The sequence below is a fragment of the Idiotropiscis lumnitzeri genome, chromosome 4 (assembly GCF_059441095.1).
Source record: "Idiotropiscis lumnitzeri isolate Australia: NSW breed Sydney's pygmy pipehorse chromosome 4, RoL_Ilum_1.0, whole genome shotgun sequence".
NCBI classification, from domain to species: Eukaryota; Metazoa; Chordata; class Actinopteri; order Syngnathiformes; family Syngnathidae; genus Idiotropiscis; species Idiotropiscis lumnitzeri.
The window spans coordinates 17,310,150-17,373,809 of NC_142394.1; the positions used below are offsets into that span (position 1 = coordinate 17,310,150).

At 39.9% G+C, this 63,660-nt stretch overlaps 1 protein-coding gene and 1 long non-coding RNA gene across 2 annotated transcripts; one reads left to right on the forward strand and one right to left on the reverse strand.

The window, feature by feature from the left end:
* Nucleotides 1-48,413: 48,413 nt before the first annotated feature.
* LOC148338357 (uncharacterized) lies at nt 48,414-58,000 on the reverse strand. The gene is made up of 3 exons (XR_015842764.1): nt 57,789-58,000; nt 48,695-48,761; nt 48,414-48,496 (listed from the first exon to the last, which is right to left on the reverse strand). It is a non-coding gene; the product is annotated as an uncharacterized LOC148338357 (long non-coding RNA).
* Nucleotides 58,001-59,841: 1,841 nt separating this feature from the next.
* On the forward strand, nt 59,842-60,462 carry atoh1b (atonal bHLH transcription factor 1b). The gene has a single exon (XM_088294809.1). The coding sequence runs from the start codon at nt 59,842-59,844 to the stop codon at nt 60,460-60,462; it is 621 nt and encodes a 206-aa protein (XP_088150935.1).
* Nucleotides 60,463-63,660: the final 3,198 nt, after the last annotated feature.

Sequence of the window (63,660 nt, forward strand, 5' to 3'; positions counted from 1 at the left end):
ACAAAAACGAGAGCAGATCACGAGGAGAACAATCTATGAACAAGAACATGAGCAAGAGCATGAGCAACGCAGGATAATAATCCGACGCGGGTATGTCCGCGTCGGCTGCTTAAATAGTCCTTAATCAGAGTCCCAAATGAGGCGCAGCTGTGGCGATCGGGAGCGCGTCCCGCTCGTGGCCGCTTCCCGGAGCGGAGCCGCCGGGCCACGCCCACTCGCTGGAAGCGCAACAGACGGATCGTGACATTTAGTATAATACTGTACAAGCATCGCAAGTAAAAGTCTAATTTACTTTCTTTACATATTTCTACCCACTTTGAACATTATGAAACACTGTATTCCCATCTAATGAAAAACAGATGTGATTAGTCCAAATTTCATACAGTATATATAAAGCATAATATTGTCACTGACTGAGTCACTGATGGTGTAACAGTTGGTTCACTTGACTCCCGTGCAAGCAATGTGGATTCAGTTTCCCCTCAGTGGCAGTATGAATGTGAGCGGAAAGGTTTTTTATATATATATATATATATATATATATATATATATATATATATAGTAGTAAAATAAATAAATCAATAAAATTGACAAAAATATTGAAAAAAATAAATAATCTACGAATTTTTGGTTGACGAGTCACGATTCGGGCCTCCAGGGGAGGGAGAAATTCAATAATCCATACGGCACCATTTATTTATTTATTTATTTTTTTAATCTAGCGACCTATCTCTGGCCTATTTGTATGAAACAGCCCGACCAGATGCAAAATACTGCAATGGGTTGCAATAACAATCTTATGGCTATAACCCCACTTTCCCTCCTTGAATTTTCTTTTGTGTATGTTTGTGTGCGCGTTTGTTGATGGGTGGAATGGTGGGAGTGAGGGGGTTGCAGGATAAAAACTAAAGCACACTTGTGGAGTTAATCCTTTATATGCTCACTGAGCTGAAGTCTCAAGAGAGGCGGCGAGAGATATGAGAGATAATAAACGTTACACTATTAATCATCGATTTAATAATGTAGCGTATTCATTTATTTCTCTCAGAGCTCCACAGAGAGGGACTCCTACTCGTACCCGGATGATGCGTGTTCTTGAGGATGTGTTGCAGTTAGAGCATCCAGATTGAAAGCAACATGATCCATACAGGCCAGGATCCCTGCAGTCTCGCCGCTTGCCACGAGCGTCATGAGACAAAGATGCTGTGCGTGACATTCGGCTCGCTCCGTTTCCATGGATACCACACCTGATTAGACAGGAAGTCATGCACATGCTACTGCGAGCGCAAGACAAGCAGCCTGCCATGTCTACGCGAGGCTGTGAAAGTCAGACAACAAGAGGCCCGACGTAACGGTGCAGTTTATCAGCATGCAAACGGGTAATTATACCCTCCGATTCCTCCTGCGCACACGACAGAAACGCTAACTCCGTTTCGCTGGAAGCTGGTTTCCTCATCGTCATGTCACACAATGTAGAGTCTCATCTTTTCACTCCGATCTTAATGCTTCATGTAAAGCCTCTATTCTTTTTCCACAAAGACTGGCAGCTCTGCTTCTGCTCAGCATGCAAGCAGTGGACACAGCCCAGAGATCCATAATCCTTGTACAGGAGAGAAGTGGATGGCTTTAATGATTTCCATCGCGCCAAAGAGCACCTCTCTGATTTAAAATGAGAAATTTGAAGCCCAGTTGGAATCAGCCCACACCAGCACCACATTCAGCGCTCCTCTCAATCAATACTCATTGACTCCAGCAAGTAGGTGCTTAATCATTTTTAATCAGAGATAATCAGACATCTTGTCCATTCTGGTTACAAGAGGGCAAAATCGAGTCTCTCAAGTTCAAAGTTCTCAATTTGGCATTCTGATTCCCTTTTATAATGTCATTGCAGTGATAATCCAATATTTATTATGGTGCGCTGAGCAGATAAATTAGAAATGATAAACTACTGACTGTTTAAAAGCCAGTTTATAAGATTGAGGTCGCCTTTATTGTTGTGTGCACACATACATTGGAAACGAAATTCAAATGTTCCAGTGCTGTTCAAATCATTACAACAGCGCGAGCACAATTATTGACTCTTGTGAGGAGTGGTCAGCTTTTCAACGGCCAGTGACCAATTTTCGGAATTCGAGGCGCTGTTCGATGCCAATCGAACCCCTGACACTACAAGCGCCCGAATAATTAGTACAATTTGTACCAGTACTATTAGTACGAATTAGTAGTATGTAATTAATTATTCAATAATTGAATAACTACATACACAAATTAATTTACCAAGAAAACCTGTCACTCTAAAAACTGCTGCATCAAAATCAACCCAAATTGGGTGAAATAACGCTTGGGTTATTTCAACTGACCACTTTAGGTTGAAGGTTCAACTCCCAAGGAGAGCAGGTTATCAGTACCCTAACTCAGCAATGTTACCGACGGAGCCATCCAGAATGCTTCCGTAAATGTAATTATACTTCAGTCCGAGGAAATTGAAACCAACTTCAGCTCCTAATCTTAAACCCAATTTGCTGGGTCAAAATAAGAAACCCAACCTTGGGTAAAAGCAACCCAATCCGCTCCAGAACCACAGCTACCCAGTGAGTGTGTTAGCAAAACAAGCTGACATTATTTTAGTGTTCAACAAACAATATTAGAAATGGAAAAAAAAAGTGTGTTATTATCCATCCATATATATTTTCATCTCGTTCAGTTATGGGTATTCGGAGCCCTTCCTCTTTGGGCGAAAGGCAGACTCCACCCTGGACTAGTCGCCGACCAATCACAGGGCACAAACAGACAATCATTCGTACTTCACTGTCACACGTCATACTTCTTAATTCTAACGTTCCTATAAAACACAACAAGGTGACAATCTCGGCAGGCGCCCTCCTTCACAAATTACAGTGTCTTCAAATGTTGAGCAATTTTACATTATTTTCATTGCATTTTTCTTAAACTGCAGTTGATGTCTCTGTAAACGTGTATAAAAAAAACCGCATGAGGTTTATTTTGATCTGAATCAAATGACGTTATTCCCCATGGGAAACGCAGCACTACAATTCTGCAAACGTTTTTTTATACGCATTGCATTGTACGAATCCATAAAAGACTGCAACAACTCAACAAAAATTGATAGTGCTGAAAATCTGAAAACGTGCAGAAACCACGCTGGGTGTGGCCTCCCTCTCTGGTGGAATGGCCATGTAATGAGGGCCTGAGAAGCAGCCACTCACCCCTCACTGAGCCCTCATACATCATTAATGTTCCCACATCATTGTCGTGATAATTACAGAAGACGTGAATGTCACCTCGGTCGCACCTTTTCTACTGAGGATGACAGCCAAAAGGTGTGCGGTCGGCCGGCTGTGCCACGAGCACACGGCACGTCGCATGTATTCAAGGCACGAACACACAGCTATGGATCCGGGATGGCGGATTTTTACCCAAAGTGAACCATATGTCTCCACTTATTGAAGACACAGCATATGGGACACTTGACTTCTTTGGCTTTGCTCCAGAAACTAGTAGCACTCTCTTCCATGGAGTCTAAGGGCAAGGTGACAATATGTCGCTTTTCAAAGGAAAGTCGATTTTATTTGTGCGTTCGTGAGTCGCATCACTGCATTAAAATAACAATTTCGCCCTTTTTAGGGTTGCATATTTGAATCGAAGAATGATTAATATATAATTCTAAAGTTTGCAGCCAAAATAACATTTTAAGTCCTCCCAATGTGCTTTTCAATAGGCTCCTTCCAGAAGTTTCCGTACGTTTGTCATTTTGAGCGAGCGTTCGGGTACACAATTGATTTGTTGCCAGCTAATCGCAGTAACTTGAAATCTAAAGCACTAATAGTGACAATTTTTTAAAATTGGAATTGATTGAGTTTAACAGGCAAATAATCATTTACACTCACTTAGTGAAAATTAATATTGTCCCTTTACTTTACATGCACGTATTTGGAATATCGGAGGGAGCATATTACCGGTGTTCGGAAATTCCTTTTTATCCGTCGAGACGTCCGACCAAGTCCTAATGCTCTAGTGATTTTGCGGGAGGTTAGGAACTTTTTGTCCTAAAAGCGGGGAGTACTTAATATTTTCATGTTCATTGAGTCTAATTTGACTTTCTCCATTGCCTCAAAATACTTTTGACGAGTGTTTCTGTTGAGCACATTACTCACGCATTGTACGCATGCCGCACCCGTTTATATCGCCAGTAAAACTTATGTTTGTAAACTTATATCGATGCACGAACATATTCGAAACGGGTAAATTCAACTTTCAACTGTCAGAACATCCGACCTGCTTATATCTTTGCAAGAACATACTTTATAAATTAAACTGGCAGGACGCTCTATCGTCTTGCGTCTACGCGCAAGTAATTTCTTAAGGGATTTTTTTTTTTAAGTTCTACCTGTATGAATGTTACTAAAACAATCTGAAAGCGCACAGTAGGACTTTGGCTGTCAAATTAGCGTCGGGTAGGAAGTTTCAGGACATTTTGGCACACAAATCTCGAAACAATAATCTAACTGTCCTGAAATGAAATTAAATGTTCACTACGCTGATTGTCATTTTTTTTTTTTACAATCCTTGGCCATGCCTACATCTGAAACTGTAACAAGTTTCACTTTCATGTTGATTCAAATGCGACTGACATTATAGGCAAGGGGATACCATGCCCCCCCCAATGGCGACTTCATTCTTCCCAGGGCATATTTTAAAGTGGAGACGGAGCGGTGTTTCAAATACATTAAATTTGTTTGTGGACTAATTAAAAATGCTTTTGACAGCCATCTGTCCAGGAGTCTGGCATATGCTAATTATTTATTGGGCCATATGAACTATGTCTATTAATAAGTGGCCAAAAATGTGATGTGACGGAGTTCAAACAATTCCGATCTGTGAAGAAAAACTGGAATGGAAAATAGTATGTCAGTCACATTGGGGATAATCCAATTAACAAATAGCCAGTGTCTCCCTCGGATGCCAGGCAGGCAAAAAAAAAAAAAAAAAAAAGCTACAACAGAGGACATTGAAACCTCTCATTGTGTTTGAATGTACGCTCGATTCAGACTGACACAATACTTATTTTCATTCGTGTAAAAGTGTGATGTGAATATAAAACCACAAGCTTGCCATCCAATTTTTGAATAAGATATATGGCCCTCAAACTACTTTCCATCTCCGTTAAAAGAGCTTATCAGACAACTGTGACCATATGCATATTGAGCTGTATCTTTAATTAAAACAGGGCTAAACAAGTGCGCCTCCCGGATATGAACTACCTGCTTTTGCAGTCATCCATCCCCAAAAGTTAATAATTTTTTGACAGAGGTGATCTTAATGTCGCAAAATCTGTTTCATGTAAATTACATCTTGCGCTCATACAGATAGGAATCTTATTATTATCGACCATCTCCCGGGGTAGAATATTGGTCGCAAAATGATCACTTGATTGGACTGACAATCACAGCGCACTGTGGGGAAAAAAGGGCAGAGGATGGAGACCTACAATATATTTTTGGAGTTGATATTTTAAATTGTACCACAAGAGCTAGTTTTGAGACCATTGTTCTCTTTTTGTCTTGAGATTATACACAATATATCCCGGAAATTAATTTGTTCATGCCACCAAACCTTAAACAGGACTCCATGCTAACACTTGACCGCCATCATTTTGCAACAACTTCCGAATCACAAAATACATTTGAAAATTCCAAAATCAAGCTACTTGTTTGAGCGGGTTCCTAACTTTGAGTGTGTCACAACCATTTCACTTAACTTTAATTCCCCTCTTGAAATTAGCCATTTGGTTAAAAAGAGATCCGACTAAAAAGCTATGTTGTAAATGTCAGAGCGCGCCGACATTTGTCGACGACAGCAGTGAGTAAACAAGTTGTCAGAAGATAAAAACTAAACACAAATGGGCATGCGCGCACAAGTCACAGTTTGAGTACATTCTGAACCTTCATTTGGCCAATTATTGCGACGTTTCCAAATTGTGTAGCCTGCCCAAAAGCATCTCTCAGTGAATACAACATCCTCTCTTGCCTTGCTCTCAGGAGAGACATTGAGCCAGCTGCTCCAACCTCACTGATAAGACAGTTTAAGTCGAAATGAGCCTGTTTTGCCTCAACACATTTCTTCCCGCAAATCTTCCAGGGTTGTGGGTTTTATTGATTGCTGTCCTCCCAGGAGTGTTGGTGCCTACACCGGGCCTCTCAACAGCAGACGTGTGGCCCACTGATGGTTGTTAACCGCACCGGCTCTTCTGTCTCGGAGCTTTGCGTGATGCCAGCCTCGACATATAGGCTGGTCCCCAGTACAGGTCTGTCAGCTTGTTAGGAGGTTGCCGAAAATAGAGGAACTTATTTTTTACTGCACATGCCCGGATGATTTAGCTGGATGGCTGGGATGACGTTAACTGGTATGTATCGAGAGTGGAAGATTTACAGAGGTACAGGTGTGTCTCTGTGTGTCTATTATATACAACTTGGGAATTGAGACCCATCCTGTAAATGTGTGTGTTAAAAAAAAAAAAAAAAAAAAAGTGTGTTGTTAAGCTATGTTAGGTTTGAGGCAGCTAAAGGAGACGTCAAGACACACATCTCTGTCGAATCAAATGTTGACAGGTTAGAAGCGCCGTTCTGATCAATTAGTTGTGGTGTTTTGGATAACATATGGCACGGAAAAAGTGGCACGGTAAACCCTTGAAACAATTCACGCCACAGGGCTGTTTGACAATTCATTTGCATGACAATGAAATTGGGGACCTGCAAAGAAAATATTTGAAAAATGATCTTGAATAGTTTTTTTTGTTTGTGTCGCAAAACTATCAAAGAAATAAGCAGCTGTGAAAAAGAAAAGGCAGACTGTAGTGGACTACAGCACTGTTGTTGTGTTTGTACTTATAATCCTCCTCCAGCAATGAGCAGCTTCTATTTATTGGCATTCTATAGGTTGAAGGTACAAAAGGAAAGTGCTTTGTTGCAGCTACAGGTGTTGTGAAATGCTCTATATAAATAAAGTTGGATTGTATTGTATAAAAGGTTTTCAAACTAAGTTTCCCACAAGTTTTATGAGGGCAAGTATTTTGTTTTGCAACATTGCCAACTACTGGCCTGGCATGCACATTACAGGAGTTTCACAGGGAAGTTTTTTTAGGAATTTAAAATAAAAAAGTTTTTTTTTTATAAGGCTCTTGTCATTGAGAAATATTAAAAAACATTTATTATTTATATACTATTGCCTTATGACGTAATATGATAAATTGTGATTAAAAAACGTGTTTTTTTTTTTTTAATTCTAATTCATTGCTGGCGTCTCACAAAAACTATACATTGAGCTGCCTCACGATCACTGACAGTTGTTTACAGCTACTTGAAAGTGAACACTCACAATAACCTTGGGGAATTATATCAAGAAGAATTTAAGACTGAGCCACACTTCACACGTATCAGACTGTTACGGTAAATTTCCATTAGTGTTTCTCTTAAAATGTAGGAAAAAAATAAAACAATTATAATCTTGGTAACATTCTGATAAACATTCCTTTTTTTTCATAACTGGTGACACGTCATTAGACAAGAGAGTGGTTTGTAGTTTTTCTCACGGCCCAAATTTGAACAGAAGGAAATCAGATAATTATATGTTAAGTGTCTTGCGCAAGACACAGGTCACCTCAAACCGTTTGCCAGTGGTTAGAAAACTTCCAAACTGAAATGCAATTCTTCGCAACAATGTTTCCCCTTGATTTGTGCCACACATTTTGGAGAGTTTGTTGGTCTCAATTGGAACTTCCCCTGAAGCTTAAGGAATGTGGGAGGATTTATTCGGAGTACCCAAGCACGATCAGAACATAAATAAGATTTTGCAACATTTCATTGTGTTCAGTGTGTATATTTTCATACACCGCCCACACATGCTTAATGCGGAGTCACGACTTAGTGTGGTCACTGGCCTGACTACTGATGAGCATCTTGCGAGTGTTCCATTGTTGTTTATTTTCAGCGCCTTGTTAGAGAACCAAACCTTTAACGGCAGATGCGTTTTTTTGAAAGTGCAGCTTGTGCACAATTAGTCACCTTGGCTGCACTCTGATGAAGCGCTGTCAGGCAGAGAGCGTATAAATAACACACAAAGTGATAATTGTAGCAAGTTTATCCAAACTAAAGACAGCTGTAAGTCGGAAGCAGTGATTGCCAATTTTGAGTAGACTGTTCTACTCATGACTGGTCTGGAATTCAAATGAGAGGCTTTGACTACTTTTCTACACCAATTTTAATATTGTATTTGAAGCCCACAATTTGATTTTAGGATTTTCTTTAAGGAACACAATGAAAACAATATATCTGCACGCATAGGAAAAGTTTGACTTTTAGACAATTCGCTAAATATTACCAATTGGAGTAATTGAAATGCACTCTTGAAAGTGTTGGGGTAAAAGTAATCCAAATTGGGGGAAAGAGCGAACCAAGCGCAAAGTCCAAAAAGGACCGAGCAAATTCTGGTTTATAATAGGTCCATGCCTCTATTTTGATTGAAATGATTGCATATTTTCCCCCTCATAGATAAAATGGCATTCCATAAACAGTTTCATTCAAGATAATCTAATTAGACAATACCAAAAAACATTGTCAGAACACCGTGTTTCCTCTATGACAGTGGAGCCCTAAATATTTGCAGACTTTTATTCACAAAATTTTCTCTCTATTTTTTTTTCATGTTTTTATTGTTTTTTTTGGGGGGGGACAAACTCCTGTTTTTCACATATTGGAGATTTATCAATTATCAAAACAGTTTTTTTTCCTCCAATGCATTTCAATGGGAATAAATTATCCACCGATTTTCGCTATCTGCAGACTCATATAGCGGCGTTCCACTGCATGGTTTTTAGTTGCAATATCACCTTTCACCACTAGATGGCTGACATGTCTTAAAAATGGGTCCGCCCTTGTCACCATGTCCTCGAGCAAGATACTGAAGCCCCAGTTGCTCCTGATGCTACGTGGTCAGTAGATGAATGCAAAGTCATTGTGAAGCGCTTTGAGTGCCTTAATAGGTGGAAAAGTGAAAGACCATTTCCGATTATTGCACTTACACCAGGTCTTATTACACTGTCCTATACAACAACATGAGTAGGCCTAATTTTTTTTTTTGCAGATTTGCAGGGACATGCAGCACAAACATAGTATCTGAATATTATTGCGATTTTGTGCAAGGTGATCTTTGTGAAAAAAAATCACAAAATGAATTCCTGCACTTTATATTGCTTTGCTTTTCAGCGTTTTTTTTTTTGTTTATTTTTGCCGTCCTTGAATGGTAATTTTCAAGCAAGAGAACTGTTTGCACTGGGGGGGTTGGCGGACACAGTATTTGGTTACTTTGTCGCTTGCTTCAACTTCCGTTGTTGAATATTGAATCTTCTATACACGCATTGGGAAAATGTATTATGAAAAATGAAATACATTAACAAGTTTATAGGGTTGAATATTAAGGCAGCATCATAAGTGCTCTATTATTATTTATAAGCGTTTTTATACCTTAAGAAAAAGCATGATAAATTCCATCATGACTTTCGGGGAGAAAATAAATAAATTGCCTTGCTGACCTGAAACTGAAACCGAACCGACATTAAAAATGCAAAAATGAGTTTACGAACCTGGAATGCTAGTCTGGGGAAAAATATACTATTTTGTCTGTGGTAAACTCCCAATTAGAAGCCACTTTCATCCAAGTGTGGTTAAAATGAAATGAATATGATATTGACTGACATTTAAATACAAATGCGGTCAGGGAACACTTCTTGAAAAGAGGAGACAACGTGAGAAGCATCTCAAGGTAGAGTTCATCATTTCTCTCTCAGCTCACATTCGAGAAAAAAAAATAATTCTCTCACCCCTTTTGTAGTCTTTCTTCACTAGAGAAAAGAAGAAAAAAAACTATTCCTTCTGCTATTTAGAAGAAATGTCATCATATATGTTACATTCACTGCTGAGGATCGTGAGGGACCTCTTCACCTTCTCTCCCCAAAAAGAATTTCAAATTAATTAAATTCCAAATGAGACAAAAGCGGACATAAAGCGCTGCTGTTGGCATTTTTCTAACCCATTGATTCCTCGTTACTGCCGCACATTACAGCCCCATGAAGACTCATAAATCAATTCATCGCCTTTTGTCCTCTACAGAAGCTTGTCTTCACTTTTGGCTCCAACATGGTGGAGGTGACAAGAATCTATTGTTGCAGGTTGAAGCGCAGTGCGCCACCACAGATGAAGAGTGCATGTATGCGCTGCTGGAGGCGCCGTGGTGCTGGGGCGGCTAAGTGAACATTGGCTGACACGCAAGGGTCGAGCTCTGCAACATAGGGGATCCATCTATGTCTCGGCAAGGGATATAGTCAGAAAAGCACCGGAACACGCTGCAGAGTGAGAAAAGCTCAAAACTAAATTTAGTGAAGGCAGTATGCTTGAAGGTTGTTGGGTTTGTTGCTTCTCTAATTTCTTTATGGGTGATTTGAGTCACTTCCTATTTTGTTCTCGTTTGGTGTTTATTATCAAATGTATTAGAATTGAATTTCTGTTTTCTTCCCTCATATTTGGTTTTGTTTGAGTCAAAGTCAAGTATATAAATGTCGCAGTTATTATGACATTATACTGCCCTCAAAATGTTTTTGCATTGAAAACGTGTTTACTGGGTCACGTGACGTCTGCATTGTAAGAATAAGGACAAAAAGAACTTTTTAAAAGGATTTTCAAGTCAGATTTGGACTTGGCCTCCACTGTCATGTATGAGATCCGCAAAGGTTGAATTGAGGCAGATGGGATTTTGTTTGCTTTTTTTTTTTTTTTTTTCACCTTCAATCCAAAAGTTGTGTTGAGTTCACATTTTGAAGTTTCTAAAGAAGCTGTTTAGATTGAAGGTTGGAAGGTCTTCAACAAACGAGAAGAATCCAGTTGCCTCAACTTCACTCTGGGTGGACGATCATGTCCGGAATTACTGAAAGCCACACAGACACTTCAAGTGCTGTTTGAGATGTGTCCATTTCAGAGTTAAAATAATTTGGGATTTTTTAAATTATAGTTTTTATTTGTTTTGTTTTATTTTTATTATTTTAGTTTTATTTTTTGTTTAGAGTGGGTTATTTGTCAGTATTTAATAGCTTTTATTGTTTTGTAAATGCTTTCTTTTTTAGTTTTAGTGTTATTTTGAGGGTTTTTTTTTGTTGTTGTTGTTTTTTGTTTTGTTTTTAATAGAGAATATTGTAAATTACAATTCCCAAACGAGACCTTCCTTCTTCTGTATGGGCATAATACCATTTATTCATTTGAAGACACATTTTATTTTCTACTCAACTCACTCAAGATGAGACTGGCACTGTTCTGCTGTTCTTCTGGTATCTATTGTATGTGTTTATGTGTTTTAGTTTGGGTTCTAATTTTCTGCTATATAAACAAAGTTGTATTGTACTGTAATACCAAGTTTTACAAAAGAAACATAAACATTTAAATGAAACCCTGAAAGTGAAATGAAATGTATGAAATGAATTGAAAATGAGGAAATCTGCTCGCTACAGTTATAATTAGTTTTATAAAATGTAAAATGTAATTTCAATTGGTTTTCTTAGTTTTTGTTTTAAACACTTCATTTTATTTTATTTGGGTAATGAAAATGTTTTTTTTCCAATTTAAGATTTAACTATTTGTTTAGTTTTCTGTATTTAAAATAACCTTGGTTCATTCATCCTTCGCATTACGTAAAGTCAGAATAACAATCTGGCAAACAATGATTCCCAGAGGGCGTGCGTTTGTACTGTCCTGGAGATTGGGTCCCAATAATAAAATGAATAATGGTTTGAATGGAAGTCAAAACCATGTTGGACGATGAATAATAGTGATGCACACAAAGAACAGTGCAGCAGTCATGAAAGAAAACCAAGAAACGAAAAACAAGCCTTTTTTTTTTTTTTTAAGCACAGTTGTTTACGGCTGGTTTGCACTGAGACTCTCCATCGATTGCGTCTGGTCATTGGGCTGACATTAAGTCGACCAGTGATGCAGCTAGATCCACACAAGAGCTTTGCCTGAGATGATTTTATACCAACACTTTGCACTTTGTCTTCTTTGTGGTGAAGGCTTTAGGAGCGGAAATCTGACACGCAAAGTCAGTATACGTGCACTCAATTGTATTCCGCTTAAAAAGTCGCACAGTTAGTAAGGGCACCAGTTGTTTCATAATGCCACACTCAAGAGTGTGGCAGTGGGTTTTCTCAGACAGTTCTATCAAGCAGGAACTTGCAAAGGTGTGACAGCCCGCAGACACCAAACGTGGGAAGGTGTCGCTGAGCACCGAGAGGTCAGTGAGGGCCAACCGTAGCCTGACAGCAGCCTGGGGGCACAGCTGTAGGCGCACCTCAAAAGGTCACCCCGGCCTGATTGCACACCCCATCAAACTCTGAACACGATGGCCATAAAATCCTACGTGACATCGCCCTTTGTGGTGGGTGGAAAACATTTATACAGGAAGGAGGACAGTAATTTTGCTTCGTCTACGTACGGGCAGCTTTAAAACGAACACTCACTTTGGATGTCATCGACACAATTAATACAACGCTGTTCTCGTTTGTCACTGAAAGAGCCAATTTGATGCTCAGGGTTGTGCTTTATGGCTCGCTGCAGCTGCAGTGGCCTCTCAATGTCTGTTTTATTAAGCCCGCCAATTGAAGAGGTTACACTTGGATCCAAAAGTATTTGGACGCAGACAATTTCAGTGATTTTTGCCTTTGAACAACCGTACATAGTGGTTATTTCCATGCACACATCGTATCAATCAATTTTGACCCCAGCCAAGAATATCCATTTAATTGTCTATATCAAAGTTTGAACGACAGATCTTTTAAATTAGCCTGTATGACTTTAATAAATGGACGATTAACCCAATCTTAATTAATGTTTCATGGGATTTCTCTTTTTTCGACGCAGCAGGTAGATTTTTTGGAAGGTGTAGATCTCACGCCTGTGTCAAGCCAATCTTCGACTTCTATTTGGCTTCTGTTCCTTTGTATGGATGGATCATTTTAATGTTTTACTTTTTCACTGCGGCGGAAAAACGGACAGTTCTTAAAACTGTCTTAAGACCGCTCAGACACTGTTATCATTGTGCCATAACAAAAATAAAAATCCAGATTCCACAAACCACAAATGAAAGTCAGGACAGACTGCAGACCGCAAGCAGTCACTTGCTGCATTCCATGCAAAAATTAATACATAAATAAATAAATAATGGTTATAATAACAATTATGCCACTTTGTGCTTGATATTTTTAGACATTTTATTTAACTCTCTTTTCTTTTTAAGAGAACTGAATTGCTACGACAATAAACAAACAGAACCATGGACAGTGTTGACGACAATAACAGAACTCAAGAGCATGGCAGCTTTTGTCCAAACCACTGAAATATCTTGCAATTTTAAGCTTACTTTTCACAATCATCCTGAAAAGAAAAACACTGCAGAATAAAGCAAGATGATGTTGCTCCTGCTTTTTTAGCCTCTCCCCTTTACAAGAAGCAAGAGCCATTACTTCCATTCATTGCATTTTTTGTTGCTTTTGTCATAAATTTGTCTTGACGCCTGTGCCACATCCCTTTATTCCCTTTCTCCGCACATATACAACTCTTCTCAACTGCACAGCTTTGCATTATGGGAGGAAGTAAATTCAACCGACTGGAGAAGAAGTTACCACTTTAAATAACTACTGGACATTGTCGACTGAAATTGTAAAGACTTTACAGGAGGAGAAAAGTACATATGAGTTGGACGGCTTTAAAACACAACTACAGTATGCAGCAGAGGATTTGAAAAGTTTGAGAATGTCTTGAAACTCTGTTAGACTTAATCACTTGGAACAGTTGAATTTTTTTGTTATTATGATTATCATTTGGAGGTTTGTTCAAAAGTTGAGGACTTGAAAATTCTGCATAGGGTCAATCAGAGAAAAATAACATCTGCAAAATAATTTGGAACTTTTATTACCGAGTTTCACGCAAAGAATTACATTGATTTGAGCAGCTGGAAAAAAGGAGAGGCAGAATGAGCAAAGGACAAAAGGTTAAGTAGCTAATATGCTGGCCTTGGCAAGCTGTCATCTACTGCTTTGTGTGTTTGTTTTAGCTTCTCTAATAGGCCTTTTCACTCGCAGGCAATTTGCAGCCATGGCAGCGCCGCCGGTGGCGGTCACCGTTCAAGCTAAGATCACTGTGGCCAAGGGCGCGTCGGCCCTCCTGTGACTCCACTGTCAGCATTAATGCATTCAGGATATTTCAGGTGTGTCACGGGCTGCGTTGTCAGCAGATTGTAATCAAATCCAATGCGGTATTAAGAGACTGACTTGACACTTGACTCCATCTAAAGAAAACAGGCAAAGTTACCGAGGTATAAAGTGATTATAGACCCGTTTGTCAACGATCTTCTCTCCTCTGTAGTTCTATTGCTACACTTAAATCAGAAGTGAGCAATAATTGGATTTCTTGCTCTAGGGATCCCAAGTATCTGGATCACAGGGGTAAATACAAATTGACATCAATTTAATAATTAAAAAGATATGATCATATAGAGTTGTCTTGGCTGGTCTACCGATACAATTGACCAGAGCACTAGTAACAATAATAATAATTCAGTTAGATATAGCTAAAGTAGAACGTATGTATATAAAAAGCTTAATTGGAAATGCATTGTCAAAATGTAGATTTAAAAAAAAATAAATAAATAAAGGTTGCCTGAGCAATCCAACTGCAGAAGTATGCCATATATGTCCGATTTTTAGCTACTTTACATATAAAAGAAGCCCAGGTTGGTTTAAAAAAAAAAATAAAATAAATTACTAGCAACTGTCCTGTTCACATTGCATGGGAGGGGGGGGAGTTTAAATCGACATACGGGCAAAAAAAAGAAAAAAGAAAAGAGAATTCAAACTGATCTGCAGTGAGAACGTAACATTCGGCACTCGTCTCGAACTCGACTAGAATACTTTGAGGACATTTTGCATTTTTTGTTATTGCGTAATGCCAGGATGTGTTCAGAGTGAAATTTCCATCAGAACCCATTGCCTTGACAAGACAGAAAAACCTACAAAGTCGCAGGACCACAATTGGGGAACTGGGCTATTGCAAGGAATTGTATTTATTTTGGTGTGTGACTTGGGAGCCATTTTAAACAAATACTCAACAAAAAATAGTTGCTCCTCTATTTGTGTATGGTAACCGAGCGGGATGCAGGTAACTTCCTAATTGGCTACATCACAAACAAAGAGTCCAGAGCTGAGCTCAACTCTGTGTTGACCACACACATAAGGACTATAAATACTGAACAGGCTCAGCAATCATGATTGTTGGCAAAGCCTGCTTTCCAAGCAGATCAGGCAGGAGAAAGAGAGAGAGAGAAAAAAAAAACACTTCAACATCACAGCCCACAGGAGAATCACTCAGGATATTTTTTTCTCAGAAAACCAGCAGTCGGGTCTTTTGCTGACTTGGATGACAAAGGAAGGAAAATGTTCAAATTTGGCCCAATTGTTGGTGCGCCGCTTTACAGCTCTGAATGATTTCACATAACCCCGAGTGTACAGTCGTCTCACATTCTTCTTCTCGTAACAGCCCTTGTTCACGATGCTTTTGGATTAAGTGTTGCAAAACAACACACACAAGTCCAAAGATCTGAGCCAAACAAAAGGCCTTTCATCCTCACTGAACAGAGATCTCGCATGATGTTTTAAAGTTTTGCGAATCATTAGAGGCAAGTTTTGATTTCTGTTGGATCCTGGATTGCATGCCCATCACGATGGATTATTCAACCGGGATGATGCACCGTGCATTACACACGTGCTCGACGCTCTCTTTTTTTAAAATTCATTTTAAATTTCACATTTACTGCACAGGTAACGATTTCTGGGTTTTTTTCCCCCCATCAACAAGCCCTCGCTTGGCAAATTCTTTTGCTTTGTGTTGCAAGACAAACTTTGGGATTAGAAGACACGCCACCGCTCAAGCGAAGTGAAAAAAAAACAAAACAAATTCCAGCCATTCATTGAAAGGGACAAGTCAAACAAATACAAAATGAAAACACTCACAAGGAGCTTGGATGACGCACTCGCACTGAACTAACAGTGCGTTTTTCTTAAAAATCCATAACACAAAATGTTTTTTTCTGGGACGAATTAACAGCATTTCATTTTATTTCAATAGGGAAAATTGATTTGTGGGAAAATTGAATTCTGTCTGTCACAATACAAATTAAACTTAATATAAATTACGACGGGAATTGCACCTCAGTGTTGATACCGACTTTTTGTGTACAAATGCATGCAGTCTTTTCATGTTAAATTAAGAATCGGCTCGGTTAGTTAAGATGACCTCTTCCTGCACATTCAGGGAGTATTCACAAGTATTAAAGCAAAATGAATGCTGCAAGCTTTAGCCATTTAACAACGCTATGTTAGGCGTTCAATTTACGTCTCAAGAAGTAAGGAACGTGTTAACCACTAGTGCACAGCAAGGGCTTAGTTCATTAAGATAGTTAACGCCAATTTGGTAAATGACGCTTAGATACTTCCTCCCAAGCTACATTCACAGCATGAAATGCTTCCATGTTAAACGTTGGGTTAAAAGTACTTTGACCAATCTGGAAAACACAGACAATGTGGGGTGAGAGTGAAGCAGACAAGTCTGAGAGAAACACGTTTAAAGCACATTAAAAAAAAAAAAGGCATCTCTCTCCCTCATCTCTGCCTCAGAGAACAAAACAGTCTCCTATTATACTGTACAAGCTGAGTCCAATCCTTCAGAAACCTCATCTGTCCTCAGCTCTTCGCTATCTCGACACAAGGACGTGTTTTTGAACAGAAACCATCTGCAAGGCAAAGAGGGTGCAGTTTTATACGTGAAGGACATTGAAGAGAGATTTTCCTGTACATAATGGTCTAGCTTATTTCCTCAACTTGTTGCACTCCACAAATGACACACAGTGCCTTGCTCAGTGGCGCCTCGACAGTAACCAGGAAGCAGACGTGGATCTCTCCCAACAATTTTTTACTTTCAGTCTGCAGTGGGACTGCTATTTTGCTGTGCCAAGTTGGATACATGCCGCTTTAACACGCAGTTCCGGCCCGACTCCTGTGAAAAATGTAATCGATCACCCTACACTTAATTCTGGTGTTAAAGGATTCCATGTCAATTTTGGGTTAGCTTAGCAATTAGCGTGCTGTCCGCAATTAGCCAGAACAATTCCTGTCAGAAGTGCAGCTTACTCGCCAACTTGGAGTCGATGATTACTGACTTGGGAAACTTCAACCGTCTCTAATAGCACCAGAAAAAACAAAACCGCTTGGCGTTACTTGTTTTTTGGAAAAAGTGTTGTTCGAAAGATCTGAACATTCTCTAAACTGCCATCACTGCTCACAGGAGAATACGCTAATATCAACGATTTAAATCTAACACGGCATTGCTCAACCATATGAAATATTACCACAGTAAATCATTTTATCTCCATGTGAAAGAAAAGTTTCCAAGCATTAACATCAAATGCTTGGTACAAAATAAATGTTCTCACATATTTTGAGTGCATCAAAATGACAGTGAAAGTGCAGCGATTAGACTTGCACGCATTGAGGCGCAACAACATGAGCTGTTGATTGACGGTAATTGCAACAAGGACGCATACAAAAAAAAAAACTCCATTAATGACTGCACAGTCAACAGCTAAGACCTGTAGATTTCTTAAAAGGGACGCTTTGCTCGTATTCCGTCAAGCTGCCGTCCTTACATTGCCACATTGAAGTACTTTGTGAAGACTCACTCGTGCCGTCGTTGCACCTCAGTCACTACTCGCTCAGCTCGTGTTAAGCACTCATCTACGTCCATTCATTCACATGAACGGTGTCACCTTACGCGAGAAAGTGAATTCAGGAGAAAAATCAATATGATAAACTGCGACTTGTTTTGTGCTGAAATTGTTTCAGTTTGGAAATCGATACGGGAGCCGAAGCTATTCATCACTGTGCCAGAAACGTGGGCACCCCTGGGAAAATATTAGGGCCACAGTATGTGCGGCCGAGGTAAAAAAAAAAAAAAAAAAAAAAAAAAAAAAAAAAAGCAATGGGTGTTGGTAGCAAGGAATAAAGACAAGGTAAATAAATACAGATGACTGAGGGAAGCGAATTTTACAGTCTTTTCAGCCCACCTTGTCCTTAGAGTCTCAGAAGGATGACGTCCAGGGCGTTATCAGACTCTGACAGACACAATAACAATAACCTTCACAGTGTGGGGCCTGCTCCAATTAATATAGAGCAGCAGGAGTCCGTGCGAGGTCATTAGGAGGCTGCTGACAGCGCCATCACGACAACGGTACGCGATACGGCGCTCACGTGTGACAACCTTTGCCATGATCCTTGGGTGACCTTTACTGAGCTCTCGCTTCTCTCCATATATCACAACGGCAAACACATCCTGTACATTCCTAACATTGCCATTAATCTTACAATTTTGCGACTGCGATGATAATGAAATCACAAAGCGATGCTCGCTGGGCAACGCGTGTAATGGATGGCTTTTTACAATACAGGAGCAAGTTCAAATTTAGAGTTCAGTGTAGTACCTTGTTGGCCAGCCGTGAGGCCAACTAGACACGATGCAGCACAATTAACACTAAAGAAGAATGTCACCAATTACTATAAACTCCAGTGAGTTTTTGTTCGCACAGCGTAAGGAGAATAAATGCCTCAGAGTATTAATGTGTCCCGATTTGAATTATGGCAATATTTAATTGCAAATTAGACCAGGATGCCATGTTCGTCATCGCGATCATGTGACTGCTCAAACTTGATCATAATGGTTCTGGCCAGGGTAATGTCATTATTCTGATACTTAATTGGCTTAAACTTTTATTTTCCCGGAAAACAGATGCCCCTTTATACATTTATTTTTTTTTATTTATTATTATGTATTTTTATGCACACTGAATACGAGCCAATTTCTTTTAGCCTGTCTTTGGCATTTAAAATACGTTGGCATTAAGCCAGTAAACTTTTACTTGAAGAAATTATGTGGTTGTGCTGGACATTCCGTTATACCAGGTGTGGGCAAACTACGGCCCGGGGGCCACATGCGGCCCGTTAAACGTTTTAATCCGGCCCGCCAAACTTGTAAAACATTAAATGAATAAACCTTGTTAATGTTTTATTTTCTAAATATTGTGGATTTTCAAATACATATTGTTGTGATGCTTTTATTCACTTTCATTTAAAATTAAATGTATTTTTTTTTCCTCCGATGAGGTGAGGTTACCAAAACACTCCATCCATCTGCCACTGGTCCGGCCACTCTGTCAAATTTTAGAACCCATTGTGGCCCGCCGATCAAAAGGTTTGCACACCCCTATACAATACTAGATTTTTTTTTTCCACAAACTGTGCAAGCAAGAGTCTTCTTTCCGTTGCCAGAAAGTGATATCATACAACAGTCTCCCGTTTCTTGACCGACAGAGTAACAACAGGCACTTTGTAACACTTGAAATGAGTGTGTTTTAATTCGTTCACATGTGTCGAAAGCATGTGGGAGGGGCAAAACTAATGGTCACTCTCCTACTGCAAGTGGGTCTTAATTGCATCTACCAAAATAATCACAGTTCAGTGTACATCCCCTTGATTTCCAACAAAGGATAGACAGGTAAAAAAATGCAGCCTTTTCCTCTCATGGATTATGCAGATTCATACATCTGTAACAAAAAGCGCTGAGGTGTTTCTCGTAAATCTATGCAACCACGTAGCACGTCAGCATATGACTAAAGCACGTGAACTTTGCTCGTTGGTTTACACTGATTGGAAATCTGCTGTTGCGATGGGATGCCGTCGTTTGTTGATTTAAACTCACCTTCCCAGTTAAAAAAAAAAAAAAAAGAAGAATTCAGGGAGTTGGATCCACACACATACACGCAGTACGTTTGTTCATAAATTAGCTTGGTGCTTAAGACGCAAACACAAACCGTATGCCTCCATCTCCGGCCATCAAATTGCACAGTACATTTGCACATTACTGCTTTTGGACGCTTTTAAAATTGAACTCAGTGGCGGTTGATTGCTTTTAGAGAAGTGACGCTAAATTGCAGATGGTTAAATGCTGGGGGATTTAATTTACAAATCGTGTGATTTGAATTTTAACCATTAACAACGCGTATGTTAATAAAAGCAAGGTACGACCTTTTGTTGGGATGTTAATTGGAGGACAACTAGACAACTGATCACAATTTCGGTTCAGCACAGAGAGTGAAATTGTTTTGCTTATCTTTAGTTTCCAATTGACAAGGATATTGCGCCGCGTCCCTTTTAAATGACTATTGACAAAACATTTTTCACATACTGATTTAAATGTGGGCAACACGGTGAAGGAGCTTAGCACGTCTACCACACAGTTCTAAGAGTCCACTGTGGCTTTTCTGTGTTGCGTTTGGGTCATCTCATGGGTTAATTGGTGATTGTTGAAAGGTGTCGTTTCAAGGCTACGGGATGCTAGGTTTGACTAACGCACATTTTCACAGCACTGGCTGGTATCCTTTACTTTGCTGTCGCTCAGACGTATAAGGTTTTGTCATCACGTACATCCCATCCATCCATCCATCCAGCTCGTACCCATTAAGGTGACATCTAGAAAAGTTGCAGCATCCCCTCTTCATTCGATTTATGTTCTTTTATTTACAGATAAGGGAATGTATTTTTATCAGGACCGGCATATATCCTAACAGGAAAATCAAATCCTGAGTATTAATTTAAAACATATTTATCGGTGAGATGCTCCATTTTTTTTTTTTTATCTTAAGAGTATACATGTTGCTGTTGGATGGTGTATTTCTTACGGATTACAGGACAAGAAGGTTCATTCCATGTGTTTGTATCAAAAAGCTATAAAGTCTTATCTATGTTTTTAGTCACTTAACACGCATGTTTGGGAATGTGGGAGGAAGCTGGAGTCGCATGCAACCCCCACACATTAAGGCAACAGTCAAGATTTTAACCCGGAACCTCAGAACTGCGAGGCAGACATGCTAACCACAACACCGCCCTGTCGGTGTGCCAAAATGATTTTCAGACTTTTAAAGAGGAAGTTGATCCCCAAATTTTGTCCAATGCACCTTCACTTGGTGAAACATGGCATTCTGATTAATATTGTCTTTGCGGAATATGAGTTTGAGTGATGTCAAGGGGCAGCCATTTTGGCACTTCTGTCGATTAAATCACAGTCGGTCAGGGCTCCGATAATGTCCAATCATGGCACAGTTTCAGAAAACAGGTGAGCCGTGATTTGTTATTACTGGAGCCGTGAGCAACTGTGATGTCATTTTCAGTCGACACAGGTGACAAAATGGCCGCCCCCTGAGTTGGCTAAAATCGGCTGGATTTTACTGCTTGACTGATGTTCTGCAAACTCCATATTAATCATAATGTCATGTTTAGACTAGCGAAGACACCAAGAACATTTTATTGTAAATATTTTTTTTAGTTTGACTTCCCCCTTTAATATGAACTAAAACCTCCTGCCAGGTTCTGACATAACCGTTATTTTCACCTTACTGTGCATGAATCAATGGCGCTGTGTGGTAACTGTCTGTGATGCTGATGCACCAAGCGGTACATCAACCGGTGGCAACTATTTCACCCTCGAAGTGACACAAAGGATAAGGCAGAGTGATAAATAAATTAACAGCCTGGGTTTTAAAAGCCATCGCTGTTGTACATGAGTGGCAGAAGAATACTGTATGTGAGTCACAAGGGAGCTGTGGCCTGAAACACATGCTGCTATGATCCAGTCTGACAGGTGAGGAGGGCTTGGGAAGACTGGCATGACCCGCAGTGATCAAAGTCAAAAGCAAAACCTCCCCTTGCAATATTTCAGAGCGCAGCACTGGATTACTCGAACATGCCATCATCCATCTGACTGGTTTGATTGATACTGACTGAATAGATGTCATCTGAATCCCATGTGGTGCCGCACGGACAGACCGGGAAAATGTTTTTTTATTCTTCAGCACATGCAGCAAGATAAAATGAAAAATGCTCTTTGTCCAAAATGACGCAATGAAGGCCATGATGGGCGCTTCATGGCAGAGTGAACGCTCCGCCTCTGTGTTTTATTTATTGGCACTGTCTCACCTGCTAGAAGAAGTGAACGAAATGCTGAGTGTGTGAATCAGAATGAGTCTGCCTCAGGCAGAGAGCAGCTGTAGAAAGACAAGTAGTAACGTTTGTTTTTGTTTGCGATAGAAAACTGCATTTTTAATCAACTTGTTAAAGGAATCTTACATTTGACAATAATTTAAAATATTGTGAATGTACTCATTGGAAGTCCAAGTCTACCTTGGCCTTATGCATACAAACATATTTTCTTCTGACAAAAAGTTACATTTAAAACCCAGTGTCTTATTCAAATTGTATATAATTTTAATAATTGTATATGGTATGTGATTTAGAGGTCCAGAATGCAGTCAGCTTTTTACCCAAAGTAAGTTGGGAAATCCTGACTATGACACCTCAGTAACTGAGTACCAATTCACAATCATACCTATGGACTACAGATGCCAAAATGAATCATTTAATCCACACATAAATTATCAAATTAATCAGTCCTTCGCGAAAGCAGACCATTTATCAAAATAAGATAATTGCAAACAGCTGTTTTGACTGTGTTAAACAATAACTGAATCAGTTTCAAAGTTGTGAATGAGAACAATCTTGTGTTGCTGTTTTTAAATCACTAAACAAGTCCAACACAATAATTTGTTGACAAACAGTAATTAGGAAAATAAATTAATTTGTAATATACTTAAATACAAAAGATTTCCTCCTGATCATTCAAATAATCAAGAAAATGTTTTATTGAATAATCAATTGTAAAAAACAGTGACGGCTCAACTATGGGCAATAAAGCATCTTCATTGTCATCGCCAGCAAGTTTTTGAAATGTGGGGGGAAGTTGGAGACAATCCTCGTAATCATTAGATCATGCAAACTCCATCAAGGTAAGAATTTCAAACGTCAGAACTGTGCAGCATGCTAACGTGCTAACCGCTAGTCCATATGGTTGCGCAAATGCAGATCTTTTAATGAATGCCTTACGCACATTTATTTGATTCTGAGATGAGCAGTTCAAACTAGAGTTAAATCTGTCACCAATAATGCATTTAGTGTTTTTCTTAAAAAAAATAAAATAAAAATAATGGTAGCCCAAAAAAAAGTATTTGCTTAAAATGCTGCAACTACTCTGTGTGAACATCTTAAATGTCCCCCAAATCGTTGCCATTCTAACCGAGTTCCGCCAGACGCCGCAACAGCTCGTCCGCAGCCTGAGAAGTGATTGAGAGGAACAAAGTTCCCAGGAGACGACACTCTAAGTAAGAGCGATTCTCTAGGTTCCTCTCAAAGTAGCGACCTCCATGCCAGCGACCTTCCATGAGCTTGCAGGTGGAATTGGATGATTTCACGCCGCGACTGGAGAGGAGTGACAGGTGGCCTGAAGGAGAGCCAATCTACTCAATCCACTTCCCGACCGTGGCCATCTTCTCATGTGGCCCCTTTTGGTCTGCTGTGATCAGGCAACATCACAAAACGGCATCACTTATTTATAACCACATGACAAGCTATCTTTCCAATCTGGCTGGACATTTTAGATGAATCCATCTGCGCGTGCCGCTCCAAACGGGATTTAATAAAATTGCAATCATAAGTGAACTCCAGACTGTTTTTCATGTCGGAAGCAAGTGACACTGATGTTGCACTTCCGGGCGTCGCGTTTATTTACGCGCTTATTATATATCATGTCTTTGAAGGTTCTAAAATTGATTTGTTTTCTGTGCTCACAATTTAGTCTTTTTTTTTGACAGCATCTTCTACTGTGAAGACATGAGAGATTCTCCCTTAAAGGTCCATACAAGCAAAGAAGCGAGAGTCTAATCTGTGTTGACATGTTGATACACCACTCGGAGCTGCTTCATTGACCATGAATACGAGAATGACTTTGACTACTCATACAATGTTTGTATTGATATCGCTGGAGGTTGCAATGCTACAAAGAAGTCATTTTTTTTCTACCATGTATGCACGCAAGACGGTTCCTCACTACCATCGTCCCTGACGGGTCACCTGACGTTCACCCGCACGTGGTTCTGCTTCGCACCAATATTGCACAAATGGCTCCTTGAGGGATGTATTCCATCAAAGAAAAACAAGCGGGACCAACAATGGAGTCACCTCTGCCTTCTGTCGTCTTTGTGAGCGCAAACCTGCTCACACTGCTGTTCTATTCACAGACAAAATAGGGGAATAAATAATGAATTAAAAGCTCCAGGGAGGACTTTTAAATCTACATAATCTCAAACTGTAGCGCCTTTCTTTATTAGAAACAAGGCGTATTGGGTTCTGTGATGTATTTCTTGCATGACTAATTACGAAGATGTGAATTATCTTGCGTCCTTTGCAATTTAACAAATAAACCCCAAGAGAGCTCATTTGATGCAAGAAATAGGCCATATATCTTAGTGGAAATACCACCGTGTGAGTTAGGATCCATAGGGGATTAGTGGAACCAAATCACTCCTGTAAAGCAGCCAAAATCAAAGCACCGCACAACCACAACCTTGTTTACTCTGAGGTATCTCTTGTACTTTAAGTTCAGACAGAAATCTGGCTCGGAAACAACCCCCCCCCTCCATATGGCAACATTTGTATTCATTTGAAATGGCACATTAATAATCATGATAACTTCTGTTTGGTTTAAATATAGACTCGAGCCGTCATCTTATATATTGCTGTTTACAAAGGCAATACCTTTCATTTATTTGATTTAAGCGTTTCTAAAGTGAAGCACATCAGCTACATTTTCCCAATCTAACGACAGCTGTTAAAAAGAAATTCTACATTCAGTTAGCGTTAATGTTCCGTTTATTGATGTCACAGATGTAGCAATGGATGACATGATAGTTTGCATTGTGACTATACTGCAAATGTGAAATAGAATGTTAAGTCTTAGATTCCACTCAAAACCGACCAAAATGGTAGTAATGAGTCCGAATATCGCTCATGCACTATTTATACCAAAATCATACTGATTGATATCAGTGTCATGAGTTTGATAATTGATACTCTATTTCACTCCTGTATACTGCTGCAATTTTATCGACAGGGTGAATTAGCTGACCGTGTCCTTGTGTGGCTACGCTGTTGCTGCCTACAACTTAAGTGCCTCTCCAGGTGGTCCCAGTGCGGCCCAGACACACTTTGTTCCCTCTCTTTTGTTTTGAAGTTGTGCAACCTGTGATGTGCGCGATCTAATGAGCATGTAGGCTCAGCTCAGCGTGGACCGACCGGCGGCAGCATGGACACACAAATATTGTGGAAACGCTGCAAATGAATTCAAACGGAAGAAATTATTCGTTGAAAAACAACTTGTTGAAGGAACAGTGCAAGGAGAGAAATCCGCCACACAATTGACTCAACAGACAGAGATCCCCTGGCCAGTGTTTACCGCTAAAGGCCAAGTAAACAATAATCATGAAAAGTAATAGGTTAGTCATCCTTAGTAATATTTAATAATAATGTTCAAATTCCCACAGGCCATTTGTAGCTTTAGCATTAATATTTCTTGGACCTTGATGCGAAACATTCCTCACGTACAAATGTGTCACTCAATACATTTAATGGAATTTGAACTAATGTCTTTGTATAATACATTTAAATGCATATGATCGCTGTCGGGCAGAATCCTCGTTCCGTCAAAATGACAATTTTGCAGGAAGACCAAAAAGGTGCCCGCTTGTTTGAGTTCCCAGGGCACCGCTTGGTTCAAGTTGTATTGCTGTTAAACACTTACATCAATATAATAGGACCTAAATTCAATTGCTAATATAAGGCTGGGATTGATTAAAACAGTACAAACACAAAGACGGTGGCAGCAGTTTATGTCAAAGTCCGCAATCACGTGAAGACCCATCGTGAAAAACGCCTTTGAAAAAGTCACAAAAACAAACATCTGCCCGACGTCTTCACAAACGCCTTCTTAAAGGTCTAAAGACATGAATGATACAATCAATAAAACAATGAGAAAACTAACCCCAAGTGGATATTAATATGAAAAGGAGACTTAATTATCTCCGTGGCACACGATCGGGGAGTCCTTCTGCAAAAAGCATCACAGCAGGGATGGATTTTAAACAAAGAAGCCAATTTAACCCAACGAACCTTACTTTTTTCACTGGTTGTATTTAAAAAAAACAAGAAAACGTAAAAAAAAAAAAACACACAGACACACACACTTTGCAGACATAAATTGCATTCAAGAGAAGCATGTGTGAGTTTTCAAGTTATTCGCACCACTTTAAATTAGTAAATATTGCGTAAAAATTAGACAAAGTGGGGACAGAAAAACATTAATTTGACCATATTTGGGCATACGTGCTTTCCACCAGGCAGCGACATAACTTTCATTCGCAAAAACTTTTAATATAGAGAGGAAGAACATTTCAAGTTAGGGGCCCCTGAGCTCATAGTTAAAAAAAAAAAATGAGTCTGGCGCCCTGCAAAATGCTACCAAATGGTGAATACTTTAACTTTATTTTTGTTTAATTATACACTGGTGAACTTCTGAACTCCTAATAAATTAATGGTAGTAAAATGTTACTCAAAAGATTATCTGTATTGTGAATAAAGGCTTTAGGTACTAGATTGAGTATGGCATGAATTAAATCACTTGATATTATTTTGGATTTTGTCATTTAAAATAACAAGGAAGCTGCAGAGCTCTTTAAATTCCACAATTTTTACCTCAAATGTGAATGACAGACGATAAGATCCATTCAGCTATCAATGTTGTACTACGCTGTCATCCTGGTTCTCGGACGAGCTGTAGTTAATTTCATCTGATTTAAGGTGAGAAGTGGATTACACCTGGGACTGGTCCACTGCCAATCGCTGGACTGACACTGAGACGGGGGTAAAAAAAAAAAAAATGCTCCCAGCTTCTCAGTCTGTAAGGAATTTGCTTGGAGCCAAAGGGTCACAGTTTTGAGACTTGACCTGGCAAGGGCAGAAAAATGTAGAAATTGGAACAGGTTGTTGAACAGATGTCAGTTCTATTCCTGAGCACTGTCAAGGTGCCCTGAAGCAGGGAACAAAAACACCAAAATGCTGAGGCGGGGAAGTCTCTGATATCGCTCCCTTGACGGCATTGCAATGAATCCATTTGGATTGAATTGGTGTGCAATGCATCAAACAAATAAGAATGTGGAAAGTGATATTCTCACTTGGTAAACGGTAAAATATATTAAATTTTTAAAAAAGATATGGAGATCTGCTGACTGCATCTGCTGTGCCATACTTTACTAAAATTAAATTTGAACTGAAATGATTTGGGGGAGCATCCACTACACAACCGTTCACTCCAGTTTTGCCCCAGAAATCCATCCTGCAAGATGCCCCTGGACCAGCAGGTCAGTTATTCTGGTCTTTTCTGAGCACGCAATGGGCAGCCCTGCAGCAGCTGCTCTCCCTGGCCGAGACCACTTCGGACAGACTGTGTTAATTTGCATTGACAAAGCTGTCAGGCAAGAGGTTGCCTCCTGCGTGGTGATGGATGCCGACCTGGGAGGGTGTGGAGGAATGAGGAAAAGGAAGCAAGGGCTCAGGAAAAGAGCATACGCACACATTGGAGAAACCCAAATGAAAACTTAAGTCATACTTATCATGGATTAATAATAATACGTTGTAACAAGGGGCGAAAAATGAATCTGGATCAATACGGACTGCTGCTGGCAGAACCTACCTGCACAGGATTCTGGTATAAAAAGGCTATCATGGCGGAACTTAAAGAGAATGGTTGACTCAATAACAAGCGAAAAAAAAAAAGGATATGCAAGAGGAAAAAAATGATAATAAAAAAGGAAAATAAATACCATGTATTCCTGCTGTGCATGTGTTGACCTCTTTGAGGCAGTTTGGTGCAATGAGTACTCACTTGCAATGAGATAAGAAGAGGAGAAAAAAAAGTTGCAATTGAGCTCTATTAATACAATTATTTTTCCACAAATTATAAAGAATATCTGCCCTTGAGCATAATCCCATTACCTGTTTGTATGTTTTCCTAGAGTGTTTGTGTGTGAATATTTGTTCTTGAAGGCATATCACACCCGAAATACTATGCAAAATTTCTGTTAGCATGTCCACGGGATTTTACATTGAGTCTAACATTAGCCATGGTCACGCTTTTAAAGCGAAGCATGTCGTGTGTTTAACTACACAATGCGTGTGTAACTGCTTGTCGTTTTGATGGCTTGACAGGCAATGCACACCGCGTCTTAAATGCGCTTTCGATTGATTTTCATACGGTTACACACTCTAGATAATCTGGACGTGACACAGCATAGCAGATTGGAGCAAAGCAAAGCGAAGCGAAGCAGTCAATAAAAAATACGGCCACCCGGACTCTTGCTCCCATGAAACTGGTAAGCACACCCTTTTAAATTACCGTTTACATCATGTTAGTCAAGCACCCACATGAATATTTTTTTTGTTTGATTATAATGTTTTGAAAATAAGGATAAGGCAAAATCTAAATCACAATTAGATTTCGATTATTACCCCAGCCCTACCTCCAAAACCGAAATCTTGATGCCTCCATAGGCCCCCAGGCCAAAAAGGCCGGACAGCTCTCCTTCCTCAGCTTGACAGCTTCTCTCTCCAATGCTGCCAACCACAACCGCACCCCCCCAGGTGCTGCTCAGCGAGCGCCGTTCTTCCCAATCATGCCCCGCAGGTCTGTCAGTCTTTGCCCACATGAGCAAAAGTCCCCAAGCAGGATGAGAGAGTCCACAGCGGGGGTGCACTCCAGCTCCCATCCAAGGATCCCAAATGGCAAATATCCATGAGGACTGCGCACGGCCTTTTCGAGTTGGGCATTTATCAAATCAGAGTAAGTAAAAGGTGGCTCCTTGCCACATAGAAGTTTGTTTATCCTGACCCCGATCAGAGCCTTTGTCCAAGGGAAGACCCTCTCCATACTAATTATGGTCAAGTTGTTTGTTGTAGAACAACTCTTTGTCTTGTTTACTAATGAAGACCATGCGTGTTGCTGCTGCAGCCTTGATTAGAATGGATTAAGTGACCTCTGGTCGCCCTCGCGGGCATCCATAAAGAGAGACCTTAAATGCTCATCTGTTTTACCTTTCAGACAGGGTCAACTTTGCCTCGACATCATCCACTGCGGTTTGTGTGTGCGCAGTAGCTTGTGACGCCTGCTGAGATCCATCTGCGTTCACTAGATGCCATGCGGTGTGGTTGTGAAGAGCGAGCCAAAGAGGACTGAGCCTCTTTCAAGTGCACCTTGGTGGAACACCTGCGGGGGAGAGTGTGACCTCCAGGGTCCTCCAATCCTTGCACTATTGTTTTGTTCAGCTAATTAAGAAGCGCTGCTCAGTCTGATTGGTTTCCAGTGTGTAATTACTAAAGCGTCCGTAGAGTGGGCTTTCCATCTGAGTGCCAGCCTGTCTGCCTCTCCACTGAGAGGAAATGAAGCAAGCGCTTGACCATGATGAAAGCCAAGGTCACAAGACTCATTTTTCCCAAAACAAATGCCATGGTTGTAAACAAGGGTTACGCTCAAGGAAACCGTGGTGGTGGGATGTGTTTTTCTGCTTTTAAGGCTCTTCTCAACTGTGAGACTAAACTGAATGTTGGATGCCTTGTAGAGTATTTCCGCTACTTGCTTTGTTGTTTTAATTCCTCTTTTCACATGTCATTGTTATCTTCCTCTTTTTGCAAAGTCACAACCCACATTATCCATCCATTTTCCAATACGTTTCTCCTCACAAAGGCCGCGGGCGTGCTTTAGCCAATCCCAGCTGACATCGGGCAGTAGGCAGGGGTTCACACAAACCAGCCGGCTTATCGCAGGGCATACAAAGACGAACAACCATCCACGCTCGCAATCGCACCTTGGAAAAATTCAGAGCGCTCAATCAAAATTACCATGCATACCCGGGGAAAAGCCACACAGACACGGGGAGAACATGTAATCTCCACCCAAGAAGGCCGGAGCAGGAATCGAACCCTGCACCTCTGAACTGTGAGCTATCTTGCTAACCAGGCGGAAACCACAGTGCCGCCCGCCCCACATTTTACAAGTTAAAAATAATCAAGCTTTTTTGGGGGGGCCCAAAATAGAGTGATAACACATGTAAAGTATCCTATATTTTAAACGTTTCAAGTGAGCTTCGCCTAGTGCCAAAATGATATTGCTAGCTATGACATCCACTAGCCAAAGGCCTTGCTACAAAGTATTTGTATACAGAGTAGCTTGTGTCTTTTTATGGCTCTTTACACTCGTCCAAATGGCCTCCACTGGGGAACTTTTAATAATTTTAATACGCCTGTTCAATATTATTACATAAATTTAAAAAAATAAAAAAATAAAACTTTTTAGACATCTCCCTCCATCTGCCGCCGAGTAAATACATATCTCATGCGTGGACATTCAGCAAACCAAGACACACTCAGAAGTCAGCAGAAGCACCAATTGGACAGTCTCTCATGATATTAGCAAAAACGATGACAGGTGAAAGACAGTTTGTTTTTACAACAACAAAATTAATGTTTTAATACTCTGTCTAACTGCAATATATAGCGCGTCACATTTTTCGTTCACGAAACATTCACTGTGCCCATGTACGTTGGGTAATAACGTCCAATTGAAGTTGTCAAGTCTCAATGTCTCAGAGCCGCACAGAGAAACACTTTGTTGGTGCCGTTTGATCGTTCTGCTACCATTCAGTATTCATAAAGCTTCTAAGAGGAGACTATCTTTTAGGTGAATGGCTGCCATGAGCGGCGTCAACAATATCACTGCTTCGAGGGAGAAGCGGAGCCTGTCTTCAGTGCAAAGGAACTGTGAATAAAGGCGTGCTTGACTTACAGCCGAGAGAAGAGGGGGGGAAAGTGGCGATGAAATGCGTTTATCAGACCTCTGGAAGAATGAACATGACACATTAGAAAGGATTAGTAAAGAGCAACACGAGAAAAAACATTGTATTCTGAGGAAAATCATCAATTCATTGCAGATGAATTGGCTTTAATCTTCAAAGGCCTAGAACATTAATTTTTATTTCAAATCCCAGGATATGAGTCTATTTCATCATTAGCGAGCAAATAAGACCCCCCCCAAAATTATGTTGAAAGAGGTCAAAGCAGAGAAACAAGTAGCGCAATCACAACAAATAAGGCTAATTAAGTATTGTTTTGACGAAACTATCTTTGCAAGAATGTTGCACAATGATGCAACGATTCTCTCACAGCCGCGCTTCAAACAAAATAACAAAATCAAGCATGCTCGACATCATTCATTCAGCGCTCTTATGTTGTTGCCCCCGAAGAAGGAAAACATGATGAAATCCCAAAAATGAATTTCAGAAAGCAAATTATTGTCCATAAGCGTTTGGACCGAGTGCTCAGCAGATGCTTCCCACCCGCACACTGCTCAGTGATGATGTCATCGCAGGTCATCAGCAGCAATGGTGTGAATGAGTTTGAAAATTAGGTGAAAATGTGGACAACTTGAAGCACTGCCTCCACATGCTGAGCGACATGTGGTGTCTAGCGATGAGTGCTGCCAGATGCTAAATGAGTCCACATGAGGTTGTTCGAGAGGATAGTGCGAAGATGGCACCGCATTATCAGCGTAAAAATAAAAAAGTGCTCATGTCCAAAACAATTATGTATTGACTTTGACATGAATGCCACTAGTTGCGCAAAATACCCTTGACAAACCCAGGGACAAGACAAGAGAAGGGACGAGAGCACCAAAATATATCTTATATAACTATAATATAACTTCAAAATTTGTCAAGCAATGGTCATGAAAACATGTAGCAAGTTTTGGCACTCTAGTATACGGCGGATTTGGCAAAGAAACGAGCCGAGAGCCCAGAAAATGATTTGAACGACTGCCAGAGAACGGCTTTGTTTTATACGCGCGGTAAATATGAAAGATGACTCAAAAAAAAAAAAAAAAAGCATGAAGTAGGGAAGGAAAAAACGAGCCCCAGCAAAATCATTGAGGAAGATGAATGCCGTGATAAAACTTGCATGTGAATATGGTTGCACCTCTTAAGAGGGAAGATGAATTGAACGAGGCCGAGGTCTTGTTGGGCAAACAGAACCTTGACAAAGTTAGGACCGAATTCACTTCATGATGCTGAGAAGTTGTTGCTTAGCTGTGTGAGTGAATTAAAGCAGCTAGGAAGACTTCCAATCAATTAAGTAGTAATTTGTGAAAAGTCCACCTACGGCAAAAAAGAAATCCGATCCATCATCTGAAAAGGAAACTTTCAAGGCTGCTTGATCGATTCAAGAAGAGGAGAGGAATTTGTAATGTTATTTCTCACATGGAGGCAGCAAGCTCTGATTAGGCTGCAGCAGAAGAATATCTTAAGGAATTTGAGGAATTTATTGAGGAGAAAATATCCAGATACCTCACCGCAGACTGTCACGAAGCAAAATTATTCTGGAAGAAACTATAGAATTGGATGGAGATCACCTCGGATCATAAGCCCGGGACAGATTAATAATTTGGGCCCTGTTTTCGTTCCGAGCACAAGTCTAGCACAAAGCGCGGTCAAACTGTGTTTGATGCTTGGTGGTTTGGATGTGAGTTGGCAGAAATAATTTGTTCCTGGTCAATCCATCAGAAAACCTTCATATAAGGTTTCTTTATTGTCATGACGTAACTTTGAATACAATTTGACTCATATGGTGGCACAGAAGTCCCTTGTTAATAACGCACGACACAAAAACATCAATGTCGATGCCTTAGGTGTCACTTACTTGACAACTTTCCATCTTTTCAAACAAGTATCAAATCAAAGCTATCAAATCCCAAATGAGCAATTCGCATGCAGGACTTTTTTGAAGTAAGAAACACTGTCTTGTTTGCCCACCTATTTTTTTGGAAAGAAAAAAAGGCCCAGCGCTTTTTGTATATTTGATGCTTGCAACGCTGAAAGTGAAAGTGTGATTTTGGGCCATATTTTTCTTGTAGGACTTTGGCTGAGTTTGACTAAGAAGTTGCGACATTAACGCTGAATGGAAAACATCCAATTGAATATTTTCAACAATGTATTTAAATGCTGTTCCCCCTTGCGACCCTATTTGCACTCAACAAGAGCTGGCTGCACTAATTAATCGGTTACTTGTGTTCAATTTTCAAAGTTTGGCCCCAAGCGTTGACCCGAGACTTTGTGACCAGGAGGAGAGCGGGGATCTATCGCAGCAGATTGCCACCCTTTTTTTGTCTCATGTTGGGAAATGGATGGCGGCGAGGAGTGAGCGACGCAAAGTCTGTTTGACAGGTTCATGTCATGATGAATAAGAGGGAAGACAGCAGGTGGACAGCATAGTTTGATGTCTGCTTTGCCTCCTTTTATCACAGCGGGAGTCCCACGCGCATCGTGCTAGCTGTGCTCAAGAGAATGGAAAACACAAAAATCTTTCTTGTCTCTATGCACAATCTCCCTTGCTCTCGCCGTCTTTTTTTCTGATGCTCGGTGTGGGTGTGCACTCAATACAACTGTTCCATTTCATCAGGTTTTTATCCCATTAAACGAAATCAAAGCAGGATTTCACCTACTATTGTCCAGCAGACACACTGCACTGACAGCAGACGATTTTGTTTTTTTTCTTTCCTGCAGGCTGCACAAAAGCTCAGGTTGCACACTCTGCAGTGCAGCAGTTAAAGAAAAGACAAATCAACCTGGTATGAAAACAACATTGTGAGCTTGAAAAAGAGAACCCAAAAAGCATCGCTTCCCAATGTGTTGTAACTGTGAGTCACCCACGTTTCACCGGGTACTCTCCGAGTCACTCTTGAAGAGGGTTTATATCACTTGAAAGAAACATTTTCACACCACAACTATAAAAGCACCAGTAAAGAATACATTTTATTTTTCGCTCCAGGCACCAGGTTTCTCTCATATATCCAATCCGCCATAGCAAATGTTCACGATGTGGGACCAAGAAAAGTTACCTTATTTTAGTTTGACCTACATTGTCCCTGAGGACGATTCATGCATCAAAAGCATTAAATTCTTCTCATGTATATTAACACTTGAGCTTATGCTAGCTCAATACAAAAGGTGTCTTGAAATAATGTCCAGCATGTTCCCATTGTGGTTAAACATTATAGTTGGTAGCGCCAGTGCTAATTAATGCAATAAAAGATGTGTAGCTTATATTGGTGTAAAGCTTGCTTGATTCTTTTATCTGGTGGAATTTGTGCTAATGCTCACACAAAAGGTGTTTCGTATGAACATTTTTGCTGCTAATGTTTACACCCATGTTAAAGCTAGCAGTAATCACAGAAACTGTGATCATTTTAACTTGTAATGTTATTAGCACCAATTCTAATGCTAATGAAATGCTTAAAATGTGAGATTATTTCCCTCTGTGTGGTTTTGTTAGCACCAGAGCAGCACTTTGTTAGCACTTGACCCTTTTTTGCCAGTCAGACGCCCACCTCCGGCCGCTATCGCAGTACCGTTCCGGCCTCAATCCACTGGCCTTATTTATAAAATTTTAAATTAAAATTAAAATTAAAATTGTCAGCTCCCGTTCCAGCTCAGCTTAGCAACAATGCTTGTGCTAACACAACATAATACGCGAATGAATCTTGAAATTAATATTTTGTGATAATTGTAGTTGGCTATGGTACCACAAATGCTAATCTCAAATTTTAAGACAATAAATCACACTCTAAAAAATTTAAAAAGTAAACTTATGCTAACACACACACAAAATGTGTATTTATTCATCTTTATCCATCCATGCATCCATCCATTATCTGAACCACTTATCTTCACATGAGGGTTGATTTTGTTATAATTTCAGCTTTTAGGAGTGCGCCGTGGGGTCGCATCCAGGCTGCCGTTTGTTTTATAGCCCACCACGTCGGGTGGGACTCTATTTAAAAGAGTTGGCTGTATCATCAAATAAACATTGTTTCCTTGGTTCTTTTCACCAACACTGTATAGTTGTCCTGACAATACGTGAAGTGTCTTAAGTTTGTGATCATTTTAGAAAGTGACACAACAAAATATGTCCTAGCTGGTCCCTCACAGAATTCTACTGAATAGGTGTCGTTGTCATGATCACATGCTCAACTTCTATGACCAAGCAAACTAAGTAATCCACAAGACCTAACCTAAAATATTACAGCAAACTTGTAACAGGGAGCTGTAAGCGCCTTTTATTGGTCGAAAGTGACTGCGTGGAAAAAAAATAAATAAATAACAGCAGGCTTGAATCCCAACATCCCTCAGCTGAGATACAGATATCGAATGGCATCCATATTGGTCTGCCTCGAGCCAATGAACAGTGACAGGTGAAATAATCCCTCACTGGGACAAGAGGGATTTCATTCACATTTGGATGGGAAGAAAGTAGTGTGGAAAAGAGCCGATTCATTCTTCATAACCTAACATGTCGCATAAGAGTCAGACAGAAAGGCATAGGATTCTCACGAAAAACATGCTGACAGTGCATGTTGTTGAAACCTTATCGATATTCGTGTTATGTCAGAGAATTACATAACAGCTTCTAACTTCCATTCATCATGCATACACCGCACAGAGGGGAGCAGTGGTTAAACTGCAGGAATCCAAACAGAGAAGGCCAGAAATAACGAATGAGGGAAAAGGACACAGAAAGGTGAGCTGGATGTGTCTTTGACTCTCTGATGTTTGCCTTACTGAGTAGACAGTTTTTCAACAGGAGGGAATTAAAGTCACCTTGGCCTGTGCGGGGACAGGTGACAGGAGGAGTGGGGAAGCTGCAGCTCCCGGCTCTGGCTCTGACTCCCGCTGATGTGGGCCAGTCTTAGTCGAGGTGACAGGCGCGGGGAGCTGCTCACCGGGGGCCCTCGAGACCGCGCAGCAGTTGGCCCGGGAGACGCGGCGTAAGCACATTCTGCATAGGACGTTAAAGCTACAAGAGGAAGAACTTCCTTCCTGTCTGACTGTCCGGTAACTTGATTTACTTCTTTCCACCACCTCAACTGTCACAGAAAAGGCATCAAATATTGATGTCACCTGGAGGTTTTCTTTCATATTGCTGTCGGGGTACAAGGGCGCAAGGCAAGAATATGTGCTTTTTTTTTTTGACATTTGTTGCGCTATGCTGCATTTCAAGACAGCAGCAAGTAAGAATTAAGGTCCAAGACTAAGAACCACTCACGTTAAGACGCTCATTGCGAAGGTAAAACAAGGTTCTTCTATTACAATGTAGTTACACTGGTACAGCCGCATCCCGAAATTGTACAAAATGTGTCGCAATCCAGTGATTTTCAAACAATCTGTAGCATGTCAGCAGACCAAGCCCTGCCACAAACGACAAAAATCCACAAATAATGGATGCCTGCCAAAAAGCATGCTTTGAGTTGGCACAAGATCTGAAGGCCCTCTTCTTTTGATTAAGAAGGTCCTTCAAGTCACGAGTGAGCCAGAATTTATTGTTGGCGAAACAGAGCGCAGTGCTGGGTGGTATGATGACATCCGTACAAAGATTGACAAATATAGTGCGCCAATCTTTGAGGTTCTCTCTGTTGTCCTCATGTGGATCACATGATCACGCTCAGTCTAGAAACTCGAAACAGCCCAACAGTTTGTTGCTGGTTCCTTGACTTCCATCACCTAATCACCTAAGAACGCTTCTGGTTACAGGAAGTCCTTGGCGCTATCGGGGTCTGATCATTCAAGTGGGTGCATCATCCCTGATGTTGGCATGAATCATGTTCAATATCTTTTTTTTTTGTTGTGCAGAGGGGATACTTGTGAAAAGTGGGTAGGACTAAGTCGAAACTGCAGTGATTAAATTCCCCAGTTATGATGACAAGAGCCTCTGGCTGCAGGATCTGTAACCTGGCAACGGGTAAATGAATTCTGTCACAAGCCTATGCCTCGGTAGAAGAAGGGGTAATTTATACACTGTTATGATGATGGCGGATGACAATTCCCTTGTCAGATAATATGAACATAATCCCTAGGACTTTGCATGGATCGGTGTTGACTCGAATAGAAAAGCAAATTGGCTGTTAAAAACGCCGAATTTGAATTTTCGGATGCGAGTCGGTGTACACTCTGATGTTTTCAGGAAGTGGGGATGAAGCTTGTTAAAGCACTCTGGGAAACATGGTGTAGATAAAGTGCAATATAAGTGAAATTCATCCACCATCATGATTAAATTGGATTTTTTTAATTTTTGGACTGTGACGTGTTTTTCCCGGCAAAAGTCCAATTAATCACTCGTTTGAGTTGATTCAGGACTCACTCCTTAAGGGGTAGATGCACAAATTTTGGGTGCGGGTCTAAACTTCAGTCATGCATAAGTTGCTGCACTTACAGTATTCCTGCTGCGTTCTTTTCAATGAGTCAAGCTTGACCATTTTATTTGTTTGAAATGGTGATGATGCCCCTGATGATGGCTGGAGTGCTTGGACTGACTTTTCCTCGCATGCCCTTTAAAACCGACATTGCACCCTTGCTGCCACATTCGCCTCCTTCAAAACTCGGGGGGAATCCCCCATGGGCTTCACACTGGGCCGCAGATGTGGCGAGAGCCAACACCTGGTCACATGTTTAGTGGAACATCTGAGCCATGATGCCTCACAAAAAAAGTTAGGGAATGTAACATTTTGTCCATAAATGAACAACTTACAAAATTGTGAAAATGAGCTGCTGCAACAAAATAACATGACATGTTTGACGTGTTTTAAACAAAAAAAAAAAAAAATTTCATTAAGGAAAGTTTTGAGTTACAGCAATTGGAGTAACATAAAAAGTTGAGCCAGAGACAAGGTAGTTTTAATGAAAAGAAAATATTTTACAAGCAAAAAAAAAAAAAAGAGAAAAGAAATTCTAATTTTACAAACAGCCTGTCAGTAGCTAATATATTTTCTTGCTCTCACCTCAACTCTTCTATATTAGAGGCAATTTATTTTATGTAACTAACTCTAGTCAGATTTATTTAGTTTAGATAGTTTGATTATGTTGGACCGATCTTTCTTTCTTAATTGAGGTTAATTAAATTATCTTCCTGAGTTAACTCTTTGTTTTTTCTTCTTCTTTTAAGTGAGAGAATTAATTATAGCATAGAAAATCACTCACACATCGATATAAATTGTGCGTGCGTGTGTGTGCGTGTCAGAGAGAAATTGCAGCTGACATGCCATAGTTTGCAATTATTTTCTCCAATCAACTTCCAGCTTTGTCTGCATGTCTGTTAATGTTCCAGTCCAGAGTGTGCATCTACAAGGTGTACAAGGAAAGGTCAGAGCAAACTAGATCATCAAATTAACTATTTAATAGCTCACCTGGATTTGTCAATAACTGGTCTGATTATTATTAATCCACGCTCTCAGTATTGATCAGGCCGTTTACCGCAGCATAGCGAAATCTCCGCGTTTCTAAAGCTGTTAACCTCCAGGTGGTTTGATTGCGTATCTCTATTTGAACTGTGCATAGCTGAAAAACGTGCTTTCAGTCAGCCCATGATTGCAACTCGCACTTGCCTTCCGCCCTGCTGTGCTTATTCTATGTATTGCGCTGCTATGCAGGCAACTATTGTCGGCTTGTTCTATTTCCAGGCGATAAAAACCGGGAGCAGTCGTCTTTCATTTATGTCTGTTAAAGTGGATTTAACTGTATTGATTTGGGCTTGTGAGACAAACAAAATAGAACTTTACGAGTGTGTGTGTACAGAAACGCGCACGCAGACACGCACACACACGCAAAAGGCCAATGCTGATAGCCTCTCTCTATTTGCCACGTGCTACTAGTTCATCACTTTTTAATTTTTTTCTAGTAGGCGGCTGAAACAAGATTTGAAGAGGAGCTGTTGTGTTTAAACTAAGTGTTAAATGTGTGTGTGTTCGTCTCATCTTCCGAATACATTCAACCAACTAGAATACACATATTACAATATTGTTGCACTATATGTGGTAGAGGCGTGGTAGACCCTGAACTGGTCGCAATCAAAGACTCACATTCACACCTAGGGCTTTATTTATGAGCCCAGTGTAAATCTTAATCCGTGAGATTAAGTTTTGGTATTTTAGCGGCGCCATGCAAGCGGGTGTCGCGGGGCGATTTGAGAAGTGTGTGTTGCGACGTTGTGGGTGTGAACAGGTTCCGCCGCAAAGCAAAGATGCTCTTCTCATTCCCTCTAAATGCAGCACTCGCGCACAAATAGTCATTGACGGAGGAAGAATAAATTGATCTACTGCGAAAGGGCGTGGTGCAAAAATTAAGTTTGTGAGGAATTGCAAGCAGACATGACTTCATTTGAGCAGCATCATTCTAATTTTGAGGTCAAATGTTTTACTGGTTTATTACTGGACCTGAAGATGAGGTTTTATTAAACAATAAAAATACATCAAATTAACAAAAGAACAATTGGTTTCCTTATTATATAATCAAGTTTTCTTTCTTTCGGCTCATATCTTCCAGTGGGGGCAATTTTCGAACACAAATATAAGTTCAAACTTAGTATTTCTGAATGGGTTGTATGTTCATTTAGCAAAGCTAAATTGATTTTAAAAAAAAGAAAAAAAATCAAGAAGATAACTACTTTAATAAAAATAAAAATTGTGCAGGTGAGGCGCAAAATGCTAATTTACGCTGGCAAACTGTATGTACGGTCTACGTGTGTATGTGGCACATGAAGGATTTCATACTACTGAAGAAATGTCATCATTTATTCTAAAGGTATTAAATACGTCAGCACGTTGTTGCAGTGGTTAAGCGGGTTGATTCCAGGATCAGAGGTTTAGGGGTACTGAGATCCCAGCCAGGCAAGATAAATGTTTTCGTTTTTTACACTTCATTATCACATTAGCGCAGTCACAAGAGAAGCATAACGTTTTTTCAAAAGATTTTTACTTCTTACTAATCAAATCTGACAAATGTTACTTAATGTTGAGCCACATTAAAACTGGAATGAATTTGAGTGATAAAAAATATATATATATTGTACCCTTACTCATTTCTGGGGGAAGAAAACTCATGGCAGAGTGAACACTCCGCCACAGTGTTTTATTTATTAGGACTGTCTCACCAGAATTAAACAAAATGCCGAGTGTGTGAATCAGGGAGAATGTGCCTCAGGCAGAGAGCAGCTGAAGTCATAAAGTTTAAGAAATTGTACCACATGCGATACGAAACTGCATTTTTAATCGACTTGTTGAAGGAATCCTACGTTTGCAAATCACCTAAAGCATTGGGAATGTACTTCTTGGAAGATGTAAGAGTCCAATTCCACCTACGATACTTTTTCTTCCTACCAAAATGCTTGGACCCAGTGCACTATTTTAATTGGAATTTTTAATTGTATGTATTGTATTTGATTGACAGCAACCTATGACTCTTCGAGTGTGTAGCTCGCTCTCAAATATTAATGACACCACACCAATGGCGAGTCGAGTATCAGAGGTTTAATGGAAGGCTTCATTAATTCTACATGAGTGGCTTGATTGGTAGTAGTTCATTAGTTTAGCTTGGAAAATCGCATGAGAACTGAAAAATACACCTCTATATTGATATATTTCATTTTTATTTTCAACAAACGGGTATGTCCATATGGTGTGTATACTCCTTGTATATTAAATAATAATGCCATAATCCATTGCAAAAATTTGCAAGGCGTCGCAAGATAAGTGCACGTGGGCGGAGTAGGAGTAGTTCACAGTTTGAAATGGGTCAAGCCACACAGGTGACATTAAAAACCAACGCCAGGCCGAGTTTTTTTTTTTTTTTTTTTTTACGAGCAAGAGGTTGGCGCTGAGCTGAACTGCCGGAGGGAGGATCTGTTTACACACGGTTATCTAGTGACGTGTTCAATTAACATGACGGCCAGCCACATCACTTTTATAATTGTCATTAAACGTGCATGAAAAATAACAAAGTTAAATTAATTATAGACAAAATATTCCATTTTAACTGCTGCAAATGGCGTAGATACACTGAGCGGCACTGAGCTCCCGGTCAGGCAAGATAAAGCTTACTGTTCTGTACATTTAACACAATTTCTCTCCCACATTTATGAAAGTGAAGCAGAACACTGTTTGGGAATGTCAGTGACTACTAAACCATCAAATCTGATAAAGGTTATTTAAAAGTTGAGTCACAGCAAAAGATGAATTGCATTCATAAAACAAACATGTAATAATTTTCATTTCTGGGGTCAGACAACTCATCAACAGAGACGGCATCAAATGCTTTAAGACACGGACTCACACCACAACACACGTACATTTTATCGCTGGATCGCAGCATATTGCTCTGTGCAGATAACGCACTAACAGCCCAGACATGTTTAAAGCTTTTTCTAAACTTATGAGTTTTAAATATGTCGTGAAAACTTTGTCATGTAATTTAGCAACCAAAGCACGTACAGCGTGTCTAAATGCTCAAACTAGTGAAATGAGTATTGAGCCGTTACAGAAATAGCAAAGCTTTGAAGAAAAAAAAAAATAATCAGACAAAACAACGCAATAATCAATTAAAGGGGCTTTTACTCAGCAGGTTAGCATGGTGATAATTAGACACGCATAGCTTCCCTGAGGACAAGACGGCAGCGCCTCCCTCATCTTTCCTCCGCCATATTGAGTGCCAAGTTGATATTTCAGTTTCAGCTATGTGACATTTGGCTGAGGTGTTGCGGACAGCCATTAACGAGAGCGCAGACAGAGAGGAACAGAGCAGAAGTAACGGACAACGTGCAAGGGGAAAAGAAGGTGAGGGTTAAAAATGGTGGTATCCGTCATTATCATAGCTCCCTGTGGTTTTCCAAATGCCTCTTTTCATATATGAGAAGGGGGTGTATTAAATGTGAGAGCGGGCTCATGTTCAGACTCCCATTGGTTTTGTGCAACTCCTATACGGCCGCGTAAGCGACCAGACGAGAAGACCTCACCAGCTTTGAAACAATAGCTCCTTGGAACTGAGAGAATACGTTAAATGGATGAGGTTCCACAGAAGAACTTGTGTTTATAGTGTATTTAAAAACAAATAGTGTCATGCCCCTTTTTCCACTGTGCCAGTGTTATCTCAGCTTGACACAGCCCTACTAGGAGGTACGATTGCAATGCAAGGTCAGAAGTCGTGCAGCTATCAAACATTTCAGTATTTGGGTATTTGACCCAAAATTCCATCAGAAATCACATACAATTAAGTTAAAGAACAATTATGAATATACAAGAGAAAAAGACATTTCACTAAATTATTTATGACCATCCAAAAATCCAGATACTAATATATTACAGTTTCTTCTATTACAAACATTTTTTATGCATTAATCAAAAAATGCATAGAGAGCCCATAAATTTTGCAACTTCATTGTCTGCATGCAAAAATGATACCGTACAAAAGGTTAAATGGCGGTGCAAAAGCAAAAATAAACCAGCTGACGAGGATGACCCAGGTTTTTACTGCCAGGAGGTTTAGAAGAGTTCAAACTAAAATGAAGACCCCTTCAGTGGAGCACACGAGGCACCGGTGCTTCTTGATATTGTATTCATTAATGCAGAATGATACTTTTTCCCACCACACAATATCGTTTGCCATGCGTGACCAGCCTAGACCAGCCTCATCTAACTTTCACATGTTTTTATTTGGATCTTCACGCCAAAGCACTGTCCTTTAACAGATGATACATGCACGTTTGTCACCATCGCAATCATATGTCAGTAGTTCTAATTAGCAGACACCTAGCCCTTGCACGGCTATTTTTATGCAAGTCAATCAATCCAATTTTATTTATGTAGCACTTTTCATGCATAAGAAAAATGCAACTCAAAGTGCTGTGCAATAAAAAACATCCAAGATGCAACATAAAAAGAAGACCCGCCCCCGCCTCCAAACATACACACTTACATATGTCACGCGTACACAAAACCTGACAACTGTGTTAAAAAAAAAAAAAGTTACATTGATGTTAATCTCACTACGTAAATTGTTCTACACAAATTATAGATTGTTTGGGCTGCTACTCTCCAGTCATCTTAGTTTCTTTGGCAGAGAAGTTGCAACAATGAAGATCAGTCCATGTTCCAACAATTACACCTTACAATGTTCATTCACCTTGCTGTTCAGTCTGAAATGTGACATTTTCTACTTTTTTTCCCTTATGATGGCAGAGTAAATTTTGATTGAATTTGAATTCACCACGTCAGAGTTTGATGAGTTCATCTATTTATATGTTGAGTATATACATTAAATAGTAAGTTTTACATGATTATTTTATGTGTGTATTTACATAAACATATGTAAATGGAAAAAAAATCAATTAATTCGGCAGTGGGATTCCCTTAACTGTGTCATGTGTGATCTCTGGAGGTAGCTGAACTGTCTACATGTCGGCTAACTACCTTAAAATTAGCTCAAGTGGAAATAGATAACCTTGCTCCGCATCTTGTTAGGTGCTCAGTTTGTGGATGTAAAAGCGTGAGGTGCATGAAGCATGAGATAAACAACTTTAATGAAATGCCTCCAAAAGAGACAGTATGTGAATGTAAAGTGGGCCACACTGACTCACTCACGGACTTGCTTGTGTAATGCACGCGCAGGGGTTACGTGAGCACACCATACATGACTATTCCAGGATTTATATGATTCGTAAGAGTAGGAAGACCATCGCACTACTTTAGGTTACGAGCTACAGTGATTGGGTAACGCGCGTACAGGACGGTGCTACACACCTTCCTGTGATTAGTCACTAAGGGGTCAAGAGCTGCAGAGGGTGGTCAACACAAATGTGGGAAAAATGAAAAGCAACAGACAATCCCAGGATATGACACAGATGAGCAGGACACAACGGTCGTTAAAGAGATTGGACGGAGACAATGCAAGGAAACCAGGTGAATCGATATCTACTGCAAATTGGCAATATGTCACCAAAACAACCTTCCAAACAAAAGAAATAAAAGTTAGAAAACTGCACATTTTCTGTAATACCTAATTTTGCAATGATGGGGATACCTTGACTTACTACAAAGTGCAACATTGTCAAGGTTTTTGGGGTGCTGTCGTGTAACGGATTGTCTGAGTTTCAATTCTTTCAATTAATTTCAACGGGAAACACTGATTTCACATAAAGGTATTTTGAATTTCGAGCTTTGTTATAGTAGAAATTAAACATGGACGTCAAGGTATTTGAATTCATATTCAACATTTCTACGCACAGGGCGTCTTCGGGTTATAACTGAGTTATGTTCCTATGACGAATTAACACAATTTTGAATGTAAGTTGGACCTCGTCTCTATCTCTTACCAATGCTTGTGCAGAAAGGAAGGCCTAAAGACATCATTATTTGACAACAATGACGTTATTGAGGCCATCGTGAAAGAAGGACACCCTTTTGTAAAATGAGGAGAATTATGAAAATGTCATACTGGCCAAACATCACTTCTTTAATATCTTGTTTTTGCTTTTCATTAAATACTGTATAAAATGTGTCAACACCAATATGCAAATTACGTATAAGTTTGATATAGAAAATTTATGAAGCAGATGTTTACTTGAGTTATCACAAAAATAAATAAACAGGATTCTGCATTCAAGCCAAGTGAAAACTTAATTAAAACTTCTCAGTCTAAGCTCAATACACATGACTGTTTTTTTTCATGCATTTTTAAATTAGGAAGCAAACTGGTTCAGTCATAAGCAAATACTATTTTTATACGTTTGTTTGTGTGTGTGTATGTAGGTACTGGTGCCAAGTGTCAAGATCTCACATGTCTGAGCTTGTTGTGTTCGCTCCTGCACTAGCCTCCCTCTTGTCACTCAACCCAGGATAAAAGTAATTTCACCCAGAGGATAAACTACTTTCACGGTGTTCCCACATGACTAGACGGAAATATATCAACATATTGACTGTTTTGGGAAGTTGTGGCGTGAACTTTCCAAATAGATCTTTGTATGGGAAGCAACCTGTGGCTGTGTTTCCCTCCATGGCTTCAACAAGATCGTGTTAAATCTTTTTTAGCCTCTAGGGCAACTGCAGTTCATCCTTGTTCCTCCTAATTAGTTACAGAAGCATCAACAACTTTATAAAATAAATGCTTTCCTCCAAATACTATAGACACCCCATCAACAACAAAGTAGGAGATGGTGGTTCAGTTCGATTCCATTAAGGGTATGTCTCTCAAACAGACACGAGCGTCCACGAAAGGCCTGGTACTGATTCCAGTTCAGTAAACAAAAATTCTTGGCCACGATTTGGGTAAATACAAGGGGGTCTTCAGGGGTCTAACATTACAGCTCCAGTATTAGTGAAATGCGCTATATAAAGTTGTATTGTATTATATTGTATGAAGGTTGGGCAATTGACCTTTTTTTGCAGGTCAGTCCACTGCCCTCCGGCCGTGATCTCTGAACCGTTCCGGCCTCGACCCTCCAGCCCTATTCATAAATACTGTCGGCCCCCTACCCCATTTTGTTGTTTGCCAAATTTCTCAAGTAGGTTTATCACACGAACGAGGGCCGGACTAAAATCAACATGCAGCCTTTTTTAATCGAACCTATTATAAAAAAAAAAAATGACTTGTGCCAATTTATCCTATTATCTGCCTTTTCAGTGCTCAAGCCAAATACACGTAGAACAGAAGAAAAAGTGGTTTGCCACCATTTGGTGGCGTAATCACTTGCAGATTTTCGCTATTCAAAGCATGGCTCGGTTCTCATCTTGGGTTTACTGTAGTTCTGTTTCAACATCCACTGGGGGTCGAGACCGATAAACTATGGCTAGCAAGGAGGAGCAAAAGTGTGGCATGGAAAAGCAACACTGTGGATTTATGCGTCTGCTAGTAGATCCCATTTCTTTCTAAATGTTGCTAATAGCACACTCTTCCAACCTCTTATCCACTTCCTCCAGTCTCCTCTTCTTTCTCAACCTTGACCTATGCCTCACCCATCTCATCCATCTCTGCTCAACCCTCCTACGGCCAAGAGGCTCCCACATCACTACTTTGCCTCCCCCGGCTCTGCCGCTTGCACTTTGCAAAATGAGGATCACAATGAAGGACAAGGTGCTAATGATTGTCATACAGTTTAACCACAGGCATGGGAATATATGTCCCGGATAAATCAACAAGTTAACCTCCACTTAAGTGTAGGTTGACTGAGGTGAAGGCTGCTGGGGTGGACAGGATGGGTGATCCCGGCTGCCTTCACGAAATCTTTTATTTATTCTTCCGGATCACTTTACATCATTGAGGATTACACATAAATCCAACTCAATTTGGTTGACTTCCAAGTAAAATAAATAAATACAAAAATAAATAAATAAGAAAAATGAGAGGAAGCAATGTCACCCCAATTCGTTCCAGGCATAAATATTTAATAACTCGACAGGTGAATTCTTAAGTACGTGGCGTGCCTTAGTGCCATATACGTATAAAGCGTGATAAATCACTTCATAATAATACAAAGTAAAACTAATCTAATCCCTGACAGACATATCAATGGCAACAGACCAGCAGAGCAGGGTGTTGTCTGCATCATGGTCACATTTTTTTTTTAATACGTTCTGTTCTGAAATTGATACTCTCTGTATAGGCATTTTCCTTTCACAATTAGATTTATTTCCCGTACTATGGTTACCATGGTTACATACTTTTTCTCTTTGCTGCATTTGTGAAGTTAAACTCTTCACAGCTCACTGATCTGAAGTCTCACAATCCTTGCCAATGTCTTTCACGATGGTGGTTTGAACTACTGGCATTGTCTTTTGAGGCTAATTTTTACCACTTTTCAGGTGTTTAACTTTGGAGGTTCCATTACAAGACGTGTTTCATTTCGAGGAGTCCATTCACAAGCAGACGTCTCGCCGTAAACCACCACTTCATTTCTCTCCCTTAGTCACACCTTCTTTTTCTCATCAAAGCTACTTTAAAAGGAGCGATCGCACCAATGTGAAGTGTTAGCGTGGCAGTAGTTAGGAGTCAAGTGCTAAAAAAAAATATTTTCATAATTCAGGTTATTTATGTGTGCCATCTGGTTTGTTTGCTCTCTGAAAAACAAACATACAACTTGGACATAGAGAAATGAAAATATCCTACCCGTGGATGCAACAGCTCTGACTGAGACATCGCTGATTTCCAATCCAATTACATTAATCAACCATAGAAAATCCGGACGGAGACTTGATGAACAATCCTTCGCAGCAAATTTCAGGGATTGGGTGATTATAATTAAAGTTGGTTGTGGTTGTCACTATGTGTCAAATGAAATAATCTTATCGCAATAACCCTCTGACCGCCATTGTGACAGGCCTAATTATCAGACTATTTGATTTTTTTTTTTTTTTTTGAATAAACTCAGTGTGGAGTGTCAGTCAAATGTGACAAAGACATCATGACAGACGACAAGGAAGAAAGTCAAAGAGGAGCCCTTTTGAAGGCATTTTACTGACTACGTGTGTATTTAAGACATGAAGGTCATGCACTTTTGAAAGGGGAAAAAAAAGCCTTGTGTGGGATGACATGCCTTCTTAAGGGTCTTCACTTTGTATGGCACCTTTAATTCACAAAGTCAAAGATGTCAATGGGCAACACAGCAAAGAGGAAAGAGCAGAGTGCTGCTGCTCCCTACTGACCGCTGAATGTGTCGAAAAGGAGCGAGAAGGATGTTAAGAGCAGGAGGCTTAGATTGGGATACAATCATCACAGGTTGTCTTGGCGTGGATTTTACGGAATGTAATCCCCTTAGGATGTGAACTGAGCCGTGTTATGATGAGATTCAGTAAATGGGTGCTTGATTACTGATCACCGTTTGAGCCCCTTGGAGGTGTCTGCCCTCCCTAAGGAATGTTGGATTCATGACTAGAAACTGGAAGGTAAATAAACTTACAGTGTTTATATAATTTCACTGTAGCAGCTGTGTTTTTTTTTTTTAAGACATCAATATGTCCTATTACAGGTTTCTTGTTTTTGTTTTCTTTTTTTTTAACGTGAACGTTTGTTGCCAGAGAGACTGTATTGAGTTCTGGAGCAAGGGTGTTGTGCTGTTGCCATCTAGTGGTAGCTGCAGTTAAATCCAATTGTGAGAGAGATTTGGATAGTGACTCAAATGTTGTTTCACTCGATTTGTTACTTCAGTTGTTTTACATGTTACTATTAAATACCGCAAAACATTAAGATACCATTTCAGTTTCAGAAAATAGAGAAGAATTGATGCATTTGGCATACGGTGTATTACGGCCATTCTTGATGATAACTTTTAGCAAAATGAAGTGTTTTGCACTTTTTTAAGGTTAAGAGAAGGGACTGATAGGTCACCACAGATAACTTACCAAGCTTTTGCTAACCCCACAGGAGGACCAGAGATGAGATTCGAAGAGGAGGCCATGCTTATCATTCTCCCACGGTGCTGCCCCTAAAGTAAAGTAAAGAATTTCATGAATCAATATGAACGGTCAAAATATTGACCCTCGGCTTCATTGGACCAGAACAAAAGCTCCCAAATGCATGTTAGAAAATGGCCCGATGTAACCTAGGTTGAATTTTAGGCCAAATTCCAAAAAGGATTTTTGCCGCAAACTCAACTCTGCTCTTCACTAAAAGAACGCCGTACCTAAAGTGAAGCATGGTGGTGGCAGCCGAATGCTTCGGGGCTGTTCTTCTTCAGGTAGAACTGGGCCCTTAGAGAAGGTGGAAGAAATTATGAACGGTTACTAAAACAGTCACTGTCAGCACATAACCTTCAGGCTTTGGCTGGTAAGTGGGAAAAAATGTCAGGAAAACCCGACTAGAACTGTTGAAATGTATTTGGGTTTAAGCTGAGGCATTGGTGTTTGCTCCCGATGTCCCACATTCACATTTGTGAGGATAAAGCGATTGGATAATGGCTGGTTGCATGAATGTGATTGTTTGCAGCCAGATCGTGGTGACATGAGGGTGTGAATACTTGTGCAACCTCATTATTTCAGGTTTTCATTCATTTTAACCTCCCCTTTAAAAAAATATTTTTTAAAAAAATCAATTGAGTAAATGAAAATATTTATCTTTGGTCTCCTAACTTTTAAACAGGGGTGTGTAGACTTTTTATATCCACTTTATACTTGAAACTCACACACAAAGGCTCTCAAAGCCAAAGAAGCGCATTCATTTATCATGCAACATATCACTGAAGCATGAATGCATTGCATCATACCGAAAGCTGTCGAATGTTTCCCCTACCTTAGCTGATGAAAATGAACGAATTAATATACTGTAGTTAGTAAAACCAAATGTTTCCGTACAGGTGTCTTTATAAAAGCAGGATTTTTCACACCGCACTTCTATTGGCGGGTGCACAGTGTTGTGACAGTATTATTCAAATTGGTGTTGAATAACACCTAAATCCATCTGCATCTGCTTAGGGTCCCCAAAGCCACTCTTGCAGTATTTCCTCAATTTTGCATTAAACCTACTCACTGCTCATTAGTGGCTTCATCATTCAAAGTGGTTAATTAATGTCGTGTATGACAGCCTCTACATGTTGGACTAAGCTCCTTTCTTGCGGCGGCGCACCATATGGCAGATAGGGGTGCGCCTAGTAGGCTCTAAGGACGCAGTCCATCAAAAGAAGAAGAAAGACTTGAGACACTTTAGCACCATGCAGCCACACTGAGAGCTGTCACTGGTGGATTAGTATTTAACAAAGCGTAATGGATGCTCAGCCTATTGTTTGTCGTGACATGTATACGTATTGTTTGGATGCGCACATGTGGGAATTAAAAAAAAACAAAAAAAACTACAACATGGGTCTAGTTTTACACCCAACACAAGATCCTGAAAAACATCAATACATATAGTCCACTGGCTTGTTTGCTTTAAGCACCCCGGTGTTGATTATGAATGCCCACGTCACGCAGAGAAAGAGATTAGCTTTTCCTTTTTTCTTTTTTTAAGTCTTCGGGTTGGGAAGTCGTCTTTAGAGAGCCTCGTTGTCATCCCTGAGTGTGTGTGCACACAGAGAAAGCAGAAACAACGGTTTGATTTTTCTAAATTCTGAGACTTAATTGACGACAAAGCAAAGCAATACTCCAAGTGAGTACCAAATAATCGTTACATTTTTACTTCCTCAAGCTGTCATTGTTGTTAGGGTAATTGAGATCTTTAAAGTGAATTATTACAAATTTTAGTATCAAATGAAATGGGGCCCAATGTACGTACAGGGCATACGTCATGGTGGTGACGCCTGTGATCAGCACTTATTGTTGGCATGTCAGGGTTCAAACAGCGCGGCTTTGTAATCCAAACCCTGTCCGGGTCCGTCTGCTTCCTGCATTACGAGTCACATGCCAGTGCACCCTTGCTAGCGTTGGCACGACGAAACGTTACTGTCACGCGATAGAGGAACTATAAAAATGTAACTTACGTTAAAAAGGGTTTGTGTGGACCATATAGCTCTTTTATACCATCTGTCAATTAGCTCGACTGGCGTAATGAGCCATTACTGCGTCTAAAATAATGACTTCCCTTGAACCAAATTAATGAGGCCGCTAATTGTGCTAATTTGCGTGCGGCATGAATCCCTTGCATTAAAATGTGTAATGTATGTGCCGGAGAAGACAAAAAGAAGCAGCTCCGTAGATTCGGGAGGTGAACGTATTTGTGTGTGAGGCTAATTACTGACTATGTGGCTGACCTCACCGTTCTTCCTCCATTGTAAGAAAATGAGCGAGCCTATAACTAATAAAGTCACACCTGCTTAACACTTGGCCTTTGTCAACATTTGCTTCTCTTGATGCACTAAAGTGTGATAATGTGGAAGCTGATAACAAGTATAAATAATTTAATTTCCCAAACCGATTTGTAGGGTATAGGGCAGAGGTATTCAATTAAAAGTCACAGAGGTCCACGACAAAAATTTCTTCCAATTAAAAGGTCCGAACCAAAGTCCAACTTCCCGAAATGTCTAGCCTATGTTCACATTTTTATATAGTTTCAATATTTAGTCATTTTCAACAGAACGCACTTATATACTAAATATTTAGCGATGTTCCCATTAAACACCTTTGCCAGTCAAACAAATATAAGGCGTTTATTTCACATTCAAGAAAATGTGGCTCCAGGAATTTAAGGGTGCCACTTCCGGAAAAAAAATTGTAAAATATCTTCTGCAGAAATATATCAAGTGCTAAGCATCGAGTTAACATCTTTAACTAATTCAAAATGAACTTTGACACCATTTTTTCTTTTGAATATTTCTTTAACTTCTCTTAATGAGAAAAATGAGTTTGTGACTGCCCTGCCAGTGACTTAAATCTGGGTTGGAACGGAGTCAGGGCCATTGGGATTTGGTAGATTATTTCACACATCTGGGCTTTGTGTTTTCCTTTAAATAATGTTTGCGCAACCACATTTAAGCACTCCTTCACAACTTCCCCATCACTTGAACGTTTTTTTTATGTTTCCCCAAAATCCATGATACACACTCATGCACACTGGTTTTGAATTGGCTGCAGCCAGAACAAAACTAAATTTCTCCGTCCATTCATTTAAAACAACACGCATCGACCTCGCTAACTTTTTAGCAAGGCATACTGTCAGCGGCACTCTCTTCCGGTCTGCTGCGCAATTGGCAGTGGATCGTAAACAAAAGATTTGATTGGCTCAAATCAGCCTTTTCCGGATTTACTAGAATTGCAGCGCCAACGTTTGCGAATGTGCCCTGAAAAAAAATCATCATAGATTGGCCATGGGTCCGGTCCGAATCATCCCGCGGTCCGCCATTTGGCGATGCCTGGTATAGGGTATATCTATCTATCAATTCTTGGAAATCCTGGTTAAAATGTCTACTTTAGCTTCTAATAAGTGCAAAAAAACATTTTTTTATATGGAATTGTGGAATTCCCAATGTGTCGTAAAAATATTTTGATTGGCAACTTGCTATTTGTAGGCTAAATGCTACATATTAGCATTTTTTTCACTCCAATAATGTCAGGGGGGATTTGTTTTTTGTTTTTTTTAAGAATTTGGCCTACATTATACCAATAAGTAAACATAACATTGTTTATTCATAAATTTTACAATCTTATGTGCAACTGGGGATGCGCACGCTGAAGTCAATACCCTGTGGCATTTTGGGAAACAATATTGGATGGGGGAAAAAAAATATTGCAGTCATAAAAATGGAAAACCCCCCCCAAAAAATTACAAATTTATTTACAAAGGTTTTTTTACTTGCATATAGGCCAGAGCACATTTGCAAGTACGTTCAATTACGGGTATGAGTACGTTCAAATGTATTTGTGAGTGCATTGAAAGTACTGATACTCACAAATATGTTCGAACATATTTGCCAGTCAATAAACGTTAACCCATATTGGCAGCTCCACACGTCCATATTCTTACAACAAATCATGTGTGCCAAAATTATTGGAACCACTGTTTCTGTCAGCTATGGTCCTCTGCCACACCTTGGAATTTAGGTTGGAAATAGCCAGCATTCCCTTTCTTCAAACTAATTTAGTTGGTCAAAAACACCTAGCAGATGAGATGGCTACATTCTTATTATTTGATATCATCACTGAAAAATAATATATTTATCCGAAGTGTTTTTTACAACCCAGCTACGATATGGAAATAAGCTTTGCTCTGATTAGATCGCTGTTATTTTGAAAATGGAAAACCGTTTTGCTCTGATAGGTAGTATACTATATCGCGGCATCTTTGGTAAATGGAGTGCACTTATATTGTACTTTATCTGAACATGTCATCATGATAGCCTGCAAGTATACAATTGGAAAAGTACTAGCTTCAAAGCGATGTCCCTTGTTGATCCTTGTCAGCTCGTTCCCATTGACTTGAACGTACGCCGCGTTACGTACATCACATTTTGTTAACAGAGACTGCAATCTTTGCTTTTTCATTCGCAAGTACATATGACTTTATAAATATGGTTAAGAATTGTTAAGAAACACATCATATCGCTGCGTCTTGCTCGCTTAAAACCTGGAAACGTATTTGTGTGATGTTTACAAACTAATGCTCTATAAAAATGAGTTGGACAGAGCTCAATAAAAAAATGGATTTTAATGGCACAGGACCTTCATCTTTTAATATAGACAATTAGAAACGTTTGCGGGGGCGTCAATTACTCACAGCAGGGTTCAGTCCCCATCACAAATTACTGCGTGTGGCTTTATTGGAGATTACAACCAAAGATAATAAACGTGCATATAATAGGAGACATTTTATGGAAAATTGCAGTTTTTAATTGATTGTAAACAAATTAGCCAGTGGTGGCTTCAGGCAAGCAAAAGGGTAAACAGTTGTTTTGCTTCGTTGGGCGGACAGGTTAGCTTTAGCGACTTTGTTAGCACCTATTTGATTGTGCAGTTAAATTAATTTGGCAACTTGGTCCTGCCTCTATGTGGGGAAAATAAAATCTTGACCATCTATGTGGGGTCTAACTTGTGCTTCACAGTCGCAAAATTGAGATTAAGAGGAGCTAGTGCAGCCTTCAACAGTGGCCAGTGGCCCAGCAGTATGTAGGGCAAAACTAAGGACTCGCTCACTTGCATAGGGCAGCGCCTCCCTTTACCCGTTATCCATTATTATTATCACCCTTTAATTGTGTGATCTCTCTTCATTAGCAGAGAGATGAGCTGTCACATAAAACACACAACTTGTAGCAAAACAACAGCTCATCTGGCCGCAATCCATTTGCAAAACGTGCATGAACTGCATACATAGAACGGGTGTTCGAATCATGAAAATTCACCAAGGTTGGAATTAACTGTCGGGACACTTGTCAGCATCATTTGTCTCCATTTGTTTCCTGTACCACAAAATCTTTAGCTTTAAGCTTTTCTCATTTGAAATGTTCTTGAGGCCATTTTTCAAAGCGTTCTGTGGTTTGGCAAAGACATCTGCTTCAATCATTTCTGGAGCCACAAAAAGCATCGCGAGTATGCAGCGTGTACTCTAAACTATTGTGGACCAAATCTGCAGATTAATAGCAAAATCTTATAATATAAATTATTATAATAAAATTAAATGAGACAAAAACCATGCTGGTCCTGTGCTTGTTACCCTGGGGGTCCTTGTGATGAAAAGTTTAATAGTGGTGTAAAATAAGAATTACACATTTGTATGGTTCGTTTGCTTCCATGTTGTGTGTCTGTGGTTTTATTCCCCCACAAAATAAAACAGCAATGTATGAACAATTCCTCCATTTAAAAAAAAATGCATTAACTCAAAAGCATTAATTCGCGATTTCCGAACTGGTTCTAAATAAAATTGGGCTTTTGTTGTATAACAGTTCTCGGCTATAAATGGTGGAACATCTTTGGTTGAGTGACAGGCAAAAATATGCATTTGTCACTAAAGGGGACGATTGCGCTGATATTTACTAAGGCTTTGTATTTCATTAAAAGCGTGTCCTGTGATTGGCTGACAACCAGTTCTAGGTGTGCCCGCCTGTTGCCCGAAGATAGCTGGGATAGGTTCCAGCATGCCCGCGACCCGCGTAAGGAGAAGCCGTTTGGATCATGGATGGATGGATAACAGGAGTATTAACAATTTTGAAACTTTTCTGAAAGATAGTAGTCAATGTCTCTCTCTAGAGACCTGTCACATTTGAATAAGGTAAATATGGGTAGCGCTAGACGATTCTATGAACAATAATCATGGTTATTTTGATTCCGATTGAAATCATGATTAGTAAAAAAAAACTATTTATTAATTTCAAAACATAGTATTTATTCAATTGCTAAGACTCAACTACTCAAAACTATCACCATAGCCTCATGACTAAATAAATTATAACAGCAATTAACAACTGTATCATAACAAATGTCGGCTTTTCCTGCTGTTGCGCGCGTAGGCCTGTTAGGGGCAGTGTGGTGCCGTGCATGCATGGAGTACGTAACATTGAAAATGAAATAAGAGGAGAGCTGCGATACAACTCTGTAGTTGTGTCCAAATTCAAAGGCTGCATCGTCTGAAGGACGCATTGCCGGCTGCGTGACGTCACTTGCGACGATTGGACCTACGTGGACCGGATAAAACCACGGGTGTCTTAACTCGGTTCTCAAGAGCCGCTGTCCTGCCTGTTTAACGTCTCCGCCTGCTGCAACACACCTGATTCAAACGATCAGGATCATTATCATGCTTCTTCAGGGCTTGTTGATGAGCTGATGATTTAAATCAGATGCGTTGCAGCAGGGAGAGATGGGAAACAGGCCTTGAGGATTGGAGCTGGGCATGCCTGGCATGAACCGTGGCCAATTTGTACAGGCTTAATGTGAATTTAGACACTACGTGCGGTCGAGTCGCGCCGGAAGTGACGTCATACAGCTTTCGGAGGACACAGTCTGTGAATTTAGACGCAGCCTATGAATATCACTTGTTTTTCATAAATTTGGAAGAATTTGCTTTGAGGGTTGTTGTGTTTCTGTTTCCGCAGCATTTGTGTGTAAGAATATTTGTTATTTTAGGAATAGACATCCCAAAGTCAATGCTAATTTGCCATTAGAATTTGAATGGGATCCTCCAATGACTTTAGCATTAGCGCTAGCGATGTTTTAAAAACGTATTTAAACATGTCATGTGTTTAATCATGTTTTGTTGTGTGTTTAGTTTTTCAGTGAACTCCAACTAGTTTGTCATCAAACAACTTAAAGCATGTTCAAGGACGGCAGAATTGCATACGCGATATGCTTGCTATGGTGCATTCAGCTTACTTTCACTACGTTGGGAACCGCCCCACGCCGCTCTGCACATTAATCACTTTTCTTCGATTGGAACAAGTCAAAATCGAAATCAAGATTAAATTCTAATTAACTGCCCAGCCCTAATTAGGGGTATTTAATATTTGTTTTTAAAAAATCCATTGTTGAAGACTCAAATTCAACAAAACGGGTAGGCTGAGTGGGGATTTAGTTCTAAGTAACAGACACAAACGAATTATAAAAAAAAAAAAAAATCACATTAAGATGGTGGAGCTTATGGGACAAAACATTCATTCGGCATTTCACAACAAGATCATTCATTCCTCAAATTACACAATCCAGTTAATCCAAAAGATGTAAGACTCTTTCTTTCCAGATTATGTTAAACAAATTAGTAAAACAAATAAAATAATGTTCTTAAATTGTGTATTAAAGTAATAACATCAAGTTAACTTTTCTGAGGATGGACTTTTAATGGGAGCATGCAGTCTCCCCTCCATCCTGCTCCACTGAGAGTAGCAACAGTGTCAGCGTGTGTCCCCTCCCTGGCTGGTGCATGCTGGGAGGCATCAGTGTCTCCCCTGCAGGAGGTCACAAGGCATTGACCTTCAAAATGTTCCTCACACCTCCCTGCCCGGTCCCGCACCAGATGGGAAGTGTGGCTCCGTTTTTTTAAAGTCAGCGCGCAGGGCTGCAGGCTGTTGCGCTGCCAGTGGGGCTGAAGGAATGAAATATTCATGCAGCCCCCAAATTGAATGGACACCCCAGGACGGAGTGTGCCAATTTATTCAACTAAAAGCAGGCCTCATTACACTGCTGGCAGCCAGGCAGGTCACGGTGATTTTCACTACTGGTGCTCAGTCATGCTTGTCACACGAACAGCAGACGAGAAAGAGAGATGCTTAATTTGTTGGAGTGCGCGCGGTCGCAAACACGTCTGATGTTGTGCGCCGGTGCTGAGGAGGTTCCTCACTTGTAATTGATGACCTAATGAGGCATTAGCTCTTGTGTCAGAGTGCGGCGCGCCGGCGTGAAAGCCGAGTTGGGGCGGTGAGCGACATATGGGAGACGTGGGCGACTCGTCTTGTGTTGAGGTGCCAAGGGACAGCAGATGATAGGCACGCTAGTCTCAGGATGGAATTTGCCTTTTGATGTTCATCTCTGATTTGTTTACAATCATAACTAAATGAAAGACACTCAGTAGAGCGCAGAGCGCAGACTTCTGCCAAGGCTCAACTGTTAGCTATGGTAAAAGAAAATGTATTTTGTATCTGTTTGCTCGAGCTTTACTTCCTGAATTTTAGGGGATAATATAAAACAGGGGTTTGCAAAACTATGGCCCATGGGCTACAAAAGGCCCACTCTGTTCTTTAATCCGGCCTACTAAGCATTTAATTATTTAAAAAATCCCGTAATATTTAGTGTAAGGCTGAATGATTATGAAAATTTACCCAAATTCGTTTTCCACAATATTCCGATTGTGTTCCCAACAATACACGAATCAGTATTACAATAAAACAATGTGAGATGTATTAGATAGTCAACCCACGCAATTCGCTGGGGTAAGGTAGAGCGTAAAGGCGCATATAATTTACAACCATTAAAATGCATTGGAAGAAAACTTTTAAACCGAAAATTACTTTTAAAAGAACGCTGATAAACATTAACCATACAATGTGTCACCGATGTGATGCTACGCAAGTGTTCCTCTTGGTGGCCCGTTTAAGCAGTATCAAGTATTTTTTGTTGCTAATCTGCTTAAATGACACTCACATTGGTGTAAACTTGGTAATGTTATTTGAAATTATATTTAGTATAGGTCAGAAGTCAGACAAAAATGCATTAGCTTATATAATAGAGCAATTTGTCTTTTTTTCCCTGATTTGGACATATTGCACATGCCACATTTTCACATTTTCTAAAGTAGTTATACATGAATTTCTTCATAAAATGAAGTGTCATCTTACAAAACTATTTTTATCGTGAAATGTTTGTTTGGCTTACCTTTTTGACCAACTGCAAGCTTTTATAAATGAGCTGCTTCCATCCCAAATTGGCCACCAAGTTTGAAATTACATCACAGGGTCACAATGACTGCACCAAGACGTCATCCAGATGTCACTTAAGGACTTAATGAGTTCAAAGTCAAACATAAGTATAATTAAAGCGGTTTCCTGGACATTTGAATCTTGTGTGACACCTGTGTCACTGCTGGCGCTTGGTGACTTTTTCTTCTATGTGTTTACCATCAGTTTAGATGCCCCGTGGTTCTGTGCTGCCTCTCACAGGTCAGTTTTGGTACTACAATCATCACAGTGCATATCGGGTTTAGAATGTTAGAAATCGATGTGTTTTCAGCTTTAGCGACCAACAACCAAGAAAAATGATTCATCAAGACTGGAAAATATAAGAAAACTAGAAATATGCACATATATTGAAATTTAATGGGTCTGTTGTTGATTGTTTTTTTTTTTTGCTTGAGTCTGTACTGTATACCATGGGTGTATGTATGATGTATTTAATGATCCATAAATGTCTTTACTTATCAGTAATCTTGGCTTTGCCAGACAGGTGTGTCTGAGCCCTTTGCCTTCCACCTGTTACTTTTATTATTCTTCTGCAAATAGTGTTTACAATTTGTTTGAGAACAAACTCGCCTTGAAGGCCAATTAACAAGCATGAGAAATATATCCGAATCTATTTTCCACAAACTGCAGAGACAGACATTTTGCAATTTAACTCATAAACTTCTTCGCAGCTTTTCCCTATTGGGTCGCCATTTTAGACAAACCTTCTTCAAATGTTCCTCGAAGGGTGTTCCTTTTGAGGACTTCTTTCTCGCTCCATTTGTTTAATTATTTGGAAAACGTTAGGGATGTTGATTTATTTTTTAACTTTCAAATGCAAATTCACCCATTCAAAGTTTCAGTTTAAATTCCGATGATGTGTTTGATCGATAAAAAATATGCAGTTAAGTTTCTATGCATTTCTGTCACTCTTGGTCTATTTATCTTTGCTTCATCCTGCTGATGAAACTCTGTGACTGTCTAAGCTCATAGGTGCCTGTGGCAGATGCAGTTTTTAACTGCATGGAGTTGGTTTGACGGATTCACTGTTTTTCTGAGCAATTTATTTTGGGCTTTTTTTTTTTTTTAATTTTCTGTCTTTCAGAGTTCTTTCTGTCAGTTTTTTCCTGAACAGTTTTGTTTTCAGCTTTTCTGAATATTTGACACCCTCCCCAAAAAAAACAAGAAAACAAATCCTAAAAAACTGAAAAAAAAAATTCAGATGAAGAAAGAAAAAAAATCTCTAAAAACAGAAAAAAATATTCACCATTACAGGTAAAAAAAAAAAAAATCAAAAAAACAATTATTCTGAAAAAGAGAAAAAAATATTCAGGAAAATAAATCCTGAAAAACAGAAAATGAAATATAAAACAAAAAAAATTTTTTTTCAGATGACCAGAGAAAAATATTCAGAAAAACAGGAAAAAAAAAACCCAGAAAAACAGAAACCAATAACACAAAAAAAATGTCCCAAAAAGAAAAAAAAAACATCAATAAAACAGAAAAAAAAACATTATTCAGAAAAGCAGAAAAAAAATCCGAAAATCTGAAGAAAAAAAAACAAAATCAAAGCATACAAACGGTTGACAAATTTTGTTTACAAGTGAATGTACTGCGATAACCTTTGATGGACAATAACTTTTTACAACTCAAATAAAGCTGAAATGTAATTGGTGCGTTTATTTCTGGAGTTAAAGAAGGGCAACTAATAGTCTATTACACTTATAGTTGGTAGTGTTACTCTCAGGGCACGCTTTTAAATGATTCATACGCTTGCCTACCTTCTGCGTGGAGCTAATAATAAGCTGCTGATTGAGTTACTATATGCACAGGAGGTGACAAAAAAGACGATGCTTTGTTTAATTGCTTTGACAGGCTCAGAGGGGGTTGACTGCTGCGGACCTGACAAGAGGCAGTGACACTGAAGGGGCGGGGGGGGCATCTTGGGTTGTATAAATTGTTGCATGCAGAAAACTTTTGGGCACTTCACCATGAGCACCAAAACAGAACTTCCAATCTGGACTCAGCATGCGGAGGAGCACAAAAACTGGATTTGCCCCAACTCCCTCCGCGTCTTTTCCACGAGGACGGACGCGCCGGTGCACCTTGCGCCGGAGCTGCCAGCCCGCGTGCCCGCCGCGGGGATCCCCAAGGCCGGCCGCGTCGAGGCGGGCGACGCGCCGCCTCACTGCGGCCCGTACAGACACCGGCGGGTGGCGGCCAACGCCCGGGAGAGGAGGAGGATGCACGGCCTCAACAAAGCCTTCGACGAGTTGAGGAGTGTCATCCCGTCGCTGGAGAACGAAAAGAAGCTGTCCAAGTACGACACCCTCCAAATGGCGCAGATTTACATCACCGAGCTGTCGGAGCTTCTGGCCGGCGTGGTGCAACATCACCCGGCCTCCGCGGACAAAACCTCCTGCAGGAGGAACACAATCCATAATCACATTCCGGAGCAGAACCCGCGGACAGAACGGAGGGACTCTTCCTCTTCGCACCTGATCATACTCGGGCCTAAAAGTGAGCTGCATAAAAGCACCTCCTGTCACTGCAGTGATGGGGAATCTTCACATCTCAGTGACGTAGAAGAGACTCAAAGTGGAGGGCATTAATTGAGCACATTGGAAGTACCACGAGCATCACTATTGCAGCATCAGAAAATGACATAAAAAGTTGCCATTGTCTTCCTTCAATGGACTTTAAAATGTCAGCCAATCAAATGGTGGAGATGTCACAAAGAAACAGCATATTCATGGGAAAAAAGAAGCACAACTCAAAGTTTTGGGGGACATTATTGAATTCACTGTTTGTGATATATAACTGCTGTTTACCTGAAATATGACATATTACCACAGAGACGACTTCTATCTCCATCTCATCGAGGATGCGACAGCTCACCACGTGTGAGAAGGTTAAAGCATTCTTTTAAAACATGCAGGCTATCAAATGTTGAGCTGCTTTTGGTCCAGCGGTAGTGAAAGGGTTAAGTGATAGTTTGATAGAAGAATTAGAAAAAGGTTAACAAAATGTGCTGTAATGTTTAAAAAAAAACTTTTTTATGGTCATAATGAACTCTCAGAGGACATTTTTTTGCACTTTACATGAGCTGAACCATCTTTAATGTGATTTTTTTTTAATATTCTTGGTATTTATGAATACACAGGATTTTTTCATCTTTTTTTGTATTGCTACAATAGAAATAATATGGAATTATATTGTCTATGCGCCTTTAAGTCCAAAATAAAAATGTCCAAATGTATTGATTTATTGGTGACAAATAATATTTAGGTCATAAAAATGGATTGAGTGAAGTTGCACAGATTTTGTGTAAATCGCCTACTTTGTGTTTGTAGTTATAAGCTAAGTCCTATGTTTTGCATTGCTTCATAAAACTAACAAGTCCAGCAATTTAATGATACCATTCAAAACTTATACATATAAACATACATAAATAAATAAATAAATAAAAAACATTTATACTCACAATCACAGCTAGGACCTATTTAGAGTGTTCACTCAACAGACCATGCATGTCTTTGGTATGTGGGAGGAAACCAAAGCACCCGGGGAAAATCCACACTGTATTTAGTTCTCTTGCTGAAAAAAACCTGTTATATGAATACCAAAATAAGATTTTTTGAATTTTTTTTTTTTATCTTGCCCCCACTTGTGTGGCTCAATAAGGTACATTTTTCGACACAGGCTCAAGCTACAAGCACTCTGCTCTCCAAGTAAAAGAAAGCAAATAAAGAGTGAGACTCTAATAAAGCTAATGATGCCACCTGGCTATCCGTCACAGTTTAAAGTGGCTCTTCTTACTCCACTAATGGTCTATCGGGACAACAAATGGAAACAGTCTCTCTGAACGAGCAAGATGCTTGGAACTTTTCCAGTCCCTTAGAAGTGCTTTCTGCCAGTCTGTGTGTCAAATTGGCCGAGACCCCTGCAGGGGGGAGACGTCAGCGAAGGAGCTGATGACCCCCCTCGTCTTCTTGCTCCGTCTCCTTCATGTCATTGGTAGGCTGGATGTCGTTCTGTAGAGCAGCAAACTTGCTGACACGTCAGGATCCACGGGAGACTCAACCACAGCCACAGGTTCTGTTTATTTCAGGCTACCGACCTTTCTTTTTTTTTTTTTGATGGTCATAAAGCTTGTCATTCGCGCACATATCTGAGGAATGTGTCCTCTCGTCTTCACCTCCAGCGCTGTTTGCCGTAACAAGAGAAAGCCGCTTTGCAGATTCTACAGAGGCATCATTAAAGAGGACCTGCCTAAGCCTCCATGTGCAACATCAACAGTTTGCCTGGTAGTGATTAGTAGGAAAAATGGAACATGGTCATAGATCTTTGGTGGGAGCATAGCTGGCTGTAGGATTTGGGAATTGCTTTTCACATCCTGGCTGGGTGTACTGAGGTGGAAGATGAACTGTCCTTACTACAAACTACTGAAGTACTGACTAACTGGTGACTAACGTCTGATCTATCGTTAAAAAAAAAAAAAAATCATAGTATGATAGATGGATAGAAAGATAGTGAGAGAGAAAAGGGGAGAGAGAGAGAGAGAGGGGCAGAAAGAGAGCAGGAGAAAGAGAGAAGGAGAAAGACAGACAGATATTGTAGTCACATTTTCAATTCATTTCTAGTAAGTGGGACAATCTCTGAGGTCAAAGCGCAAACACATCAGCAAAATGGAATAAACGCATTTTGAGGCGAGGCCCGCCGAAAACAACTTGCATTCTACAAATTACCTCATGTGTCTGTATTTTCTTGCTGACGTGTAATCCATTAGGAAAGAAAATTTATAGATGTGTCCAAACCAGGACTGAATAAATCAGAGGCTAAAGCAGTTGCTCAAATTTAGTTTTTGCTGATTGCATGAATTTATAATGCACTGAACGCTGAAAGTTTTGCTCCTGGATGTTGTTTTCAGAAGGTATACATTCCCCCCGTCACTGCACGCGGTACATAGGTGACATATAATTTTCCCTTTCACTTTGATCGCTTAATTAACACATAATGTTATAAAGCGTCAAACAACTGATATTTGAATATTAACAGTGTAAACGTTGCATGAATATTACAATATTCACGGGCATATATTATTTATCCTCTGCAAAAAACAACTCTCATTGACACTGAGTGGGCAATTTAAGTTATTTCCGCAAGTCGCCGCTCAGGAGGCTGATTGGCTTAAAGCGGTCACATGATTTTCCGGGTACCACCTTCCAGCTCATCATTTGCTGTCAATTTCGTGGAATTCAATGTCTTTTCGTGAATTGTTCATAATTCTTTTTAAAACAAAAACTATGACCCAAGGTAGGGAGGAGCATTTGGTATATTGGGGGCCCATATGCATGGAGGACTGAAAGTGCCAAAATTAAATAAATAAATATGTAGTGTTTAGTTACAATTGTCAATCATTACTTGTTTCATTCGTTCAATAAATATGGAATCAAATAAATCAGATAAATGAAAAAAAGTCCCATTTATTAATTAAATATGGAATTAAATCAATCAATGTGTCATTAATTAATCAAATTACCAATAATTATATGTAAAAAAAACCATATAATCATTTCTCTATTTAATTACTAACACAATTTTAATGGATAATACTTTAGGTTGTAATCTCAACTATTAACTTTATCATCATTACCTCCTCACTGTCTTGACAGCCACAACATCAGTCATGATTTTAGCACTAATCTGTCATGAGAAAGCTCTTACCGGTTTTCCACAACCACTAAGGAACATTATCTTCCACACTCAATCCGTTTTGTCGCTCGAAACCCCCTTCGTATGATTCACCA

Excerpts from the sequence above, each read along its gene's own strand:
- atoh1b (XM_088294809.1), top strand. The coding sequence starts at position 59,842 with ATGAGCACCAAAACAGAACTTCCAATCTGGACTCAGCATGCGGAGGAG.